The sequence below is a fragment of the Bos taurus genome, chromosome 1 (assembly GCF_002263795.3).
Source record: "Bos taurus isolate L1 Dominette 01449 registration number 42190680 breed Hereford chromosome 1, ARS-UCD2.0, whole genome shotgun sequence".
Lineage (NCBI taxonomy): Eukaryota > Metazoa > Chordata > Mammalia > Artiodactyla > Bovidae > Bos > Bos taurus.
In genome coordinates, this window is record NC_037328.1 from 146,441,975 (window position 1) to 146,514,063 (window position 72,089).

The window sequence follows — 72,089 nt, forward strand, 5'->3', positions numbered from 1 at the left end:
TTGGAGACCTGTTACAGTCTTTACTTTCCTCAGTAGTAGGTACAGGGTTTGGGCCTGTAGCAGAACTCCGCATCCGACGGGGAATGGCCAGTGGACTAAAGTAGGCATGTCACTGAAGGAGAGATAAGAGCGCCTTCTTAAGAGAAAAATGCAAAGAAATAGAGGAAAACAATAGTAGAATGGGAAAGACTAGAGATATCTTGAAGAGAATTAGAGATACTAAGGGAATATTTCATGCAAAGATGGTTACAATAAAGGACAGAAATTATATGGACTTTATAGAAATAGAAGCTAGTAAGAAGAGGTGGCAAGAATACACAGAAGGATCACACAAAAAAGGTCTTAATGACCCACATACCATGATGGTGTGATCACTCACCTAGAGCCAGACATCCTGGAATGTGAAATCAAGTGGGTCTTAGGAAGCATCACTACAAACAAAGCTAGTGGAGGTGATGGAATTCCAGTTGAGCTATTTCAAATCCTAAAAGAGGATGCTGTTAAAGTGCTGCACTCAATATGCCAGCAAATTTGGAAAACTCAGCAGTGGCCACAGGACTGGAAAAGGTCAGTTTTCATTCCAATCCCAAAGAAAGGGTTATCAGTTGATCTCTGGTTCGTCTGCCTTTTCTAAATCCAGCTTGAACATCTGCACAGTTGCACTCATTTCACATGCTAGCAAAGTAATGTCAAAAGCCTCCAAGTCCGGCTTCAACAGAACGTGAACTGAGAACTTCCAGATATACAAGCTGGATTTAGAAAAGGCAGAGGAACCAGAGATCAAATTGCCAACATCTGTTGGTTCATAGAAAAGCAAGACAGTTCCGGAAAAACATCTACTTCTACTTCATTAACTATCCCAAAGCCACTGACTATGTGGATCACAACAAACTGGAAAATTCTTAAAGAGATGGGAATGCCAGACCACGTTACCTGCCTCCTGAGAAACCTGTATGCAGGTCAAGATGCAACAGTTAGAACTGGGCATGGAACAACAGACTGCTTCCAAACTGGGAAAGGAGTACGTCAAGGCTGTGTATTGTCACCCTGCTTATGTAAATTATATAGAGTACGTCATGCTAAATGCCAGGTTTAATGAAGCACAAGCTGGAATCAAGATTGGAGGGAGAAATATCAATAACCTCAGTTATGCAGATGACATCGCCCTTATGACATAAAGTGAAGAGGAACTAAAGAGCCTCTTGATGAAGGTGAAAGAGGAGAGCGAAAAAGCTGGCCTAAAACTCAACATTCAAAAAACTAAGATGATGGCATCCAATCCCATCACTTCATGGCAAATAATGAGGAAACAATGGAAACTGTGACACGCTTTATTTTCTTGGGCCCCAAAATCACTGTGGTTGGTGACTGCAGTCATGAAATTCAAAGACGCTTGCTCCTTCGAAGAAAAGCTATGACAAACCTAGACAATGTATTAAAAAGAGGCATCACTTTGCCAACAAAGGTCTATATAGTCAAAGCTACGGTTTTTCCAGTAGTCATGGATGGATGTGAGAGTTGGACCATAAAGAAGGCTGAGCACCAAAGACCTGATGCTTTCAAACTGTGGTGTTGGAGAAGACTCTTAACAATCCCTTCAACAGAAAGATAAAACTGGTCAATCCTAAAGGAATCAACCCTGAATATTCTTTGAAAGGCCTGAAGCTGAAGCTGAAGCTCTAACACTTAGGCCACATGATGTGAAGTGCTGACTCACTGGAAAAGATCCTGATGCTGAGAAAGATGGAAGGCAGGAGGAGAAGGGGACAACAGAGGATGAGATGGTTGGATGGCATCAGCGACTCAATGGACATGAGTTTGAGCAAACTCGGGGAGATGATGAAGGACAAGGAAGCCTGGCCTGCTGCAGTCTATGGGGTTGCAAAGAGTCGGACACAACTGAGTGACTAAACAACAGCATTGCCTGTAATGGGTATAGTTTTTTTCATAAGATAAAAAAAGAGTTCCATCCATCAAGAGGTGGATGCTTGTGATAGTAGCATAGCATTATGAATATATTCAATACCACTGAACTGTACACTATAAAGTGAGCAAGGTGGGAAATTTTGTACAAGGTATGTTTTACCAAAAGGAAAAAAAAAATACTTAAAGAAGAATGAAAAAGAGAACACCAAAACTTTGCAAAACAGCAAAGCAGTGCTCAGACATAAATTTATAAGGGTAAATGTGAGTATTTTTTTTTTAAGAACTCTCTCAATCCAATAAACAACTTTACTTCATAAAGGTGTAGAAAAAGAAGAGCAAACTTCACCCTAGGAAGCAGAAGGATTGAGCTCTTGAGACATGCAACAGCTTGGATGGATCCAGAGAATAATGCTATGTGATAAAAGCAAATCCCCTAAGATCATATGTGGCAAAATTATATGATTACATTTAGATAATGTTCTTGAAAAAACTAAATTGTAGTGAATAAGAGGTAGCATGAAGGAAAACTTTGTATGGGTGGAACAGTTTCGTATTTTGTTTTTTGGCTACACTGCAGCTTGTGGGATGTTAGTTTCTTGAGCAGGTAGAGAATACAGGTCCGTGGCATTGAAAGCCCGTCTTCACCATCAGACCCCCAGCTTTGCATCTTGATAGAGATTATGGTTACACGAATCTACACAGGCGACAAAATGATATGACTATACATACACATCAATATAAAAATTTTATATTACATTATAATTATGAAAGATGCAACATTGGGAAGGGTTAATGGGACTTCTCTGGACTATTTCTACAACTTCCTGTGAATGCATTTATTTAAAAATAAAAGGTTTACATTTTAAAATGTAAATTTTTCATGTGTTTGAAACTGCATAAATTATATCACTGTTTTATACTGCAAATTCAAATAAAAATTAGTTTGGTCAATGAATCAGATAAAGCAATACATTCACCTTATATGGAATTTTTAGAAACCTGAAATTCAGCTCTGAACAGTCACCACTCCAGCCTCAAGGATGACACATGTGACCAGTGTAACACTGAATATTGACATAATTTTTGTCAGCCTTAGAGAATTAAACTTATGATTATCTTCCTGGCATTGTTCTAGAACCCTGAGGGACAATTACCAACTCAGGAAGAATCTATTACCTCAGAAGGTAATCGCACACTTGAAAATGATGAATCTAATAACTAACAGGAGACACATGGCATCAGAGAGGGCAATTTAGGCTCCCCTGGGCGTGCCAAACTGAGTCCCTGTACATGAGGCCATTTCCACTTTGGATAACAAATAGGTTAGTGCCCAGTGGGAGATGAAATCACACAGCCCCTTCCCCATAACTCTGGCTGCCTGTCATTGCTTTTCAGCACAGAGCATGCGAGTTAAGCTGCCTGCACCGGGCCACTGAGACCGGCTTTGGTAAGGATGCTGGTGTGATTGGGGTCTCAGGGCTGCAAGGAGATACTCAGACTTCTCTAGAACCTCTCCTACTCATTCTATTCTCCTCTTTCCAAATATAAACTCATGCTCCCATCTCTTACATCCTCCATTTCAGTTTCTTCTTTGTATTGGTTTTATAAAATATTCTTATGGTATGATTACATTGTGGTTTTACTACATCAACTTTAAAAATTTCTTTAGTTTATCTTCGTTTTCTATTCTATTAGTAATTCCCCTTTTACTGAATTCTTCTTTTCTCTTAAAATTTCTTCCTGGGCTTCTTTGGTCATTTCCATTTCTCTTCTTTAATTTTTGTTCATCCCTCCCACCAAAAAAAAAAAAACCTCTTCTATGTAATTAAGATAATCATGTATACTTGATTATAGATCAAAATATCATGTATTGATTGGGTAACCTTTTTGCCCTTTTTCTTTTGCTATTTTTTTCTTGTCCTTTACACTTTAAGAATGTGTCTTAACCCCTATTCTATTTTTATTCCTTGTCTCTTTTCTTGGTGGCATTTTCTCTTCAACTTTCATGCATTCGTGTTTTAGAGTTTTTAAGTATATATCCAATGAGTTTTCCTACCAATTAATATTTCAAGTCATTTCCTTCATTCTTCCTTTTATCTACTTCTGCAATGTATATCACTCTTTTTTCTTTCTGCTACTAATTATAGTATTTCTGCTGTTTCCATGATCTTCTCCACCATCATCTATTTTCAGAAGAGTATTTGTTGTCCTTTTGTTTCTCTTTCCCTTGTCCTTTGGTTTATACTTAATTCTATTATCCTTTATCCAATAAGTTTTGCTCATCCTAATACATCTGCATACCAGGATTTGCAGTTATGTTGTGGCAGATATCTTCCTCCTCCATTGCTCTTGTTGTTCAGTTGCTAAGTCATGCCTGACTCTCTGCGACCCCATGGACTGCTGAACGCCAGGCTTTCCTCCTCCATAGGACTGGTTATTACATTCACTTTATATTAATTGTAACATGGTCAAATTTTAAAAATATTTTTATTTGTATTTCTTTTTTAAACATTTGAGAAAAATGTATCTGGCCTAAACTCTTGAAGATATTCTCTATATTAATTCCAAAATATTTAATACTTTGTTTGTATAAAATAGATGTTCAGTGCATTTTTTGATAAAATAATGGCATTGTATCAGAAATATCTAAGATCATTTGTAGAAAAGAACATTGTTTTTGTGAAAGACTCTTTTTCCACTTTACTTCCTCCATCATATATCAGGATGAGGAGAATGTGTAGATTGATTTCCAGGAATTCTAATATGTTTCATAGGGACCTCCTGGACCACAATCATTTTATTTAATGATTTAGCTTTATAATGATTTATTTTTATATCTCCTGCTGTTGCTGCTGCTGCTAAGTCGCTTCAGTCGTGTCCGACTCTGTGTGACGCCATAGACGGCAGCCCATCAGGCTCCACCATCCCTGGGATTTTCCAGGCAAGAACACTGGAGCAGGTTGCCATTTCCTTCTCCAATGCATGAAAGTGAAAAGTGAAAGTGAAGTCACTCAGTCGTGTCCAGCTCTTCGCGACCCCATGGACTGCAGCCTACCAGGCTCCTCTGTCCATGGGATTTTCCAGGCAAGAGTACTGGAGTGGGGTGCCATTGCCTTCTCCTTGATATCTCCTAGAACAACTATTTAAACATTCTTCTTCTTAAAAATTTCTTTGACTATTCTTGACATTGTGCATGTCATTCTATAGTTGGAATAATCATTTTTCAAAAATAGTTTGGATTCTGTAATATTCGTATATTATTTCTGAAAACTTGTCATCACTAACATATTATAGCTTTGAGTCTTTGAATATAAGGGATCTTAACATTTATTTAGAGCTTTAATATTTCAAACAGAGTCATATACTTTTTCTCTTAGTGCTCTCACGTCTTTTGTCTTTGTATTAATAGTTGCTTGATATTTCTATGCTATTTAGAGTTCAGTTCAGTTCAGTCACTTAGTTGTGTCCGACTCTTTGCGATCCTATGAATCGAAGCACACCAGGCCTCCCTGTCCATCACCAACTCCTGGAGTTCACTCAGACTCACGTCCATCGAGTCAGTGATGCCATCCAGCCATCTCATCCTCTGTCATCCCCTTCTCCTCCTGCCCCCAATCCCTCCCAGAATCAGAGTCTTTTCCAATGAGTCAACTCTTCACATGAGGTGGCCAAAGTACTGGAGTTTCAGCTTTAGCATCATTCCTTCCAAGAAATCCCAGGGCTGATCTCCTTTAGAATGGACTGGTTGGATCTCCTTGCACTCCAAGGGACTCTCAAGAGTCTTCTCCAACACCACAGTTCAAAAGCATCAATTCTTCGGCGCTCAGCCTTCTTCACAGTCCAACTCTCACATCCATACATGACCACAGGAAAAACCATAGCCTTGACTAGACGAACCTTTGTTGGCAAAGTAATGTCTCTGCTTTTCAATATTCTATCTAGGTTGGTCATAATTTTCCTTCCAAGGAGTAAGCGTTTTTTAATTTCATGGCTGCAGTCACCATCTTCAGTGATTTTGGAGCCCCCCAAAATAAAGTCTGACACTGTTTGCACTGTTTCCCCATCTATTTCCCATGAAGGGATGGGACCAGATGCCATGATCTTCGTTTTCTGAATGTTGAGCTTTAAGCCAACTTTTTCACTCTCCTCTTTCACTTTCATCAAGAGGCTTTTGAGTTCCTCTTCACTTTCTGCCATAAGGGTGGTGTCATCTGCATATCTGAGGTTATTGATATTTCTCCCGGCAATCTTGATTCCAGCTTGTGCTTCTTCCAGCCCAGCGTTTCTCATGATGTACTCTGCATAGAAGTTAAACAAGCAGGGTGACAATATACAGCCTTGAAGTACTCCTTTTCCTATTTGGAACCAGTCTGTTGTTCCATGTCCAGTTCTAACTGTTGCTTCCTGACCTGCACACAGGTTTCTCAAGAGGAACGTCAGGTGGTCTGGTATCCCCATCTCTTTCAGAATTTTCCACAGTTTATTGTGATCCACACAGTCAAAGGCTTTGGCATAGTCAATAAAGCAGAAATAGATGTTTTTCTGGAAATTTCTTGCTCTTTCAATGATCCAGCGGATGTTGGCAATTTGATCTCTGGTTCCTCTGCCTTTTCTAAAACCACTTTGAACATCAGGAAATTCACAGTTCATGTATTGCTGAAGCCTGGCTTGGAGAATTTTGAGCATTACCTTACTAGCGTGTGAGATGAGCACAATTGTGCGGTAGTTTGAGGATTCTTTGGCATTGCCTTTCTTTGGGATTGGAATGAAATCTGACCTTTTCCAGTCCTGTGGTCACTGCTGAGTTTTCCAAATTTGTTGGCATATTGAGTGCAGCAGTTTCACAGCATCATCTTTCAGGATTTGAAATAGCTCAACTGGAATTCCATCACCTCCACTAGCTTTGTTCATAGTGATGCTTTCTAAGGCCCACTTGACTTCACATTCCAGGCTGTCTGGCTCTAGGTGAGTGATCACACCATCGTGATTATCTTGTGCCGGGAGCTAGCACGGGAGTCCCCACCCATAACAAGGTTATGTGGGAGAGTTCTGGTGGGCAAAGTGAGCCAGAACTCGAGGGGTGCCCGTCTGGGCCTGCCTGAACATCTACCCCAAAACCAGAGTCTGTCTATTTTACTGCTTCATGACTTTCACCAACTCCTCTGACATTAATGGGGGGCTATCTCCGACCACCTTTTCTCTGAAGGAAATCAACTTAGAGCTCTGGCTAATTTGCCTCTTGGGCATAATACTGCTAGTACTACTGCTAAGTCACTTCAGTCGTGTCCGACTCTGTGCGACCCTATAGACGGCAGCCCACCAGGCTCCCCCGTCCCTGGGATTCTCCAGGCAAGAACACTGGAGTGGGTTTCCATTTCCTTCTCCAATGCATGAAAGTGAAAAGTGAAAGTGAAAGTGAAAGTGGGCATAATAGGAGTGTTTAAATCCAAACCCCTCAGATGGCTCTCTAACTTGCCTGACAGGTTTACCCGGACTCCTACAGCTATGCATACGATTGTTTACAGCCTCCCAACCAAGAGAGGCACCGGAAGCTTAAGATATTCAAATAGTATAGAGCCTCTCGAAGAGTTAGAAATTGTCAGAATAGAACTAGTAGAAGATTTCATTGTTGAGCCAGTGCTTGCTGCCAAGTTTCCACATCCCCTGTATTGTATCCTTGGAAGTGTATTAATTAATGTAGTTGGTGTGTAGAAAGAATAAGTAGTGGCCTTGGTGTTAACAACTTAGACCCTTAAGGTAATAAATTCTTTCCTTTGTTGTAAACCCATTGCACCTTTGCCCTATAGGAATGCAACTTTATCTAACACCTTCGGAGGATGGCGCCAAACTTTAAAATAATTACTCTTAGAGAAAATATGTCTTATGTTTGACAAACCTTCGTCAGAGTCATAAAATGTTAACATTCCTTCTGGCCAGAAGATGATGTAAATCACCTAAACCATTTGCATACAATAAGTTTGCAGAAAAGAAACCCTGGTTTTGATAAGGATCAAAGACTGCTGACTTTGCATGATTTCACACCCCCTATTAGCCTCTATGTGCAACTTAGGGTATAAAAGCCCCTGTTGAAACTAAAGCTACAGGCCTTGCTCACCGAAGCTTGGTCTCCCCATGTCGTTCTTTCTCTCACTTTCTGGTTGAATTCCCATCTGGAGCGTGGAGGCTCACCAAGCCTACTAATTTTGCCTGGGCTTCTAAGATCTGACCGGGGAGGCCTCAGTGTCTCCTCTCCTTCAGGAGAACGGAAGGATGCCTGCGGCCTATGTAGGTGGTGTGAATTCCTTGTCTTGGAATTTTATTGGTTTTCCACATAAACCAAGTTATTCAGCCTCTTTTCTCCACTGAATTTTCTCACTGAGCTATCCTATTTAACCACTCTTTATATCTCTAATTAATACTTAACTAAGCACTCATCTCACACGCTAGTAAAGTAATGCTCAAAATTCTCCAAGCCAGGCTTCAGCAATATGTGAACCATGAACTTCCAGATGTTCAAGCTGGTTTTATAAAAGGCAGAGGAACCAGAGATCAAATTGCCAACATCCACTGGATCATCAAAAAAGCAAGAGCGTTCCAGAAAAACATCGATTTCTGCTTTATTGACTATGCCAAAGCCTTTGACTGTGTGGATCACAATAAACTGTGGAAAATTCTGAAAGAGATGGGGATACCAGACCACCTGACGTTCCTCTTGAGAAACCTGTGTGCAGGTCAGGAAGCAACAGTTAGAACTGGACATAGAACAACAGACTGGTTCCAAATAGGAAAAGGACTACGTCAAGGCTGTATATTGTCACCCTGCTTATTTAACTTCTATGCAGAGTACATCATGAGAAACGCTGGGCTGGAAGAAGCACAAGCTGGAATCAAGATTGCCAGGAGAAATATCAATAACCTCAGATATGCAGATGACACCACCCTTATGGCAGAAAGTGAAGAGGAACTCAAAAGCCTCTTGATGAAAGTGAAAGAGGAGAGTGAAAAAGTTGGCTTAAAGCTCAACATTCAGAAAACGAAGATCATGGCATCCGGTCCCATCACTTCATGGGAAATAGATGGGGAAACAGTGCAAACAGTGTCAGACTTTATTTTGGGGGGCTCCAAAATCACTGAAGATGGTGACTGGAGCCATGAAATTAAAAGACGCTTGCTCCTTGGAAGGAAAGTTATGACCAACCTAGATAGCATATTGAAAAGCAGAGACATTACTTTGCCAACAAAGATTCATCTAGTCAAGGCTATGGTTTTTCCAGTGGTCACGTATGGACGTGAGAGTTGGACTGTGAAGAAGGCTGAGCACTGAAGAATTGATGCTTTTGAACTGTGGTGTTGGAGAAGACTCTTGAGAGTCCCTTGGACTGCAAGGAGATCCAACCAGTCCATTCTAAAGGAGATCAGCCCTGGGATTTCTCTGGAGGGAATGATGCTAAAGCTGAAACTCCAGTACTTTGGCCACCTCATGCGAAGAGTTGACTCATTGGAAAAGACTCTGATGCTGGGAGGGATTGGGGGCAGGAGGAGAAGGGAACGACAGAGGATGAGATGGCTGGATGGCATCATTGACTCAATGGACATGAATCTGAGTGAACTCCGGGAGTTGGTGATGGACAGGGAGGCCTGATGTGCTGCGATTCATGGGGTCGCAAAGAGTCAGACACGACTGAGCGACTGATCTGATCTGAAGCTATTGCTATTCTAATTGCCAACGCTGTCCTCCCGAGGGAATCCCTGGATCCAACCGGGGCTGGACCCCAGGAATCTTGGTCATGAAGGTCTTTTTTGTACAGTTCTTCTGTGTATTCCTGCCACCTCCTGTTAATATCTACTGCTTCTGTTAGGTCCATACCATTTCTGTCCTTTATCAAGCCCATCTTTGCATGAAATGTTCCCTTGGTATCTCTCATTTTCTTGAAGAGATCTCTAGTTTTTCCCATTCTGTTGTATTCCTCTATTTCTTTGCATTGGTCACTGAGGAAGACTTTCTTATCTCTTCTTGCTATTCTTTGGAACTCTGCATTCAGATGCTTATATCTTTCCTTTTCTCCTTTGCTTTTTGCTTCTCTTCTTTTCACAGCTATTTGTAAGGCCTCCTCAGACAGCCATTTTGCTTTTTTGCATTTATTTTCCATGGGGATCATCTTGATCCCTGTCTCCTGCACAATGTCATGAACCTCCATCCATAGTTCATCAGGCACTCTATCTGTCAGATCTAGGCCCTTAAATCTATTTCTCACTTCCACTGTATAATCATAAGGGATTTGATTTAGGTCATACCTGAATGGTCTAGTGGTTTTCCCTACTTTCTTCAATTTAAGTTTAAATTTGGCAATAAGGAGTTCATGGTCTGAGCCACAGTCAGCTCCTGGTCTTGTTTTTGTTGACTGTATAGAGCTTCTCCATCTTTGGCTGCAAAGAATATAATCAATCTGATTTCGATTTTGACCATCTGGTGATGTCCATGTGTAGAGTCTATGTCTACGTAGAGCTAATTCTTTCATTTCTTAACTTTCTTTTTAAACTGTTGCCATGGCAGCCCACTCCAGTACTCTTGCCTGGAAAATCCCATGGATGGAGGAGCCTGGTAGGCTGCAGTCCATGGGGTCATGAAGAGTTGGACACAACTGAGTGACTTCACTTTCACTTTTCACTTTCATGCATTGGAGAAGGAAATGGCAACCCACTCCAGTGTTCTTGCCTGGAGAATCCCAGGGACGGCGGAGCCTGGTGGGCTGCCGTCTATGGGGTCGTACAGAGCCGGACATGACTGAAGCGACTTAGCAGCAGGAGCAGCAGCAGCACACGCTAGTAAAGTGATGCTCAAAATTCTCCAAGCCAGGCTTCAGCAATACGTGAACCATAAACTTCCAGATGTTCAAACTGGTTTTATAAAAGGCAGAGGAACCAGAGATCAAATTGCCAACATTTGCTGGATCATCGAAAAACAGGAGAGTTCCAGAAAAACATCTGTTTCTGCTTTATTGACTATTCCAAAGCCTTTGACTATGTGGATCACAATAAACTATGAAAAATTCTGAAAGGGACGGGAATGCCAGACCACCTGATGTGCCTCTTGAGAAACCTATATGCAGGTCAGGAAGCAACAGTTAGAACTAGACATGGAACAACAGACTGGTTCCAAATAGGAAAAGGAGTACATCAAGGCTGTATATTGTCACCCTGCTTATTTTACTTCTTTGAGGAGTACATCATGAGAAATGCTGGGCTGGAAGAAGCACAAGCTGGAATCAAGATTGCCGGGAGAAATATCAATAACCTCAGATATGCAGATGACACCACCCTTATGGCAGAAAGTGAAGAGGAACTCAAAAGCCTCTTGATGAAAGTGAAAGAGGAGAGTGAAAAAGTTGGCTTAAAGCTCAACATTCAGAAAACGAAGATCATGGCATCTGGTCCCATCACTTCATGTGAGATAGATGGGGAAACAGTGGAAACAGTGTCAGACTTTATTTTGGGGGGCTCCAAAATCACTGCAGATGGTGACTGGAGCCATGAAATTAAAAGACGCTTACTCCTTGGAAGGAAAGTTATGACCAACCTAGATAGCATATTGAAAAGCTGAGGCATTACTTTGCCAACAAAGTTCCGTCTATTCAAGGCTATGTTTTTTCCAGTGGTCACGTATGGATGTGAGAGTTGGACTGTGAAGAAAGCTGATCGCCAAAGAATTGATGCTTTTGAACTGTGGTGTTGGAGAAGACTCTTGAGAGTCCCTTGGAGTGCAAGGAGATCCAACCAGTCTATCCTAAAGGAGATCAGTCCTGGGTGTTCATTGGAAGGACTGATGTTGAAGCTGAAACTCCAATACTTTGGCCACCTCATGTGAAGAGTTGACTCACTGGAAAAGACCCTGATACTGGGAAGGATTGGGGGCAGGATGAGAAGGGGACGACAGAGGATGAGATGGCTAGATGGCATCACCGACTCGATGCACATGAGTTTGAGTAGACTCTGGGAGTTGGTGATGGACAGGGAGGCCTGGTTGCTGCGATGCATGGGGTTGCAAAGAATCAGACACGACTTAGTGACTGAACTGAACTGAACTGAACTGTATGTTCATAGGGAATTCAGTTTAAGTCATACCTGGCTGGCCTCATGGTTTTCCCCACTTTCTTTAGTTTAAGCCTGAATTCTGCTATGAGATCCTGATGATTTGAGTCACAGTCAGCTCCAGGTCTTGTTTTTCCTGACTGTGTATAACTTCTCCAGCTTTGCCTACAAAGAATGTAATCAATTTGATTTTAGTATTGGCCATTTGGTGATATTCCACGTGCCTGGTCATAGAAGTAAAGTACCAAACTGTAAAGAACAATATTGCATAGGAACCTGGGATGTTAGGTCCATGAATCAAGGTAAACTGTCAACTACAAGTAGGCACTTCCCAAGAGCACTGCCAGTGAGTGAACAGCAAAGGCATTTGCCATCTGCCTCTATGGAGACTGAACCCTGTGCAGCTATAACTGTTGACCTCAACACCCCCTGAGGGAGTTTAGTGGGGAGTGAGGCACTCTGTGCTCCAGGGAATCTGGTGGGACAGTCTTTAGATAGTTGGATGTTTTTAGGAACAGATTTTATGATCTCCATCCTTGCATCTCCTCATAACTAGAGAAGCACTAAATCCCTTCATGGTGACATCAGATCCTCATGACTAACAAAAAACCTTTTGTAAAATGAATGCTTCATGGTATTGTACTCCCCCTTCACCAAAACATATATTGACCTTCCCCCACTGCTGCTTTGGAGCAGTTTCTCAGAGCTATAGGAGATGCTGCTTCCTGGGCTGCAGTCCTCATTTTGCCCCAAATAAAACTTAACTTGCAACTCTCAAGCTGTACATCTTTTTTAGTCGACAACTGGAAGTGGTCAAACAGGAGATGGCAAGAGTGAACATAGACATTTTAGGGATCAGTGAACTAAAATGGCCAGAATGGGTGAATTTAATTCAGAAGAAAATTATATCTACTACTTTGGGCAAGAATCCCTTAGAAGAACTGGAGTAGCCCTCATAATCAACAAGAGTCCAAAATGCCATACTACCTGCCTCCTGAGAAACCAGTATGCAGGTCAAGAAGCAACAGTTATAACTGGACATGAAAAAATGGACTGGTTCCAAACTGGGAAAGGAGTACGTCAAAGAGTACGTCAAAGTTGTATATCGTCACCCTGCTTATTTAACTTATATGCAGAGTACATCATGTGAAATGCAAGACTGGATGAAGCACAAAGTGGAATCAAGATTGTTGGGAGAAATATCTATAACCTCAGATATGCAGATGACACCACCCTTATGGCAGAAAGTGAAGAGGAACTAAAGAGCCTCTTGATGGAGGTGAAAGTTCAGTTCAGTTCAGTCATTCAGTGGTGTCCAACTCTTTACGACGCCAGGCCTCGCTGTCGATCACCAACTCCTGGAGTTTACTCAAACTCATGTCCATTGAGTCAGTGATGCCATCCAACCATCTCATCCTCTGTCATCCCCTTCTCCTGCCCTCAATCTTTCCCAGCATCAAGATCTTTTCCAATGAGTCAGCTCTTCGCATCAAGTGGCCAAAGTACTGGAGTTTCAGCTTCAACATCAGTCCTTCCAATGAACACCCAGGACTGATCTCCTTTAGGATGGACTGGTTGGATCTCCTTGCACTCCAAGGGACTCTCAAGAGTCTTCTCCAACACCACAGTTCAAAAGCGTCAATTCTTCGGCACTCAGCCTTCTTCACAGTCCAACTCTCACATCCATACATGACCACTGGAAAAACCATAGCCTTGACCAGATGCACCTTTGTTGGCAAAGTAATGTCTCTGCTTTTTAATATGCTGTCTAGGTTGGTCATAACTTTCTTTCCAAGGAGTAAGTGTCTTAATTGATGTTCAAGCTGGTTTCAGGCAGAGGAACCAGAGATCAAATTGTCAACATCTGCTGGATCATCGAAAAAGCAAGAGAGTTCCAGAAAAACATCTATTTATGCTTTATTGACTATGCCAAAGCCTTAGACTGTGTGGATCCCAATAAACTGTGGAAAATTCTGAAAGAGATGGGAACACAAAACTTAACTTACAAACTGAGTCTGAATCTGGAAGTTTGTCCATTCCTTGTCTCAACTGCCAAGCCCTGGGGGCAGCTGGCTCTGCTTCAGGGAATCTTGAAGAAAAGAATCTCAGGACAACAAATGGCCCCAGCAGCTTCTAGGGTCTTGTCCCTATATTCCCTGATTGGGGCCAGTGAGCCACGAGCAGCAAGGCTTTTGGCAGGCTAAGCCAAATTTTTACCGAGTCTAAGTTCGCTCTGATCACCGCACGGCAGGCCAATGGATTCCTTGAGAGATGAGGTGTTGAGCCACGGAAGAGACTTTAATTGGGCAGCCAGCTGACTGAGAAGTCAGGCTAGTGCCCTAAAATAACCATCTTGTCAGGGCCTGGTTGCCAGGTCCTTTATGGATCAGAGATGGCGGGGACATGAGGTAATAAAGAAAAAAGACTAGTCAGTCCTTGAAAATGTCCCCTAGAATGGCAAGCCTCAGGAGGGGAATGTGTTAGTTTCATTTCCTAAGGTCTTTCACAGGTAGGCGGCTCAGGTCGCAGGCCATTATGTGTGTTTATTGTTACAAAAAGGGTTAAACTCACAGCAGCAGATCCAGTGTAAATTTAAAATTAACCCTTCCGGGTTATACTTCCAACAGCAAAGACACACAGCCAGAAAAATCTCCAACGAGAGGTTAAAGCTGGAACAAGATGTGGTACATGTATACAGAAGGCTATTTCTTACTCATTAAAAACGGCTACTGAAATTAGGGAATTAAGACAGGAATTAGCTGCAGGGACAGACCTTGAAGGATCGTAGGCAAAGGGAAGTCAGTCAGGCAGAGGAGGACTATGGTGTAGGATGTAACTTCCCAGCAGAATAAAATAGACATACAAGGCAAAAAATTTACAATCCAAAAAGAGACTCAGAGAATTCAAAGACAGACAAAGGGTTCCAGAAAAAAAAATATGTGAATGGCCTTGAATGAATTAGGAAGTCCTTACCCCCATGTGAATCTGTAATAGATAATCCACAAGGAATATTCTTTTCTCTCCTTCTATCCTTCCTTCCTTGCACAGATACACAGAAATCTGTAACTCTAAGAGATAATCCACAATAATTATCTCCTAAGCTTTTTCTATGTATACACAGAAAAGTATAACTGAGATAGATAATTCAGAAGGACCTGATGTTCAGCACTCTTCTCATCCTTCTATGGCAAAAAAATAAAAATAAAAAAAAATAATAGAGATACCCCACCCCATAAATACTATGACTGAATCAGGAGGCTGTAACTCTGACAACAACCTTGTGATTGCAAATTGAGTGTACTGCACTGCAGCATCAACAAGATGGTGATAAAAGGAGAGAAGAGCAGTGTCTACTCTTTTATCTCTGACCTCCCTGACTTGGGACGCTATCGTGTCCCTGGAGCCTGGACAGGCTTGGGTCTCACTGCTGCACTCGGGGTGGTTGACAGAGCCTGGCAGGGAGCCCTTGGTTGACCCTTTTAAAGGTCTACTTTCTCCTATGTTCTGGCTGGGACTAGAGTCCCACGTGGCATCAAGGCCTCGAGGGATTTGAAGGCAGGGTTCAGCTAGCCTCGACCTCTCCTGGGGCTGGGGGTCCCAGCTCAAGCCTCGTTCCTGAGAGTGCAGCCTCCACCTCTCCTGGGGCTGGGAGGTCCCAGCTCAAGCCTCGTTCCTGAGGGTGCAGCCTCCTGGCACTAACACCTAAGCACCCTCGGCAGTGTCCTGTGGCCCTGGAAAGATTCTCCAGGGCGGGCCGTTTGTGTGAGCTTTAGGGGGAAAAATTACTGAGACTCAAGCCCTTTCGGGTTAGTTCAGGCACACTCCTCCCTATTCACTGCCCAAGAAGCAAACTTTCCCTAAGGTTATGGTTACCCCAGGAACCAAAGGTAGGCTGAATAATACTGCTGCCTTTTGGGCATTTTCTGTAACTACAACATTTTCTCCGCTGTTCACTGGCAACTCAGATCACCAGGGCTGGATTTCTGTTAATGACAGAAATTAACATTACCTGCCTCAGGAAATGTCTTGGGGCGGGTAATGGAGAAATAAATTTCAAACAGTAACGCAGTTGTCAGAGGCAAATTCTCCTGACCACTTTTTAGGGAGAAAAAAAAAGTCAAAACAAAATCAAACCTCCACAACAGGACAAGATACTAAGGATCCCTAATTTCTGGAGGAGTGCCATTCAAAACTACAACGGCAAATCAAATGCCACCAGTCACAGTGGTCGCCATCACCAATCTACAAACAATAAATGCAGGAGAGAGCCTGGAGGAAAAAGAATCCCCTTAAACCGTCTCTGGGAATATACATTGGCAACAGTCAGTATAATGGACAGTTTCTGAATGCCTCAAGAAAAAACTCTCAGAGAGATTAAAGCTGGGATCTGACATTCCCACACCTGAGCCTATATCATGAGGAAACCATTGTTCAAAAGGCACTGACACTCCAACAAAGCTTCAGCCCTGCTTCCAATAGCTGAGACACACTACCCCAAAATCTCCAATGAGGGGTTAAAGCTGAAATAAGGTGTGATACATATATACAGTAGACCATTCATCACTCATAAAACACCATCCCTGAAGTTAGGTAATTATGACAGTAGTAGCCACAGGGATGGTCCTTGACGGATCATACACTAAAATAAGTCTGTCAGGGAAAGGAAGGCCATGGTATATGAGGTACCTTCCAGGCAAAATAAAAGTAGACATACAAGGCAACAAGCTTACAACCCAAAGAGAGACTCTGAGAATTCAAAGTCAAACGAAGGGTTCCAGAGAAATGTAAGTGACGGCCCAGGTATGAATTAGGATGTCCCTGCCTACATACACAAGAAATCTGTAATGTAATAGATAATCTACAGTGATTATCCCCTTCCTTCCTTTCTACCTTCTGTATATAGACAGCAATCTGTATCTCTAAAGATAGAAATCTGTATCTCTAAGAGATAATCCATAAAAATTATCTCTTAACTTCCTTATTTATGTACCCAGAAAAGTGTATCTGAGATCTATAATTCACAAAGACCTGATGCTTGGCACTCTTCTTGACCTTCTATGGTAAAAAAAATTCAAAAACGCAAAAGAGATACACCATGGATATGTTATACCTGAATCGGGCAGCTGTACACTGAGGACAAGCACAATACTGCAAATCCACTCTTCTCCAACATAGCACGGTAATATGTCAAAGAAAAAGAAAAGCAATGCCTGCTTTATTCCCTCCGATCTCCCTGACTTGGGATGTGATCCATCCTGGAGTCTGTGCAGGCTTGGGTCTCAAGGCTAGAGTGCTATGTTTCTGAGACAGCCTGGCAGGGTGTTCGTTGAGCCCTTTTTAAGCCTATACAGTCCGCTGTGCTCTGGTTGGGACCAGAGACTCGAGTGGGATCAAGTCCTCGAAGACTCTGGGGGCAATAGTCACCTAACCTCTACGTCTCCTGGTGCTGGAGTTCCCAACTCAAGCCTCCTTCCTGAGAGTGCAAACTCCTAGGCACTGAAGCACAGCCAGCAAGGTGCTGTGGCTCCTGTTGGGATTAGTCTGGAAGCCATTGTGTGTGTGTGTGATGCTTTAGGGGGAATAAGTAGACATAAGTCTTGAAATGTTCGCTCTGGTACATTCCACTCTGTTTCACAACCCAGGAAGCCAACTTTCCCTATGCTGTTTGCTCCAAGAACCAGAGCGGTCATCAAAGAGTGCTGCCACCTTGTGGACATTTCCTGTAACTACAACTTGACCAAAGGCCCCTCCCATTCACAAGGGGGCAGGTGTGCTGTCAATGTGCCTCAAGGAAGGTTCTGGGGTGAATACTAGAGAAATAAATTGCAAACACACCCAGCTTGCAAGATGCCAATTGAAACACAAAATTTCCACACATTTATGAAAGAAAAAATACTCTAACCAACATAAGACAAGATGCTCAGCATTCATAATTGTTGCAGGAGGAATGCTAATCAAAACGACGACAAGAAATCAAATCCCACCAGTCAGAATGGCCATTCTTTTTTTTTCACTTTCCAAAAATATTTTATTGAAACTTAATTGATTTATAATCTATTAGTTTCAGGCATTGGAGAAGGCAATGGCACCCCACTCCAGTACTCTTGCCTGGAAAATCCCATGGACAGAGGAGCCTGGTGGGCTGCAGTCCATGGGGTCGCTAAAAGTCGGACATGACTGAGCGACTTCACTTTCACTTTTCACTTTCATGCATTGGAGAAGGAAATGGCAACCCAGTCCAGTTTCTTGCCTGGAGAATCCCAGGGATGGGGGATCCTGGTGGGCTGCTGTCTATGGGGTCGCACAGAGTCAGACACGACTGAAGCAGCAGCAGCAGTTTCAGGCATATAGGAAAGTGATTCAGTTATATATGTAACACAATAAAATAAATACAGAGAAGAAAGAACAAACTCACTTTGTTTATTCTAAATACTAAGTTTGGCAGTAAATCAGGAGAATATTTTACCAAGACCAAATTAATTTTACTTTGGGGATATATGGATGATTTGACTAGAAAATTAGTGATAAAGCATATTACATTGGTAAGTTAAAGAAAGAAAATGGAATATTTAAAATTTCTTTTTTTTAAAATTTATTTTAATTGGAGGCTAATTACTTTACAATATTGTGGTGGTTTTTGCCATACATTCACATGAATCAGCCATGGGTGTACCTGTGTTCCCCATCCTGACCCCCCCTCTCTCCTCCCTCCCCATCCCATCCCTCTGGGTCATCCCAGTGCACGAGCCCTGAGCACCCTGTCTCATGCATTGAACCTGGACTGGCGATCTGTTTCACATATGATAATATACATGTTTCAATGCTATTCTCAAATCACCCCACCCTCGGCTTCTCCCACAGAGTCCAAAAGTCTATTCTTTACATCTGTGTCTCTTTTGCTGTCATGCATATAGTGTCATCATTACCATCTTTCCATATTCCATATATCTGCGTTAATATACTGTATTGGTGTTTTTCTTTCTAACTTACTTTGCTCTGTATAATAGGCTCCAGTTTCATCCACCTCATTAGAACTGATTCAAATGTATTCTTTTTAATAGCTGAGTAATATTCCATTGTGTATATGCACCACAGCTTTCTTATCCATTTGTCTGCTGATAGACATCTAGGTTGCTTCCATGTCCTGGCTATTGTAAACAGTGCTGTGATGAACATTGGGGTACACGTGTCTCTTTCAATTCTGGTTTCCTCAGTGTGATTGCCCAGCAGTGGGATTGCTGGGTCGTATGGCAGTTTTATTTCCAGTTTTTAAAGAAATCTCCACTCTGTTCTCCATAGTGGCTGTACTAGTTTGCATTCCCACCAACGGTGTAAGAGGGTTCCTTTTTCTCCACACCCTCTTCAGCATTTATTGCTTGTAGACTTTTTGATAGCAGCCACAGAATGGCCATTCTCACAAGTCAATATATGTTTGAGAACCCTCCCACATGGTCAGCGGAAGGAAAACTGGCAACAGCCACTAGAACTGACAGCCTCTGCACCGCAGGAAAAAAAATCAATAGAGCTAAACCTGGGATCTGACATTCCCACATCTCAGCCTATATCCTGAGAAACCCATTATTCAAAAAGTCACATGCACCCCAACATTCACTTCAACACTACTTCCAAAAGCCAGGACACAGACCACGTGAAATGTCCACTGACAGATTAAAGCTTAAAAAGACCTCGTACTTATAGACCATGGACTATTATTCATCAATGGAAAACTGGAACTGAAATTATGAAGTTATTCCACTTGTAGCCATAGAAATGAATGCTGGAGGATCACATACTAATGAAATCAGCCGGACAGAGGAAGAAAAGAGTGTTTGTTGTCTCTTCTAGACAAAATTTAAAAAGAGATACAAGGGGACTAAATTATAAGACAAAAAAACTGATTTTGAGAATTCAAACACAAGAATTTTTAAAAATAAATAAAAAAGGAAAGGCCAAGGATTAATTAGGAGGTTGGGAATAACACATCCACAGAAATTTGTGTCTATACTAGATACTCCACAAGGACCTGATGATCAGCTCAGGGAACTATGCTGACCTTCTGCAAAAACCTCTATGGCAAAAGAATACAAATAGAGCAGATATGCTGTATGTATATGTCATAAATGAATCAGGCAGCTGTACTCTGATGACAAACAGAAAACTGCAAAATTGATATACTCCAACATAGCACAGTAATCCAAGTCTATGCCCCAACCAGTAACACTGAAGAAGCTGAAGTTGAACGGTTCTATGAAGACCTACAAGACCTTTTAGAACTAACACCCAAAAAAGATGTCCTTTTCATTATAGGGGACTGGAATGCAAAAGTAGGAAGTCAAGAAACACCTGGAGTAACAGGCAAATTTGGCCTTGAAATACGGAATGAAGCAGGGCAAAGACTAATAGAGTTTTGCCAAGAAAATGCACTGGTCATAACGAGCACCCTCTTCCAACAACACAAGAGAAGACTCCATACATGGACATCACCAGATAGTCAACACCAAAATCAGATTGATTATATTCTTTGCAGCCAAAGATGGAGAAGCTCTATACAGTCAGCAAAAACAAGACCAGGAGCTGACTGTAGCTCAGATCTAGAACTCCTTATTGCCAAATTCAGACTTAAATTGAAGAAAGTAGGGAAAACCACTAGACCATTCAGGTATGACCTAAATCAAATCCCTTATGATTATACACTGGAAGTGAGAAATAGATTTAAGGGCCTAGATCTGATAGATAGAGTGCCTGATGAACTATGGAATGAGGTTTGTGACATTGTACAGGAGACAGGGATCAAGATGATCCCCATGGAAAATAAATGCAAAAAAGCAAAATGGCTGTCTGGGGAGGTCTTACAAATAGCTGTGAAAAGAAGAGAAGCGAAAAGCAAAGGAGAAAAGGAAAGATATAAGCATCTGAATGCAGAGTTCCAAAGAATAGCAAGAAGAGATAAGAAAGCCTTCCTCAGCAATCAGTGCAAAGAAATAGAGGAAAACAACAGACTGGGAAAGACTAGAGATCTCTTCAAGAAAATGAGAGATACCAAGGGAACATTTCATCCAAAGATGGGCTTGATAAAGGACAGAAATGGTATGGACCTAACAGAAGCAGAAGATATTAAGAAAAGATGGCAAGAATACACAGAAGAACTGTACAAAAAAGATCTTCACGACCCAGATAATCATGATGCTGTGATCACTCACCTAGAGCCAGACAGCCTGGAATGTGAAGTCAAGTGGGCCTTAGAAAGCATCACTACGAACAAAGCTAGTGGAGGTGATGGAATTCCAGTTGAGCTATTCCAAATCCTGAAAGATGATGCTGTGAAAGTGCTGCACTCGATATGCCAGCAAATTTGGAAAACTCAGCAGTGGCCACAGGACTGGAAAACGTCAGTTTTCATTCCAATCCCAAAGAAAGACAATGCCAAAGAATGCTCAAACTACCGCACAATTGCACATATCTCACACGCTAGTAAAGTGATGCTCAAAATTCTCCAAGCCAGGCTTCAGCAATATGTGAACCGTGAATTTCCTGATGTTCAAGCTAGTTTTAGAAAAGGCAGAGGAACCAGAGATCAAATTGCCAACATCTGCTGGATCATGGAAAAAGCAAGAGAGTTCCAGAAAAACATCTATTTCTGCTTTATTGACTATGCCAAAGCCTTTGACTGTGTGGATCACAATAAACCGATACACATGTATACCTGTGGTGGATTCATTTCAATATTTGGCAAAACCAATACAATAGTGTAAAGTTTAAAAATAAAATAAAATTAAAATTAAAAAAAAAAAAAGAAAATTCTGAAAGAGACGGGAATACCGGACCACCTGACCTGCCTCTTGAGAAATTTGTATGCAGGTCAGGAAGCAACAGTAAGAACTGGACATGGAACAACAGACTGGTTCCAAATAGGAAAAGAAGTACGTCAAGGCTGTATATTGTCACCCTGCTTATTTAACTTCTATGCAGAGTACATCATGAGAAACGCTGGACTGGAAGAAACGCAAACTGGAATCAAGATTTCCGGGAGAAATATCAATAACCTCAGATATGCAGATGACACCACCCTTATGGCAGAAAGTGAAGAGGAACTCAAAAGCCTCTTGATGAAAGTAAAAGTGGAGAGTGAAAAAGTTGGCTTAAAGCTCAACATTCAGAAAACGAAGATCATGGCATCTGGTCCCATCCCTTCATGGGAAATAGATGGGGAAACAGTGGAAACAGTGTCAGCCTTTATTTGCTTGGGCTCCAAAATCACTGCAGATGGTGACTGCAGCCATGAAATTAAAAGACGCTTACTCCTTGGAAGGAAAGTTATGACCAACCTAGATAGCATATTCAAAAGCAGAGACATTACTTTGCCAACAAAGGTTCGTCTAGTCAAGGCTATGGTTTTTCCTGTGGTCATGTATGGATGTGAGAGTTGGACTGTGAAGAAGGCTGAGCGCCGAAGAATTGATGCTTTTGAACTGTGGTGTTGGAGAAGACTCTTGAGAGTCCCTTGGAGTGCAAGGAGATCCAACCAGTCCATTCTGAAGGAGATCAGCCCTGGGATTTCTCTGGAGGGAATGATGCTAAAGCTGAAACTCCAGTACTTTGGCCACCTCATGCGAAGAGTTGACTCATTGGAAAAGACTCTGATGCCGGGAGGGATTGGGGGCAGGAGGAGAAGGGGATGACAGAGGATGATATGGCTGGATGGCATCACTGACTCGATGGACATGAGTTTGAGTGAACTCCAGGAGTTGGTGATGGACAGGGAGGCCTGGTGTGCTGCGATTCATGGGGTCACAAAGAGTTGGACACGACTGAGCGACTGAACTGAACTGTACTGAACATAGCACAGGCATGAAATGAAAGAAAATAAGAGCGTTGCCTTGTTTACTCCCTCCAACCTTCCTGACTTGCACTGAAATTCTGTCCCTGGAGCCTGAGCAGGCTTGGGTCCCACTACTGGATTAGGGTGGAGTTGACAGCTGAGCAACGAGCCCTTAATTGAGACCCCCCCTCTTAAACCTCTTCTTTCTGATCTCCCTGACTGAGACCAGAGTCCCTTGTGCTCCCAAAGATGTGGACCCAACCCCTCTATCTTCCAGGACCTTGGAAATGTTACCGAGACCCCAGAACCTCTGGTGCTGGGGTACCCAGCTCAAGCTTCCTTCTTGAGAGTACAGCCTCCTAGGCCCCTCAGCAGGGTGCTGTGGCCTGGATTGGAATGAGTGTGGAGGGGAGGGGTGAAGCTTTAGGGGTAAGAAGTGAGACCCAATCCCTTAAATTGTGGTTCAGGCACATTCCGCTCCAATTCACAGCCCAGGAAGCCAAGTTGCCCTAAGGCTCTGGTTGTCCAAGGAGCCAGAGGTGGTCAGGGGAAAGTGCTGCCATCTTGTGGACACTTTCTGTAACTACAGTTTCACCTCTGGCGCTTTCTGGCACGTCTCTTTCTCAAGCGTTGCTGCTGCTGCTGAATCGCTTCAGTGTGTCCGACTCTGCGCGACCCCATAGATGGCAGCCTACCAGGCTCCCCCGTCCCTGGGATTCTCCAGGCAAGAACACTGGAGTGGGTTGCTATTTCCTTCTCCAATGCATGAAAATGAACAGTGAAAGTGAAGTTGCTCAGTCGTGTCCAACTCAGCGACCCCATGGACTGCAGCCCACCAGGCTCCTCCATCCATGGGATTTTCTAGGCAAGAGTACTGGAGTGGGTCGCCATTGTCTTCTCCAATTCTCAAGCGTTGGGGGTCTGTTAATGACAGCTGTTCTCAGGACATGTCCTGGGGCAGGAACTGCAGAAATAAATTCCAAACACAACCGGCTTTCTGGAAGCCAACTGCCACAGGTAAATTTTCCTCACAGCGTTCACGGAAAAAACAAAGACCCAAACCTCCACCACAGGACAAGATGCTCAGCATCCCTAATTACTGCAGGAATGCCCATCAAAATGAAAACAAGAAATCAAGTCCCATCAGTGCCATCAGAGCATCCTCAGGAGAGCCCGAGGAAAGGGAGCGCCCCCACAGTAGATGGGACGGCGCAATGACCACACCCAGTGTAATCGACAGGCTCGGAATGCCTGGAAATACACTGCCGAGAGAGGCTAAGTCTAGGATCTGACACTCCCACATCCGGGCCTAGATCCCGAGAAATCATCGCTCAAAAAGGCACACGCGCCCCAACTAGCACTGCAACACTACTCACAACAGCCGACACAGACAGACAGCAAAATCTTCACCGACAAGTTAAGCTTAAACAGAATGTGCTACATATACGTGATGGACTATTAGCCATAAAAACCAAAACTGAAGTAAGAAAATTATGCCACTGGTAGCCACAGGGGAAGAAGGATCAGTCCCTAAAGGAACTCAGCCAGACAAAGGCAGGCAATAACAAAAGATGTCCCTTCTAGACAAAATTTTTAAAAAGTGAAACGAAAGAATTTACAACCTGAAGACAGACTCTGAGATTTAAAATTCAAGCCAAGAGTTCAAGAAAAAAGCGAAGGGCCTAGGTTGAATTAGGAGGTTGGGACTAATTTAGACACAGAAATCTGTATCTGTAATAATAATCCACAAGCATTATCAGCTTCCTTCCTTCCTCCCTTTCACATACACACAGAAATCTCTCTCACCTATACACAGAAACATGCATCTCTAAGAGATACTCCACATAGGCTATTTTCTTCCTTCCTTCCTCATATACACAGAACCCTGTATGTGAGGTAGATAACCCACAAGGACCAGATGCTCAGCACATTGCTCGGCCTTCTGCAATGAACTCTATGGCAAAAGAACCCCCCAAAGACTAGCTACACTCCATGGATACGTGATCCCTGAATCAGCCGATGGGCACAGGGTGGCAGATAGACTGTATTTTTACACAGCATTGGCATGAAGTCAAAGGAAAGGAGAGAAAATCATTGCCAACTTTATTCCTTCCAACCTTCCTCATTTGGGCTTCTGTGGCATCCCAGGAGCCTGAGTAGGCTCGAGTCCCAAGGCTGGACTGGAGTGGGATCCAGACAGCCTGGCAGGGTGCCCTTCATTGGGCCCCTTTTTAGTTGTTATTATTTCTGAGCCCATTTGAAAATCACCACTGTCTGCTTGTCTCGGCTGGGACCAGAGTCCCAAGTGCGATCAAAGCCTGGAGGCTCGTGGAGGCAATAGTCACCTAGCCCGCGCATCTCCTGGTGCTGGGGTTCCCAGCTCAAGACTCCTTCCTGAGAGTGCAGCCTTCAGCACCTAAGTACCCTCAGCTGGATGCTGTGGCCCCGGCTGGGATCAGTCTGGGGGTCAGGTGTGTGAAACTTTAGGGGGAAGAAGCAGTGAGACACAAGGCTGCAGGTATTTTGCTCTGGCACATTCCACTCCAATTCACAGCCCAGGAACCCCACTTTCCCTAAGGCTCTGGTTGTCTGAGAAACCAGAGGCAGGCAGGGAAAAGTGCTGCCGCCACCTTGTGGAGACTTCCTGTAATGACAACCGCACCACCTGTGCTTACTGGCACTTCTACTTCGAATGTCCTTGTTCAGTTGCTCAGTCGTGTCCAACTCTTTGCGACCCCAAGAACTGCAGTATGCCAGGCTTCCCTGTCCTTCACTATCTCCCGGAGCTTGCTCAAACTCATGTCCATTGAGTCAGTGATGCCATCCAACCATCTCATCCTCTCTCGTCCTTCTCCTCCTGCCTTTAATCTTCTGCAGCATCAGGGACTTTTCCAATGAGTCAGTTCTTTGCACCAGGTGGCCAAAGTATTGGAGCTTCAGCTTCAGCATCAGTCCTTCCAATGAATATTCAGGACTGATTTCCTTTAGGATAGACTGGTTTGGTCTTGTAGTTCAAGGGACTCGCAAGAGTCTTTTCCAACACCACAGTACAAAAACATCAATTCTTTGGCGCTTAGCCTTTTTTATGGTCCAACTCTCACATCCATACATGACTACTGGAAAAACCATAGCTTTGACTGGATGGGCCTTTGTCAGTAAAGTAACATCTCTACTTTTTAATACGCTGTTTAGGTTTGTCACAGCTTTTCTTCCAAGGAGTAAGTGTCTTTTAATTTCATGGCTGCACTCACCATCTGCAGTGATTTTAGAGCCCAAGAAAATAAAATCTGTCACTGTTTCCATTATTTCCCCATCTATTTACCAGGAAGTGGTGGGACTGGGTGCCGTGATCTTCGTTTTTTTAATGTTGAGTTTTAAGCCAACATTAAAATATACTGAGGATTGTTAATGCCAGCTACTCTCAGGCCATTTACTGGGGTGGGCTTTGCAGAAAGAAATTCCAAACACAATGGACTTTCAGGAAGCAAAGGGAAATTTTCTGCACACCCTTTAAGGAATAAATAAAACAGTACAAAACCCAAATCTCCACCTAGGCCAAGATGCTCTGCATCCTTAATTACTGCAGGAATGCCAATCAAAAATGACAACCAGAAATCAAACCCCACCCTTCAAGTTGGGCATCCTCACGAGTCTACAAACAATAAAAGCAGGAGAGAGCCTTGAGTTAAAAGAACCCCTTACATAGTCGGTGGGAAGGTAGATGGACAACATGAAGGATAATTGACTGTCTCCGAATGCCTGAAAATAAACTATCGAGAGAGGCTAAGCCTAGGTTCTAACATTCCCCCATCTGGTCCTAGATCCTGGGAAATTCATCATTCAAAAGACACATGCACCCCAACGGACACTGCGGCACCTACAAGGGGCAGCACTGATGAACCTATAGATTAAAGCTTCAACACGATGTGCTCCGTATGTATGATGGACTGTCACTCGGTCCTATCAAAACAACACTAAATGAGGAAATTTCCCCCGGGAGCTGATTAGGCCTACATGGGGGCTCATGGTAGAAATGGCTCATTATTTTGACCTTGCAAACAAAGAATAAAATCACAGTGACCCTTGAGACTGACCAAATTGCCCAAACAACATTCTATTTTCCCACAGGTGCCTACCTTCTCAAGGCTATGAAACCACGGATATCCAGACCTCCAGCTACATGACCACAGGACTCAGCTACAGGCTAAAAATTAACCATCCCTTCAAAGAATTTTTTATTGGTGGCGTATAAGAAAGACTCCATCTGAAAGGGAGGACACTGGTTCTTCTTAAGGGCCAGTCACCCTCTCATTTCCCTCTGATAAATTTCCTTTTCTTCCTGACTGCCCGGCTCGCTCACTCTCTTTTCTCTGCACTCACCTTACATTCTGGTGCTGAAACTTGGGAGGGAAGATCCACCCCAACTGGGTTGGCCCTTCTCATGAGACCACCTCCTGTGGCCCCCTCCCTGGGACCCTGCCAAACTGAGATGAGCTCCGGACAGGACTCTCCACTTGCCTTGCTGGACTGACATCCACACACCGGCCCACATTTCATTCACCGATTCCAAGAGTGAGTGAAATCCCACCCTCTCGGGTCCTCTCTCTTGCCTCCAAGTCCTAGCGCTAGGTGGGAGGATTCCCATGGCCCCCAGGCCCTCCTCAGCCTTGTGCCCCATCTGACTTTGAAATAGGGGACGTCCATTTCAAAGCAGACTATTATTACTATTATTGATATGATTATTACTATCATTGAAACCTTTTACCTCAGATAGGGACTTGAACCCACATGGCTGGGACTCGAACCCAGCCAAAACCCACAGCACCTGGTTTCCGGACCTAATGAAGCTCAGGTTCTTGATGATTCATCACAGAAAGAATTCAGTAAGAGACACAGTGATAGGTAAGAAGTGGATTTATTCAGATACAGAGAGAAGCACACTCCACAGACAGAGTGTGGGCCACCGCTGAGGGTGAATGCAGACGGCCGTGAAATATGGCATGGTTAGTTTTTATAGGCTGGGTAATTCCACATGCTAATGAGTGGGAGGACTATTCCAACTATTTTGGGGAAGGGGCGGAGATTTCGTGGATTGGGCCACCGCCCACTCCTCGGTCTTTTAGCAGTCCTTCCCAGGCCTTCGCGCTGGCTCTCCATCCTCCTTTGCTTCCGGAGGCGGCATCCAGAGCCGTTTTGACCAGGAGGAAACCAAGGCTCAGAGCTCGACCATCGTCCAGGGCCCACCGCACCCAGTGGGTACGTGGGTCCCGCTGCTCCCACTCCAATCGCGTTTCTCGACCTGGTTCTACTCACAGGACCCCATGGCGGCTGCAGTGCTAATGAACTGGGCTCAGGTGAGTGGAGGGTCCCTTAAGCCCTTGCTGACTCAGGTGTGGGGGATGTTGTGTTCTCAGGCTTTCCGAACTTGGCCTTCGTCTCTCCCTTCTCTTGAACTTCCCTGGTGGCTCAGATAGTAAAGCGTCTGCCTGCAATGCGGGAGACCCGGGTTTGATCCCTGGGTTGGGAAGATTTCCTGGAGAAGGAAATGGCAACCCACTCCAGTATTCTTACCTGGAGAATCCCAGGGACGGAGGAGCTTGGTAGGCTACAGTCCATGGGGTCGCAAAGAGTCGGACACAACTGAGCGACTTCACTTCACTTCACTTTGGAACTGTCATGGCACCTCTGGGTGTGTATTTTCACTTGCTGATCAGGATCAAGGTCTAGTCTTGTCTGCCTCTTGGTCCCATTTGATTCTAATTGGTTTATGTTGTGGCCTTGGGCTGTGTCATTCTTTCAAAAGTTGTGCCCCTTTCCCTGCTGTTACAACTTCTGCCACTGCAACGGTAAGTGGTCAGAGATCCCTCCTGTGCAGGCTTTCTTCGCTGTTCGCTCTTGACCCTCTCCTTGTGAATCCTGCTCTACTTCTCAGATACTCTTAGCCAACTCTGAGCAACATCCTCCTGATACGATGTCTCCCGATCCCTGTTCAGACATTTCTTCTTCTTCCTTAGACCACAGCCCACCCCCTGTCGCTCCCAATCCCCTCGCAGCTGCTCCAGACCCAGTTTCAAAACCTCCACATTATGCCCCTTCTTCCCTCCCTCCTTCTCAACCACAGGCCACCGCCTCAGCGCCCAGCCCCCCTCCCCTGCCTGTTCCAGAGGCAAGCTCTGAGACCTCAGCCTTACCCTCGACCCTGAGGGTCCCAAGGTTTTACACAGACCTCCCTAGATCCCCTCCCCACATCCAATCCTGAACAACTTTAAAACAGGAAACCTGACAGCAGGAGCCCGCTCCTCTCCCTGCTCCACTCCTCCCTTTAGGGGAAGCAGCTGGAGCAGAAGGCAGTGTTCGGGTTCATGTCCCAGTATCCCTCACCGATTTATCTCACATTGAAAAGCAGCTTGACTCTTTCTCTTCAGATCCTGAGAATTATCTAAAAGAATTCAAGTATCGTACCCAGTCTTACGACTTAACCTGGCATGATATTTACATCACACTTTGCTCCACTCTTCTCCCAGAAGAGAAGGAACGAGTATGGCAAGCCTCTCAGGCGCATGCTGATGAGGTACACAGGACAGAGGACACCAAGCCCATAGGGGACATGGCCATCCCCCAAGATGATGCCAACTGGGATTATCAGGCAGGGAGACCTGGACGAACAGCCCATAATCACATGGTTGCTTGCTTCATCACGGGCCTTCAAAAGGCAGGACTTAAGCCAACAACTCTCATAAGCTTCGGCTAATAACTCAAGGACTAAATGAAAACCACACACAGTTTCTAGCCAGGTTAATGGAAGCCCTACGAAAATATACAAGATTAGACCCCACTTCAACAGAGGGCACCACTGTCCTTAACACACATTTTATCTTCCAATTGTCCCCAGATATCTGAAAGAAACTAAAGAAGGCGAAGAAGGCCCTCAAACCCCTCAATGAGACCTTCAATGAGCCCTTTAAGGTTTTCAATAACTGGGAAGAGCAGGAAAATCTAGAGAAGGCCCAGGGAAATCAGGTTAAATACCACCTTTGAGCTACTGCCCTACATGGCTCCACATTTCCATCAACCAACAAAGAAGGAAGCCCCCTGGGCCCTACTTCAAATGCGGCAAAGAAGGTCACTGGGCCCACTCATGCCTGAAGCCAAGGCCCCCGCCAGGTCCGTGTCCCAGCTGTGGCATAGTGGGACATTGGAAGGTCCACTGCTCAAATCCTCCTCTAGGGATCCGGACAGCCCTTCCTGGTCTGGAGCAGGAGTCCTCTGACTCAGCTCTGCCCAGCCTCCTCACCGCTGAGGACTGAAGGTGCCCAGGGCCCCACACCCTGACTCTCATCACCTCTATGGAGCCCAGAGTAACTCTTACAGTGGCAGGTAAGCCGATCTCCTTTCTCACTGACACAGAGGTCACTTACTCTGCTATGCCTGTCTACTCTGGAAAAACCAAGGTCTCTCAGTCTCTGTTATGGGGGTTCATGGTTTATCTACACCATGAATAACCAAGCCTCTACCTTGCACACTTCAAGATACCCCATTTTCCCATTCTTTTCTCATACTCCCCAAATGCCCCACTCCTATTCTTGGGAGAGACCCTCTCTCACAATTCAAAACCTCTATTACTATCCAAAGTCCACTCTCTGATCTAGCCTGGCTACTGTTCCTCAACCTCACCTTCTCTTCCTCTGGTCCATTGCCCACCTCATCCATAAACCCCATAGTTTGGGATACAAATAACCCATCTGTTGCCTCTCACCATGCTCCAATTCATATCTGTCTCAAAGACCCCTCTAAATTTCCCAGTCAACCACAATACCCCATCTCCCCAAAACATCAACAAGGGTTAAAGCCTATCGTCACTAAACTCCTACGTCAGGGCCTCTTGCGCCCAACTTACTCTCCCTATAACACCCCATCCTACCTGTCAAAAAGCCAAATGGCTCCTATCACCTGGTCCAGGACCTGAGACTTATCAATGCAGCTGTTGCCCCATACACCGAATAGTTCCAAATCCCTATTCTCTTCTCTCTCTCATCCCCTCTTCCACTACCTACTTCGCTATTCTGGACGTCAAAGATGCCTTCTTTACTATCCCTTTATACCCAGACTCTCAAGACCTCTTTACCTTTCCTGGACTGATCCAGACAATCATTGTTCCCAACAGCTGACGTAAACAGTCCTCCAACAAGGCTTTCGTGATAGCCCTCATTTCTTTGGCCAGGCTCTAGCATCAGACCTAACCTCTCTTGATCTTACTCCAAGTACTGTCCTCCAATATGTGGATGATCTCCTCCTTGGTAATCCTTCACATACATGCTCGCAACAACATACTATACAACTCCTCAATTTTCTAGCCAATCGAAGCTATCAAGTATCTCCCACCAAGGTTCAGCTCTCTCTTCCTAGAGTCACCTATCTTGGAGTCCTTTTAACACCAACAAAACGATATCTTAGTACCGATAGAAAGTCCCTTATATCTACCCTACCACTCCCTACATCAAAAGCAGAGATCCTGTCCTTCTTGGGGTTAGCTGGATATCTATGCCTCTGGCTTCCTAATTTCACCCTCTTGGCACAACCCCTATATCAAGCCACCCGAGGAGATCTTTCAGAACCCCTAGAGCTAAAATCAAATATCCATTCAGCCTTTAAGACCCTTAAGCAAGCCATTCGCTCAGCCCCAGCTCTCGCACTTTCTGACCTTTCTTGCCCCTTATACTCTACTGAGAGACACAAGATTGCCCGAGGAGTTTTGGCCCCTGCTTCACCCCTGTAATTTATCTATCAAAGCAGTGAGATCCCACAGTTCAAGGACGGATGGCCTGCCTGCGTGCTTTGGCAGCAGCTGTGCTCCTCACTCAGGAAAGTGAAAAACTGATTTTTGGAGCACCCACTGTCATTCGTTCACCACATGGCTCTAAGGACTTACTTTCTCACAAATCCAGGACCCTTCTGTCTCCTTCATGCATCCAACTAATTCATGTCACCTTTCTCGAAGCTCTCGAGTTCTCCTTTGAACGCTGTCCTATTCTCAACCCCGCCACCGTTATCCCTAGTTCTTCTGAGCTCCCCATCCATACTTGCAAAGAGGCATTAGAAGACCTGATGCTCCATTTCTCCCACATTTCCTCAACCCCTTTAAATAACCCTGACTTTCCTTGGTATATTGATGGCAGCTCCTCTACAGCACACGTGTAAACACACGTTTATTACAACAGGGAGCTCAACCACAAGGAGACTGTTTACAAAAACAGGGCTGCTATGTCCTTCCCCAAACTCAGGCCACACAGATTCTTACGGACATTCATCAGGCCCTACATGTAGGCACTAAACCTCTTTATCATCTCTGAAGACCTCTTATCTTAAGCCTTCTTTTGGCACCACTGACTTGATGGACATGAATTTGAGCAAGCTCCGGGAGTTGGTGATGGATAGAGAAGCCTGGCGTGCTGCAGTCCATGGGGTCACAAAGAGTTGGACATGACTGAGCGACTGAACTGAAGACCTCTTATCACCTATCTTAACCTTCTTTCATCCTACAACAAATCATGCATTCTTGTATTATCTGCTCCTCAGTCTCACTGCAGGGAGCCCTAAAGCCTATTCCCTCATTCCCAACACATCAAGCTCGAGGACATATCCCAGGAGAGGACCAGCCAATTGACTTCACTCACATGCCTCCAACACTGCTGCGTCAAGCACAGTGGGTGATAAAGACCTGAAAAGGAGGCGAGTGTGTAGTGAAAAGACAGACACATATAATTTGGCAAGGGGGAGTCAGGGGGCCCTCCTGCTCTCCATGGCAGGAAGACAAAATGGCTCCTTTCAGCCTGAACTTTTATTGGCAAAAGTCACATGAGATCATTAGGGAATAGAGATACTGGGGAGTTTGATTAGTGCAGGCTCTGCTGTTGATTAGGAATGTCTTACTTTGTTTCCATGGAGACAGACACAGGGGTAGACAGTGAAGCAGAGCAAAGAGCACATCCCTCCCCAAGAATGTCCGTTTGGCATGCTTCCTAGGACAATCACAAGGGCACAATTTGCTGCACCCTCAAATCATGGGGGCAGATCCTGGTCTCTGCTCTGCCAGGTTGCAACACAACACGAAAATTAAAACTCACGCTCACTTTCAGAGACACCTTTTCAGGGTGGATTGAAGCTTTTCCTATGAGATCAGAAACTGCCTCAGAGGTAATACAGTTTCTCATATGATAAATCATCCCTTACTTTAGCCTCCCACTTTCTCTCCAATCTGATAATGGGCCAGGTTTTATCTCTCAAGTCACTCAACAAGTAGCCCAATCCCTTGGTGTAACCTGGAAACTACATATTCTTTACAGACCCTCTGCTGGAGTCCAGCTCCAGCAGCCAGGGAATCAGCCTGAAGGGATGAGCTGTGTCAGCGGAGAATGATGCAGCCTCTGACTCAAGGTGTGGGACTGCATGTTTATTTCAAGCTTCAGGTTTTCTTTTATACTTTGACAAAAGCATTAGGTCAGAGGTTTGACATTTTCAGTCCCCGCCCAGATTTATTGTCTCCAGAAATCATTGTTGCCCTTCAAACACAGTTCCTGCTTCAGTGATTCTTTCAGAATTAGCTTTACTATCTATTATCTAACTTCCTCTTATGTGTCCTATACTTAACTTGTGATTACATTGTAATCACACATTCCTGTTTATTTCTTATCTTTCTAAATCCTGTTTGCTCCTAGTATCTTAAGATCACCATCTCCTAAAAAGGCTTCTAGTTATTAATATCTCTAAAATTCCTAATCTCTATAAGCTGTAGTAAAAAATGCTAATTGGAGAAGGAAATGGCAACCCACTCCAGTGTTCTTGCCTGGAGAATCCCAGGGACAGGGGAGCCTGGTGGGCTGTAGTCTCTGGGGTTGCACAGAGTTGGACACGATTGAAGTGACTTAGCAGCGGCAGCAGGAAAAAATGCTAACTCTACAACATTCCTTAAATTTTTAGCTTCTAACTATTCTTAATTATTCCTAAATCCTAGATTCAGCAAACTTCTTTTGCCATAAATATTTCCCTCACAAACAGATCTCAGATAACAATCATTCCCATGGCCTCAAGCTGTGGCCTACATGCTCATCCTGGAACGTTCTTTGTAAAAATCCTTGAACAAATGTCAATGGTTAACTTTATGGATTATTCTCTGGGCACAACTGCAGAAGGCTTTGTGCCTTCTCATGATCCTCTCAAGAACAATAAGCTCCTTAACATTCTTTCCAGCCAACTCAACCGAAGAAAGGAAAAAACAAGTCAGAGTCACAAGACCTAACTCCTTCATCCCGGAACCGTGCCTGCAGGACGAGGAGAGGGGGTTGGGGCCGTGCCTCCATTTTGTCAGTAATGCCTAATGTGGCTCCCGACAACCCTCCCTATCCCATTAATTCATAACTGACCCAAATGAGCAATTCAGTTCACTCCTCTATTAATAAGTATAGGAATAACATCTGGGGTTGGAACAGGGATAGCAGGACTCACAACCTCTTTAAATTACTGCCAAAGCCTTTCTGAAGACCTCACTGAGAGCCTAGAAGAAATAGCTACTTGTCTTATCACTACCCAAAACCAGCTAGACCCTGGCAGTCATGGTCCTCCAAAAACAGAAGAGGATTAGAACTTCTCACAGCAGAAAAAGGGGGCCCATGTCTATTTTTGGAGGAAGCTTGCTGCTTCTACACCAACAAATTAGGCATTGTAAAAGAAGAAAGTGAAAGTCGCTCAGTCACACCCGACTTTTTGTGACCCCATAGACTATATGGTCCTTGGAATTCTCTAGGCCAGAATATTGGAGTGGGTAACCTTTCCCTTCTCCAGGGGATCCTTCCAACCAAGGGATCAAACACAGTTCCTCCACACTGCTGGCGGATTCTTTACCAGCTGAGCCAGCAGGTTGTAAAGGAAGCAGCAAGAAATCTGACAAATAGGGCCTCGAGAATACGTCAACACCTCAGTAATTCATGGGAGAACTGGTTAAGCAATTGGAATTGGATGCCCTGGGTCCTACCTTTTCTAGGTCCTCTTCTACTTATCTTTATTGTAACTTTTGGCCCATGTTTAGTTAGTTTTTTTCAAAATTTCTTCAGGACCGCTTATGAGCCTTTACCAACCGAACTATCCACGAGCTACTTCTAATTCACTCAAATTGTCAAAAACTTTGACCCTACACAAATCCCCTTGACCCACATTCCAGGCTTTTCTCATCTCACCCCCGTGATGCCCCTGTCCCACAGGAAGCAGTTACAGAAGATTGATCTTTGGCCCTTATCCCAAATCAAAAAGGCTGAATAACAGAGTCTACATGGGGGCTCATTGTAGAAATGGCTCATTATGTTGACCTCACAAAGAATAAAAATCACAGTGACCCTTGAGACTGACCAAATTGCCCAAATGACATTCTGTTTTCCTGCTGATGCCTACCTTCTCAAGGCTACAAGACCACCAGATTCCAGACCTCCAGCTACGTGAGCACAGGACTCAACTACAGGGTAAAAATTAATCATCCCTTCAGAGAATTTTTCATTGGTGGGGTACACAAAAGACCCCGTCAGAAAGGGAGGACACTGGTCCTCCTTAAGGGCCAGTCACCCTCTTGTTTCCCTCTAATAAATTCCCCTTTTCTTTTCCTGACTGCCCGCTCACACTCTTCTCTGCACTCACCTTACAGTAGCCACAGGGATAGAGCTAGAATACTCATACACTAAGGAAACTCAGCCAGACAGAGCAAGGCAATAACTCAAGATGTGCCATCTAGGCAAAATGAAAAGAAAGTGAAAAAAAGAACTAATTTACAACCCAAAGAGATTTTACTGAGTCCCAGCTCACTCCAGTCACCACAAAGTTATGTCTCTGCTTTTTAATTATGCTGTCTAGGTTTGTCAGAGCTTTTCTTGCAAGGAGCAAGCATATTTTAATTTCATGGTTGTAGTCACCATCTGCAGTGATTTGGGAGCCCAAGAAAATAAAATCTGTCACTGCTTCCACTTTTCCCCCTTCTTTTCGCCATGCCATGATCTTGGTTTTTTTGAATGTTGAGTTTTAAGCCAGCTTTTTCACTCTCTTTAACCTTCATCAACAGGCTCTTTAGTTCTTCTTCAGTTTCTGCAAGTATGAATGGCTTATCTGTAGGAATGCAACCAGTGCAATTTATCACATGACAGATCAGAGGAGGAAACGACTGCAATTTCTATTAAGAATTACACTTGAACCAGTGTAATTGGGTGACAAAGAAGAGATGAAAGTCATAGGAAGTGGAAAGTAAGAAATACAAAACCATCATGTATTGTATACAATACGATTGTGCCAAAAATCCAAACAATTTTTTAAATAAATTTGAATTTAAGATGATCACTGGACATAGGTCAGTGATCCACTGTATTTCTTTATAAAAATAAAAAGAAGTTGAAAACCAAAGAATTTTAAATATAATTTACCAAAAATGCACAAAAGACCAAATAACTAGGAATAAATCTAGTACAAGTTAGACTGCAAAATACAAGATATTATTGAAAAAAATTAAAGGGGAAACATTTAAAGACTGAAATAGAGGATATATCAGATTTGTGGATGAAAAATTTCAATATTGTAAAGCTATCAGTTCTCCCAGATTGATCCGTAGATTTAATCTTAATTAAAATCCCAGTAGAATACTCCAATAATTTTTTTTTAATCCCTGTAGAAGTTGTTGTGGAAATTATCAAGATGGCTGTAAAATCATATGACACGTTAAAGGGTTTAGCATGTCCAAGCAAGAAGAACAAACCTGGAGAATTTACATCATCATCTATGGAGAATTTTTATTATAAAGCAATTAACACAGTAGGAAATTGATCCATGGAGAGAAAACCCAACTAAGGGAACAGAATTGAAAATCTAGAAGGAAACACACACACAGAGAGAGTTACCTGATTTATAATAATAGGGACAGTGTAAAGGAAAGAATGACTTTTTAATGATGGTTCTGGGTTGATTGGCTCACTAATGGGGAACAAAATGCCTTGAAACCCAGTGTAAAAAAAAAATCAATGTCCAATGTATTGCAGGTGTAAAAGCGAAACATGGAATCATGTGACTAACTGCCTGGGAACATTAAATATGCCATAAACATTGTTGTATTACATTGCTTCTCTGTTTCTGTTTATGATGTGTGCATGGGTGCTCAGTCCTGTCTGACTCTTTGAGGTACTTACTAACTACTTGTCAACTTAATGAAACAGTGGTTTAACTCAAAATATGAATTGGAGTATCACATTCTTTCTTTGTAGAAAATATCTATAACTCCAACTATAACATTATTAGTCTTTTTGCTATAGACATCTTTCAGTTCAGTTCATTTCAGTCACTCAGTTGTGTCCAACTCTTTGTGACCCCATGGACTGCAGCACGCCAGGCCTCCCTGTCCATCACCAACTCCCAGAGTTTACTCAAACTCATGTCCATTGGATTGGTGATGCCATCCAACCATCTCATCCTCTGTTGTCCCCTTCTCCTCCTGCCTTCAACCTTTCCCAACACCAGGGTCTTTTCCAATGAGTCAGTTCTTCGCATCAGGTGGCCAAAGTATTGGAATTTCAGCTTCAACATTAGTCCTTCCAATGAACACCAAGGACTGATGGTGACTGCAGCCAGAAAATTAAAAGACGCTTGCTCATTGGAAGAAGAGCTATGACCAACCTAGACAGCATATTTAAAAGCAGAGACATTACTTTGCCAACAAAGATCTATCTAGTCAAAGCTATAGTTTTTCCAGTATTCATGTATGGATGTGAGAGTTGGACCATAAAGAAGGCTGAGCACAAAAGAATTGATGCTTTTGAACTGTGGTGTTGGAGAAGACTCTTGAGAGTCCCTTGGACTACAAGGAGATCAAACCAGTCAATCTTAAAGGAAATCAGTCTAGAATATTCATTGGAAGGACTGATGCTGAAGCTGAAGCTCCAATACTTTGGCCACCTGATGTGAAGAACTGACTCATTGGAGAAGCCCCTGATGCTGGGAAAGATTGAGGGCAGGAGAAGGAGATGACAGAGGATGAGATGGTTGGATGGCATCACTGACTCAATGACATGAGCTTCAGCAATCTCCTCTAGATGATGAAGGACAGGGAAGCGTGCTGCGCTGCAGTCCATGGGGTCACAAAGGGTCAGACACAACCAAATGACTGAACAACAACAACCCTATGGAAAACTGTAGAAGTCCATATTCATTGTGAGCTGCTCTTATGTCTAAATTAAAATGTTCCTACTGGGATGCATTTTCACTTGTTATTTTTTGGATGAAGAATAATGCCTGTCCACCACCTCCCAAAGATTGAGCCAAAGATGGAGAAACTCTATACAGTCAGCAAAAACAAGACCGGGAGGTGACTGTGGCTCACATCATGAAATCCCTATCACAAAATTCAGACTTAAATTGAAGAAAGTAGGGAAACCCACAGGATCATTCAGGTATGACCTAAATCAAATCTCTTATGGTTATACAGTGGAATTGACAAATAGATTTCAGGGATTATATCTGTGAGACAGGACACCCGAAGAACTATGGACAGAGGTTTGTGATATAGTACAGGATGCAGTGATCAAGACTATCCCCAAGGAAAAGAAATGTAAAAAGGCAAAATGATTGTCTGAGCAGGCCTTACAAATAGCTGAGCAAAGAAGAGAGGCAAAAGGCAAAGGAAAAAAGGAAAGATCTACCTATCTGAATGCAGAGTCCAGGGAATAGTAAGGAGAGATAAGAAAGCCTTCCTTAGTGATCAATGCAAAGAAGTAGAGGAAAACAATAGAATGCGAAACTCTAGAGATTTCTTCAAGAAAGTTAGAGACACCAAGGGAACATTTCATGCAAAGATGAGCACACTAAAAGACAAAAATGGTATGGACCTAACAGAAGCAGAAGCTATTAAGAAGAGGTGGCAAGAATACACAGAAGAACTGTACAAAAAAGATCTTCATGACCCAGTTATCCACGGTGGTGTGATCACTCATCTAGAGCCAGACATCCTGGAATGTGAAGTCAAATGGGCCTTTGGAAGCATCACTACCAACAAAACTAGTGGAGGTGATGGAATTTCAGTTGAGTTAATTCAAATCCTCAAAGATGATGCTGTGAAAGTGCTGCACTCAATATGTCAGCAAATTTGGAAAAATCAGCAGTGGCCACAGGACAGGAAAAGGTCAGTTTTCATTCCAATCCCAAAGAAAGGCAATGTCAAAGAATATTCAAACTACCGCACAATTGCACTCATCTCACATGCTAGCAAAATAATGCTTCAAATTCTCCAAGCCAGGCTTCAACAGTACATAAACCGTGAACTTCCAGATGTTTAAGCTGGATTTAGAAAAGGCAGAGAAACCAGAGATCAAATTGCCAACATCCATTGGATCATAGAAAAAGCAAGAGAGTTCCAGAAAAAGATCTACTTCTGCTTTATTGACTATGCCAAAACCTTGACTGTGTGGATCACAACAAACTGTGGAAAACTCTTAAAGAGATGGAAATACCAGACCACCTTACCTGTCTCCCGAGAAATCTGTATGCAGGTCAAGAAGCGATAGTTAGAACCAGACACGGAACAATAGACTGGCCTCAGATTGGGAAAGGAGTTCTGTCAAGGCTGTATATTGTCACCATGCTTATTTAAATTATATGCAGAGTACATCATGCAAAATACTGGGCCAGATGAAGCACAAGCTGGTTTCAAGATTGCAGGGAGGAATATCAATAATCTCAGATATGCAGATGACACCAATCTTATGGCAGAAAGTAAAGAGGAACTAATGAGCCTCTTAATGAAAGTGAAAGAGGAGAGTGAAAATGTTGGCTTAAAACTTAACATTCAAAAAACGAAGATCATGGCATCCGATCCCATCACTTCATGGCAAATAGATGGGGAAACAGTGGAAACAGTGACAAACTTTATTTTCTTGGGCTCCAAACTCACTGCAGATGGAGCCATGAAATTAAAAGACACTTACTCCTTGGAAGAAAAGTTATGACTAAACTAAACAGCATATTAAAAAGCAGAGACATTACTTTGCTGACAAAGGTCCATGCAGTCAAAGCTATGGCTTTTCCAGTAGTCATGTTTGGATGTGACAGTTGGACTATAAAGAAAGCTGAGTGCCAAGGAATTGATGCTTTTGAACTGTGGTGTTGGAGAAGACTCTTGAGAGTCCCTTGGACTGCAAGGAGATCCAACCAGTCAATCCTGAAGGAAATGAGTCCTGAATATTCATTGGAAGGACTGATGTTGAAGCTGAAGCTCCAATACTTTGGCCACCTGATGTGAAGAGCCGACTCATTGGAAAAGACCCAGATGCTGGGAAAAACAGAAGACAGGAGGAGAAGGGGAGGACAGAGGATGAGATGGTTGGATGGCATCACTGACTCGATGGACATGAGTTTGAACAAGCTCTGGGAGATGGTGAAGGACAGGGAGACCTGGCGTGCTGCAGTCTCTGGGGTACAAAGAGTTGGATACGACTGAGCAGCCATGGCCTGCAGAAGGACTGGGCTTTATGTGACATGGTCTGGAAACTGGACAATTGGGGTCTCGTGGCCTCTCTGTCCTTCCTCAGCTTTGCTCCTTGGTATTTTTACTAGTGAGCACTTTCCCCACCCTTTCACCTTCTGTTCTAGCTGAGATGAATTTTGCAGACCCTGGGAAGGTGCCTGCCACAACCTCCACCACTCTACCACCTCAATTTTTTCCTTACTCTGTGTTGGCCCCTGACTCTGTGAAACAGAGGGCATATGAGTCACTGGCCCCCTCCAAGGGCACAGAGACCCTCTAGGACATCTTGGTCCATATGTGTGGGACATTTTCTCCATGAGGCCAACCAGCCAGAGCTGAGAGTGAACAAGAGGAATCTGTCTCCAGAGGGTACCTGTCTGCTTTGTTGCTTCTCTGAAAACTCCTCTAAAGTCAGTCAGTGAGTGATTTTCTCCATACCTAGTGGGTCAATTTTGTCTAAAATTTCATTTATAAAATAATCACTGACTCATTAAACATCAGGAGAGTGTTTTAAAAGACACACTCCTCTGAAAACATGGGTAGGTGCAGTGAAACACTCCACAGGGTTGCAGGTTCTGGAAGTCTAGGAAAGTCCCCAGACATGGTGTGGGGTGAGGTAGGGGGTCTGCCTGCCCAGCAGCTTCTTCCCCTCACTGCGTCACTGATGGCTCCCAACTGAAGTCTGCTGAATAGTTAATAAGTGGGTGTTTGTGGGATGAGATATAGCTCTGGATCTTGCTTCCTCGTGGATTATTTGGGTCCTCAAAGAAGATAGAGATCAAGGGAAGCCTCATGGTTATTACTGCAGAAATAATCAACATTTTACATTTGGGTAGCACTTTCTTCAACAAAATGTCTTGACACCTATTACTTAATTTAAACACCTTCCTCGGCCTTCAAGGACCTCTCAGAGATCTGTCACCAGCTGCCCTGCCCTCCCATCTGTTGTGTTTTACAAAGAGCCTCTGGGAACGGAAAGCTCTGGGTGCAGCCCTTGTATGATGCAGTCAAGCAGCCCTGTGTCTCGGACCTGCTACCCCTCACCACCCATGGCACCTACACTTCCACCCAGCCTCCTCCCTAGGTATCTGAAAAGATGGTCCCGATGCTCGGTGGGGATGTGGACCACCAAAGTCGCCTTCCCAAAGGAGGAGATGGCCCTTCCTGATCCAGAGTGTGCTCCTGAGGCCTCCCCTGCCCCCCACAACACCCCACTGACTGTTGAGAAATGGTTTCCTGCTGTATCAGTAAATGAGGATGTCGCAGCCACTGGCGGTTCCAGCCCTCCAATGTGAGCACCTGAACCCTAAGGGCGCCCAGGAAGGAGAATAATACCTGCCCAATCTGATAGCCATCAGACTGCAGCCAACCCCCACGGTGAGCCCTGAGGAGCTCAGGCCGTGAAAATGAAGAGGAAAAGTTAAAATTTTACATAACCTCCTGCTCCTTCTGCCTCTGTTACTCAGCTTGCTCCTTGCAAAGTGTGGATCATGTAGGTCACGTAATCTCAGAAAGTAAGGGACTTAACAATACTAGGAACTGGAGCTTATCTCACTCGCCCTTGTCCTGCTCTTTGCAATTGCCCGGCCCCTGCAAACCTGCTTAATCATGCCTGTTTATGTAAAAGTCAGGCATCCCCCTCCCCATCTTGACTGCTGTTCCCATGTACATGCGCACGCACAAACAAAACCCCTTACTTTAAACCAGCCAATAGAAAGCTAGTGTTGCCAACTATAGTCTGTCTATAAAAACTCTGTAATCCCTTTGTTCGAGGCTCAGAGCTTGGAGTGTTAACTCCTCTGGGCTCGCCGGCGTAATGAACCTGAGTTCTCCAACTCTCCGATTATGGTGGTTGTTTTCTCAATTACTGGTTTCTGCAACAAAAACACACCAGATACTAGCCCAGATAACTGAGATGCACAGGAAAAAAATGTCAGTCAGTCCAGAGTCTTGCATCTTCCAATATATAGAAAAGCACTAAATTCCTTAGCATGGTATATCTGGTTTTCTTTAAAGTATTCACAAAAATACTTTTGATATTCAGACTACCTGCCCTTAGTTGCAAATTGTATATAACCTGGCTCCTCTCCTCACTTCCTTGGAGCAGTTCTCTCAGGGCAGCTTGAGATGCTGTCTCCCTGTCTTGAAGTCCTAAAAAATCCCACTGAATATAACATAACTCTCAACTTTAAGGTTGTGGCAATTTTGAAGTTGACACCATCCAGGCAGGTCTCTTGAACAGGTTCAATCACTCACAATCAGCTACATCAATGACACCCCAGGACATTAACACTGCCTTGCAGAGAATCAGCCTGGTGGGATTTTCAAAACCTTGCAGCCGCTTACAAGCTCCTTAGCCAACCATGTGTCTCCCCAGCTCCCTGTAAGGAGAAAAGGAGGATGTTGGATTCAGAAGTGTCATATGGGGCAGGGGCACTTCTGTCGAGGCCTACAATTTGCTGCTGGGGCACTAAGGCCCAGGAAGCACAGCCCCAACTCCATCCACCCCCACATGCTGTGCAACAGAAGAACATAGCCCAGCTCTAGGGCTTCAGACCCCTACAGCCCCGCAGGTGGGGATTCACATTGCAGAGGCTGAGTCAGGCGGCTGCAAAGTCCGGAAGCAGAGAAGGACTCTGACTCTCCTCTCTGCCTTCAGAACACACTAGATGTGTGCTTATTTCACTGAAATTCTGAACTCTGTAGGCCACATTCCAGGAACTCATGAATGGCTGCAATTGTGAACTGTCAACCGCAACCAAAAGACTGTTGAAAACCTGATTGTAAGATCCTCTAGTGGCAGATATCTTTATATCTTGTTAATAGTTTTATTTGTGTAGTTTGCTAATGACTGCTGATAAAAGAGTATAAATAGTGAGTGTTAAGTGGTGTGTCCTGGTATGTGCTATAAACACAGATTTTGTTTGTATAATTGTATATATAGATATGTGTATGAGATACACATATACTTTTTTTAATGAAGTGTTTTTGTTTTTTTTTTTTTTTAACTTGAGATTTAGGAGAATTATGTAAATGTGTATCGGGAGGCAAAACTGTCACTCTTATCTGTGTTTTAAAAACCTGTAAGTAACTTCCCAGAGCTCTGAAAAAACTTAACTGCATTTAGTCTTTAAAAGTGAAAGCTCCTTCCTTGAATCTGTATTTCTTTGGGAGCTTATGGTTCCTTATCGATATTGAATTTTGTCTTGTGGCTTTATAGTTAATGTTTAAATCACATACTAGATATCATCTTATGCCTAAGTACTCTTACTAAGGATTTTGTAATCAAAGTTTGATTGACATCATATGAGTGACATTGTTATTTAGTATAAAAACTGATATTGATGCATCAGAGTGCCTCACTTGTATGCTTTAGTCATAAAAACTGGCTCTAAGTCAAGGAAATTATCATAGAGTTCCAGAAAGCCCAATGATCAAAAAGTGCCTGAAATTCTTAAAACCAGGAATTGTATCAGCAGGCATATGGCCTTTTTTATTCACGGTGACACAGTTGTTTAAAATTTTCTGTGAACTAAATTGTATGGACTGAACATTGGTTAACTTTTCTAGAAAATATAAGGGCTCTTATGTGTGTGGATAAGATACATTGCCAAGTAACTAATTTATTAACAGTCTTTTTCTTGGAAGGGATGGAGGGTATTTTGAATTATAGTGAGAAGTTTTTCTTTTGTTTTTTAGTACTGGTAGTGGGGTATATGTTTTCTCCTTTATGAGAATAAATGTAAGACCAGTCTGTTCTTTGGGAATTTTTATAGCACTAATTTGGAAATAATAAAACATGATACTAGATATATGACCTGGTACTTGGTAATTCAGTCGGTAAAGGATCTGCCTGCAGTGCAGGAGACCCGGGTTTGATCCCTGGGTTGGGAAGATCCCCTGGAGAAGGAAATGGCAACCCACTCCAGTATCCTTGCCTGGAAAATCTCATAGACAGAGGAGCCTGGTGGGCTGCAGTCCATGAGGTCGCCAAGAGTCGGGCACGACTGAGTGACTAACACGCTAACACACAATGAAATGGACTGGTGTCATTTCTGGAGGGCTCTGAAGAGCTCTGGTACACAGTCCTTAATATCTCAGAGCAGAGAAGAATTCAGCTAGAGCAAAGTGGTAGTTAAGAGGTGATTCATTAGAATAGAACGGGCCCTGAGAATTTACTGGCTACAGTTTCACAATCAGAGGAAAAGTGGGGAGATGGAGGAGACCTTCTTTGTCTTTCTTGAGTAGACATCATGCTCCCATCATCAGCTCTTCCTCCAAGTTGAGCAGGGGAGTTTTCTTGTCCCTACATGGTCAAGCAAGGTCCACAAATTATTGTTTTTCATGTGTGCAGAGAGCATGTCCTAGGGATCGCTAACTTATTGAGCTCACCAGGCAGGATGTTGGTCTCACGTCACCACTGTTTTATTGTTTGGGGCGCGTCTCATGCTTCTGTCACATGGTCTTGTTGTTCAGCAAGACTGCTTGGCTTTGTGGTTAAGCAATGCTGCTTTCTCCAGTGATCATTAACTTACAGGGGTCTCCCACATTTTTCTACTTATGATCCCTTAGTGGGGTGAAATACTGCTTCTTTTTTAATTCTAAGAATTTTATTATAGAAACAAAACAAGGAGTATAGTTAAGTATGAAACAAATAATTTCATTCTATTTTTTGGTTTGTTTTTCTTTCTTAAGAAAATTTATTTATTTTAATTGGAGGCTAATTACAATATTGTAGTGGTTTTTGCCATACATGCACATGAATCAGCCATGGATTCTTGATGAAAGTACTGTTAGGTAGGCAGAATAGGGAAAAGGAGTCCAAAAGAGTGGTGGCTAAAAGACAAGGAAGGGAAAAACCCGTGAAAATAGAACAAAGAAGGTCCGAGGAGCGGAGTGAGGAAAAGCAAACAACACTCCTGGCTGGCCCAATTTACATAGGACAGGCCTGGGTTGGGGTGGGGGGGGGGGCGAGTTACATGTAAAAAGAGGAACCAAAGGGCTCTCTCTCTCTTGCCTGCGTGCTAGGGTGCTCTTCTCTTCCCGTCTTTGGATCGACGTGCCCTCACGCCTCAGAGATGGATTTTCCTGCTATCTTCTAAATAAAATAGAGCTGTAACACTGAGCTGTAACACTGACTTGTCTAAGAGCTATAACATGGTCCTTTTGAGACCTGAGAGCTATAACACGGTCTATCAAAGACCTGAGAGCTGTGACATGCTGAGGGGGCTTTAATGTCCATCATTCCAAATCTTTGTTGTGATGAGACAAAGAGATGAGGAACATACACTCGCGTGACAGTATGTTTAATGTTAAAGTTTAATGTTAAAGTAAACTAGTTTATAACCCAACTTTTTAAAAGGATTTACTTTTCCTGAAATTAACATTTATTCTTTTGTGAAGATGTATCCTTAGTTACACGAAGAACACAATCTAAATATACATTGTTGTAGATACCATTCAAAAGTCAACATACATACAATCATCTAATCAGTTGTATTACATGGTTAATAAACACACACATAAAAAAATGCTAAACACTGCTAAATTATTAGAGAAATGCAAATCAAAACTACAATGAGGTATCACCTCACACTGGTAAGAATGGCCATCATCAAAAAAATCTACAAACAATAAATGCTGGAGAGGATGTGGAGAAAAGGGAACTCTCTTGCACTGCTGGCAGGAATGTAAATTGATACAACCACTATGGAGAATAGTATGGAGATTTCTTTAAAAACTAGGAGTAAAACTACCATACGACCCAGAAATCCCACTACTGAGCATGTACCCTGAGAAAACCACATTTCTAAAAGACAGGTACCCCCAGTGTTCAGTGTAGCACTATTTACATTAGCCAGGACATGGAAGCAACCTAGATGTCATCAACAGACAAATGGATAAAGAAGTTGTGATACATATATACAATGAACTCATTGTATATATACTCATTGTGTATATACTCAGCCACAAAAGGAACAAACTTGAGTTAGTTCTAGTGAGATCGATGAACCTAGAGCCTGTTATACAGAGTGAAGTAAGCCGGAAAGAGAAAAACAAATATAGTATATTAGTGTATATATAGGGGTCTAGAAAGATGGTACTGATGAACTGATGTAGTGTGGCAGTTGAGGTGCAGACATAGAGAACAGATCTGTGCACACAGCGTGGGAAGGAGAGGGTGGGACAGACTGAGAGTAGCATTCAAACATATACATTACCACACATTAAATAGATAGCCAGTACGAATGTGCTGTGTATGATGTGAAGAGCTCAACTCAATGTTCTGTGACAACCTAGAGGGGTGGTATGGGATGGGAGGTGGGAGGGCGGTTTAAGAAGGAGGTGGTGGTTTAGTCGCTCAGTCTGTCCGACTCTTTGCGACCCCGTGGACTGTAGTCGCCCAGGCTCCTCTGTCCATAGGGCTTTCCAGGCATGCTGGAGTGGGATGCCATTTTCTCCTCCAGGGATGAACTATTTAATTGCCTATCTTGTCCCTGTATTCTCTCTCTATCACTAATGAGCCATCAGTGGAGACTATGGAAACATCCTGTTTTCCAACCACTTCCTCTCCAGGTTGAACATCTACTGGGGCTTCTTGGAAAACTCAGCAGTGGCCACAGGACTGGAAAAGGTCAGTTTTCATTCCAATCCCAAAGAAAGGCAATGCCGAAGAATGCTCAAACTACTGCACAATTGCACTCATCTCACACGCTAGTAAAGTAATGCTCAAAATTCTCCAAGCCAGGCTTCAGCAATATGTGAACCGTGAACTTCCTGATGTTCAAGCTGGTTTTAGAAAAGGCAGAGGAACCAGAGATCAAATTGCCAACATCTGCTGGATCATCGAAAAAGCAAGAGAGTTCCAGAAAAACATCTATTTCTGCTTTATTGACTATGCCAAAGCCTTTGACTGTGTGGATCACAATAAACTGTGGAAAATTCTGAAAAAGATGGGAATACCAGACCACCTGATCTGCCTCTTGAGAAATCTGTATGCAGGTCAGGAAGCAACAGTTAGAACTGGACATGGAACAACAGACTGGTTCCAAATAGGAAAAGGAGTGTGTCAAGGCTATATATTGTCACCCTGCTTGTTTAACTTATATGCAGAGTACATCATGAGAAATGCTGGGCTGGAAGAAGCATAAGCTGGAATCAAGATTGCCGGGAGAAATATCAGTAACCTCAGATATGCAGATGACACCACCCTTATGGCAGAAAGTGAAGAGGAACTAAAAAGCCTCTTGATTAAAGTGAAAGTGGAGAGTGAAAAAGGTGGCTTAAAGCTCAACATCCAGAAAACGAAGATCATGGCATCTGGTCCCATCGTTTCATGGGAAATAGATGGGGAAACAGTGGAAACAGTGTCAGATTTTATTTTTTTGGGCTCCAAAATCACTGCAGATGGTGACTGCAGCCATGAAATTAAAAGACCTTTACTCCTTGGAAGGAAAATTATGACCAACCTAGATAGCATATTGAAAAGCAGAGACATTACTTTGCCAACAAAGGTCTGTCTAGTCAAGGGTATGGTTTTTCCAGTGGTCATGTATGGATGTGAGAGTTGGACTGTGAAGAAGGCTGAGGGCCCAAGAACTGATGTTTTTGAACTGTGGTGTTGGAGAAGACTCTTGAGAGTCCCTTGGACTGCAAGGAGATCCAACCAGTCCATTCTAAAGGAGATCAGTCCTGGGTGTTCTTTGGAAGGAATGATGCTAAAGCTGAAACTCCAGTACTTTGGCTACCCCATGTGAAGAGTTGACTCATTGGAAAAGACTCTGATTCTGGGAGGGATTGGGGGCAGGAGGAGAAGGGGACGACAGAGGATGAGATGGCTGGATGGCATCATTGACTCGATCGATGGACGTGAGTCTGAGTGAACTCCGGGAGTTGGTGATGGACAGGGAGGCCTGGCGTGTTGCGATTCATGGGGTCGCAAAGAGTCAGACACGACTGAGCGACTGAAATGAACTGAACTGAACTGGGCTTCTTGCTCAACCCAGTCCACACCATGATGGCTACAAACTTTCAACTCCTCCACTCCTTTCAGAGTGTTACTTCTTATATCTTCATGGCGTTGGGGGGTTGGGGGGTGGGGGGATGGGGAAAACAACTCATTATAACAAAACAATGTGGTTAACTGCCAGTGAAACACCGGACAAGTAGGAAAATATTTGGTCAATACTTCAAAGATACAGGCATACCCATTTAGGAAGCAAACAAATTTAAAAGGCAAACTCAGGGAATACCCCGGCAGTCCAGTGGTTAGGATTACATGTTTTCATTGCTGAGGGCGTGGGTTTGATACCTGGCAGGGCAACTAAGATCCCACAAGCCATGCAGTGCAACAAAAAAATAAATTATATAAATTAACTAAATTAAATAAGGCAAATAGTCAGGATGTTCTTCCTTGTGATGAGAGCTTTTAAGATGTACTCTCTCACCATCTTTCAAGTATATAACATAGTATTAATTATAGTCACTTTGCTGTACATTTCAGTATTTTATAGCTGCAAGTTTCTACTTCTAACCCTCTTCACCCACTTTGTTCCCCCCTCCAACCACCACCTGTGTCCATTTTGTTTCTTAGATTCCACAAATAAGTAAGATCCTTTTTAACTGGGTTGAGCTTCTAAAATTTTAATGAAGTCCAATTTATCAATTTTTTTCTGACATGCATCTTGCCTTTGGCACTTAATCTAAAAAGTCACCTCCAAACCCAGTCATGCAGATTTCCTCTTATTTTCTAGGAGTTTTACAGTTTTATATTTTACATTTAACTCTACAATGCACTTTCAGTTTTTGTGAAGGGTGTACGATCTGCATCTAGATTCATTATTTTGCTTATGGCTAAATATCCAGTTGTTCCAACACCATTTGTTCAAAAGACTACTGTTTCCTCATTGAATTCCCTGTGTGCTTTTGCCAGGGAACTGTTGGGTATATTCGCATGACTCTCTCTGTGCTCTCTGCTCTGTTCCACTGAATACCTGTCTAGTCTTTCCTTAATACCACAGTGTTTTGATCACTGTAGCTTTACGATGAGTTGAAGTATTAAAGTTAGGGGAAATGGCAACCTACTCCAGTGTTCTTGCCTGGAGAATCCCAGGGATGGGGGAGCCTGGTGGGCTGCCGTCTATGGGGTCGCACAGAGTCGGACATGACTGAAGTGACTTAGCAGCAGCAGCAGCAATATAAATAATTTGTTTCAAAGTCCAGTTTTTCCTTGCTAACAAATGAGAAAGTGGATAGCGGAGAAACCTATATTCTGCTAGGAGCTGCCTGCACTGCCCACAAAGTGATGTGCTGTCATCTGAAAGAAGACTCTGGTTAGTTGTAAGTGTATACTGCAAACTCAAGGACGGTGATTAAAACATCTTTTAAGAGTATCATTGCTCCAAATTCATCACACCCACCCACCCTTGCCCCCCCCCCCCCCCCCCCCCCCCCCCCCCCCCCCCCCCCCGTATATGTGTTTTTAAGTGACCTTACTTGGGGTGGGGATCAAAGTTGCCAGATTGAATGGATCTCTCCTTCCCCAGCCCCCTTTTTATTTGAAAGCTTGTTGCGGGGAAAGGACAGACTCTGGAGCCCTCCTTCCACAAGCTGTACTTAGACACTTAAGCCACGGGCTGAAAGTCAAGTACAAATATAGTATCTGTGCTGTATTCAGAAGCACCTCTGCCTTTTATAACTAAAGCTGTTTGCTTGCTCTTGTTTTGTTTTTTTACTACACCCAAAGTCAACCAGCTCTGCCCAGGAAGTGTCCTTAGTTTTTCATGCAAATGGACTTCTAGCAAAACCAGAAGCCTTCTGTTGACCACTCATATTTGAATCTCAGAAGATTCAACTGAGGTCAGAGAGGAAGTGGTCATCCATTCCCCCTCCCCCTACCCAATGAATCTATACCCACAGACTCCTGGACTCAAGGGACAAATGGATCACCCACAACACATAAACTTCCCAGACAGACTGCCAGTCTTCCCAGACAGACTACAAGTCTCACTGGAGGGCCTTCAGAGGAATATCAGGTCTCTACTCAGAACTCTCTTCCTCCATTCTCTTGCCGGGCATTTGGTTTGCATGAAAACCAAAGAAAAGTCTACAAAGCTTGAGGCTGAGTAAGCCAGTAAAGTTACCCACATGGTTTAAAAAAAAAAAAAAAAGAGTACTGTTGATTAAATTGATACAATGAGAACAAAGCAAGGCCTTATATACATTATATTCAGGTCAGTTCAGTTCAGTCGCTCAGTTGTGTCCGACTCTTTGCGACCCCATGAACTGCAGCATGCCAGGCCTCCCTGTCCATCACCAATTCCCGGAGTCCACCCAAACCCATGTCCATTGTGTCGGTGATGTCATCCAACCATCTCTTCCTCTATGGTCCCCTTCTCCTCCTGCCTTCAATCTTTCCCAGCATCAGGGTCTTTTCAAATGAGTCAGCTTTCCGCATCAGGTGGCCAAAGTATTGGAGTTTCAGCTTCAACATCAGTCCCTCCTATGAACACCCAGGACTGATCTCCTTTCAATGCTCAATTAAAACCAGGCAGTGGCATCCCACTCCAGTACTCTTGCCTGGAGAGTCCCATGGACAGAGGAGCCTGGTGAGCTGCAGTCCATGAGGTCGCTAGGAGTCGGACACGACTGAGCGACTTCACTATGACTTTTCACTTTCATGCATTGGAGAAGGAAATGGCAACTCACTCCGGTATTCTTGCCTGGAGAATCCCAGGGACCGGGCAGCTTGGTGGGCTGCCGTCTATGGGGTTGCAGAGAGTCGGACACGACTGAAGTGACTTAGCAGCAAAACCAGGTAAGGGAGAAACAATCCACTAGATGGCGGTAGCTCCCCTCTCTCCCAATTGCCAAGGCCCCACTGGCTTGGAGGAGCCTCATCTGCCCACGTGCGGTCAGCTCGCTGCAGGTCCTTCCTGGTCCGAAGGGGTGGACAATTCATGCTCCCAGGACAGACTGGCCTGTGTGTCTTGTTTGGGGGGCCATGCCGTGTGGGCGGAGCCCCGTGTAGTGAGGGCCACAGGTCCCCCTGCAGCTGGGAGTGTGTGAGGCAGTAGGCACCGGGGTGGTAGGTAGGGTCCCAGCACCCCACCACTCCCAGGAGTTCAGTGCCTGAAGCCCATCCAGGGGGCGGCGGAGTTTCCTCCCCAGCAGAGGGCAGGATGTGGTGCACGAATAAGGCAGAGTAGCAGGGCCCGCTGTGACCAGCGCCTGCCCAGCGGACTGGGTACACTCTCAGCTCCCTCCCACGTCTCTGTGCGGGAACTGAGTGTGTAGTGTGGAAGGCCCGAGTGACAGGCAGGATCACTCCCGAAACCCAGGCTCTCTTCACGCAAGTCCGTGTTCCTTCCACAACCCTGAAACCCTGCTCTTCTGCCCCACGGAGCCCGGAGACTGGATCCCGAAGATGGGGTGGGGGTTCCTCCATCTGACGTGTCCCCTCAGGCCATGGACTTCCCCAGAGCATGTGTCCGGAGGAGGGGTGGCCTTGCACTTCCTCCTGCAGGCTGGGCCTGGGACCACAGGGCTGAGGGCAGGGCCTGCTGGGCAGAGAGGAGGAGGCGCGAGTGGCTGTGGGAGTGTCCGGGTAGGTGTCCGACCCTGATGCCCGCCCTCCAATGGTGTGATCCAAACAGGGGAGACAGGTTCTCAGAAAGGACTAAAGGGTTCGGATTAACTCAGTTGCTGGAGAATGTGGGCATCTGTGTTTCCTTTGTTTGTAGAGCCTGGTGCCCACCTCTGTGAGCCACAGCTCCAGTGGCAAGCTCCCCTGGTTACTAGGGACTGAATGAATTCACTTTTCATGTCATTCACGGCCTGCATGACGGGGCCAGAGGATGGCTCTGAAAAGACCCTGTCGGCTGAGATAGGGACGTTGGACCAGTGGGGGCGGTCAGTCTACTCCTGGTTCACACCGTGGATTACATTCTCAAATAACGTATCATAACAGATCAAGCTGGAAAAGACATTCTTTCCAGGCCACTGAGCGCTTTATAGGATTATTCAGTCCAGAGGGGCTCTTGTCTGTCCAGCTCCTCAGGGCAGGAGACAGCATTCCTGCAACGGCCTGGGTCCGGGTCAGAGCTGAGATGCAGCTGGAGCCTGGCCCTGAGTGGCCTGAGGTCATACCAGGAGCTGGCCCATGGCTGCCTCTTCCCAGCAAGACTGCTAGGTCTCGGAATAGCAGGCACTGAGCCAGTGAGTACTTGTCTTCTTTGTAATTAAACTAGAGGGGCAGCTGGAGGGCCTACCGGAGGTTGGCTTTTCTATAGGAGGAGAGCTTGACTCCTGGGAACCCAGACAGTTCAGTTCAGTTCAGTCGCTCAGTCCTGTCCGACTCTGCGACCCCATGAATTGTAGCATGCCAGGCCTCCCTGTCCATCACCAACTCCCGGATTTCACACAAACTCATGTCCATCGAGTTGGTGATGCCATCCAGCCATCTCATCCTCTGTCGTCCCCTTCTCCTCCTGCCCTCAATCCCTCCCAGAATCAGAGTCTTTTCCAATGAGTCAACTCTTCGCATGAGGTGGCCAAAGTATTGAAGTTTCAGCTTCAGCATCATTCCCTCCAAAGAAATCCCAGGGCTGATCTCCTTCAGAATGGACTGGTTGGATCTTGCAGTCCAAGGGACTCTCAAGAGTCTTCTCCAACACCACAGTTCAAAAACATCAATTCTTTGGCATTCAGCTTTCTTCACAGTCCAACTCTCACATCCATACATGACCACTGGAAAAACCATAGCCTTGACTAGATGAACCTTTGTTGGCAAAGTAATGTCTCTGCTTTTCAATATGCTATCTAGGTTGGTCATAACTTTTCTTCCAAGGAGTAAGCGTCTTTTAATTTTATGGCTGCAGTCACCATCTGCAGTGATTTTGGAGCCCAAGAAAATAAAAGTCTGACACTGTTTCCACTGTTTCCGCATTTATTTCCCATGAAGTGATGGGACCAGATGCCATGATCTTCGTTTTCTGAATGTTGAGCTTTAAGCCAACTTTTTCACTCTCCACTTTCACTTTCATCAAGAGGCTTTTTAGTTCCTCTTCACTTTCCACCATAAGGGTGGTGTCATCTGCATATCTGAGGTTATTAATATTTCTCCTGGCAATATTGATTTCAGCTTGTGCTTCTTCCAGCCCAGCGTTTCTCATGATGTACTCTGCATATAAGTTAAATAAACAGGGTGACAATATACAGCCTTGACATACTCCTTTTCTTATTTGGAACCAGTGTGTTGCTACATGTCCAGTTCTAACTGTTGCTTCCTGACCTGCATACAGATTTCTCAAGAGGCAGGTCAGGTGCTCTGGTATTCCCATCTCTTTCAGAATTTGAACCCAGACAAACCCTTCCCAAATGAGGCTTCTTCTGGGTCCAACCTGCCCAGGACATCGTGATGCCTGGGGGTGGCAGTGCCTAGGACTGAAATGACCCCCAGGAATCTGGGCATCTGCTCCTCGGAGCCATGGGGTCCTGTCTCTGCTCCCCCTCCCCACCCTGCTGCCCCATCCAGGAGCATGGCCCAGAGCTCAGGGACGGCTGTCTGGCCCCAGGTGCACTGCTGTGGCCACACCTGCAAGGAGTCCTGGCAAGGGAACCAACCGGCCTCCCCTCAGGGAGGATCAGAACCCATTTCCTCCCTTCCGAGAAATGGAACAACGTGTTAGGAGGGGGATTAACACAACTTGCTCTGGGGGGGATGGAGATCAGAATTGAGGCCAAGGGGCAGAAATGCCTTCACTGAGTGAGCCCTTACTCTAGGCCTAGCACTGGCGCAGAGGTGGGGGGCGGGGATGTACGCCCCCGTCGGGGCCTCGCTGAAGCACAGGTAAGAAAGCATGGAGTGCTAGTCTGTGATCACGTCGGGGGATGAAGACGTGTCAGTGTACAGATCTGAATCACGGCCACATAGGGACATGACCATGGGCGGGAGGGATGGTGCAGGCAGAGGGCACGGCAAGGGTGATGGTCTCTAGCGGGAGGGAATGGACCCCGCCCCCTGCAGCTCAGACAGAAGCCCCCAGGCTAGAGCCACGTGATCATGATGGAGGGGCCCAAGTTTGGAGAGAAAAGGCTGGGCTGGACTTGCCTTGGCTCTGCAAGTCTGGAGTCTTCTGAGCATGGATGTGACCACCTGATTCCCCAGACGACCATCTGTCTTCACAGGGATTTAAACATTCAATGTGTTTTTAAAAACTTTTGTTTAGTTATTCTTGGTTGTGCTGGGTCATCGTTGCTACATGAGCTTTTCTCTAGTTGCAGTGAGCAGGGTCTGCTCTGCATTGTGGTGCACCAGCTTCTTATTGCGGTGGCTTCTCTTGTTGCGGAGCACAGGCTCTAGGCAGACAGGCTTTAGAAGTTGCAGCTCCCAGAATCTGGACCACGGGCTCAGGAGTTGTGGCACACAGGCTTAGCTGCTGGACCAGGGATCAAACCCATGTCTTCTGCATTGGCAGGCAGATTCTTTATCACTGAGCCGCAGGGAAGCTCAGTGTTTCAATGTGATAATTCTCACGTCTTTAGTCAGGGGGGGCCTCTTCAGCGAACGTTTTTGACATGGACCTGGTGACCCATGGTGGCTTTCTTGCCTCCTGGTGGACACAATGTTTTAGACTGTTCATTTCCTGACTCAGACATGAAATCTTCCATTTCTTCCAAAAGCCGCAGATGGTTTTAATGAGAAATCTGCTCACTTGGGGGTGACTACTGATCGGGTTTGGGCACTGTTTTCAGTCCTTTTGTGTACAAAGCTCGTCATTTTGTATTTATACCATTTGAATTTAGGAATACAGTGTTTTTACTTAACCTCACCCACCGTATAAACATTTCCTTTCACTCAGACAATTGATTCTCAATGATATCAGAGTATTGACTCACTCAATCTGACCACAACGTAAAAACATTAGTCTCAGAACGGTGCCGGTGCCCATACTCTCGGGACTGGTGGTTTCCTCCTGTTAGTGTTGTGATAGTCGTGCCATTATGGGAATGTTTCAATATGCAGGAAGGCCTGCATTTTCCTGGCACACAGATATTGTAGGCAGGGATTTGATAATGCTTGTGTAGATTTCCCTTGTGATTGTCCACTGCTGCTTATTGTAAAAAGTAAGACAAATGAAAGCTTCTCCTGAATCTAGGAAGCAGCAGTGGGTGGGCATAGCGCTTTAACTTCATAGCCCTAGTGCCTCCTCTTCTGCTGTTTTCACAAAGCGATGAACAGTCTGGCCTGGGACGTTAAGAAATCAACCCCCTCTGCTCATCTCCTCGTGCCCCTACTGTGTGATCTGCTCGATTTGGTCGGACTCAGGCATTTCTTCTGAGAGGAGGAGTCTGGGTGCTGGGGGAGCTCTGTTAGTTTTGAGTTTATAGGGTTCAGATTGTTTCAGAACTGTGCAATCATTGGGTATTGGGTAGATATTAAGATGGGCACAATAAAGGACAGAAACGGTATGGACCTAACAGAAACAGAAGGTATTAAGAAGAGGTGGCAAGAATACACAGAACTATACAGAAAACATCTTAATGACCCAGATAACCATGATGGTGTGATCACTCACCTAGAGCCAGACATCCTGGAGTGTGAAGTCAAATGGGCCTTTGGAAGCATCACTACCAACAAAGCTAGTGGAGGTGACAGAATTCCAGCTGAGCTATTTCAAATCCTCAAAGATGATGCTGTTAAAGTGCTGAACTCAATAAGTCAGCAAATTTGGAAAACTCAGCAGTGGCCACAGGACTAGAAAAGTTGTTTTCATTCCAACTCCAAAGAAAGGCAATGCCAAAGAATGCTCAAATTCTACCCCACAATTGCATTTATCTCACACTCTAATAAAGTAATGCTCAAAATTCTCCAAGACAGGCTTCAACAGTCTGCCGGGGTCCAGTCCCGGCTGATCCAGGGAGTTCGAAGCGGGGACGGCGTCGGTGAGGATCAGGATACAATAGCTTCAATTAGATATTAATTAGAGATATAAAGAGTAATAGAATGAGGATAGCTCAGTAGGAAAATTCAGTGGAGAAAAGAGGCTGAGTAGCTTGGTTTACGTGGGAGACCAATAAAACTTCAAGATAAGAAGTTTGCACCACTTATGTAGGCCGCAGGCGTCCTTCTGTTCTCCCGAAGGAGAGGAGACACTGAGGCCTCCCCAGTCAGATCTTAGAAGCCCAGGCATAATTAGTAAGCATGGCGGGTTCCGTGCTCCAGATGGAGGCTCAGCCAGAGTTTGAGAGAGAGAGAGACATGGGGAGACCAGTCTTTCGAGGCACTGATCCCAATTCTTTATTTTCCATGGTCTACTTTAATACACTGAGATATTATGCAAAAGTCACACGGGGTCAGCAGTCCTGACTTTTATCAAAGTCAGGTGCTTCATACAAATGTATACAGAGGTCTTAGGGGTGTTACATCATCTTCTGGTCAGGGGGCCTGCTGACAATTTATGACCCTCTCCTTGTGACAGCAGTCAGTCAACCAGGACACTTATTTCTCCAGGGGTGATTATTCTTAAAACAGATGCCACCCAAATAAAGTTACATTCCTATAGGATGAGGGTGTAGTGGGTTTTAGTTAAGGAAAGAATTTACTTAGCCTAAGGTCTAATGTGATTTATATCAAAGGTTAATACTTATTTCTTCTATATATTCATTAATGTGTGTAAGGGCAGGGGATGTGGAGACTTAGCAGTAAACATTGGCTCAACAAATGAAAAACCCTTCACCAATACAATTTCTAATCAGCCCACTATACTTATACTAATAGTTTTCTAACTTCTCTAAAGAACCTGTTTTTAGAAGGTTTAAAGCATCTCGTGCCTCTCACGGTTGGGAGGCTGTGAGCAATCACATGTGGCCGGACAAGCCTGTCAGGCAGGCTAGAGAAACTTCAGAGGAGTTTGTAGGTTAAAACACTCTTGTCATGCCCAGGAGTTTTTACTAACTGGAGCTCTAAGTTAACTCCTTCTCCGAAAGAGGTGGTGGGGGACAGCCCCCTGTAAAGTCAGAGGTGTAGGTGAGAGCACAAAGTAATAAAGTAGGCAGGCTCTGATTATGGGGGTAGATGCTCAAGGATTTCCAGGGGGACTCCTCTTTGCGTATGTTGAGCCTCCTTCCTCATGACCTTTTCCACGGGCAGTGTGCCTCGTGCTGGCCCCCAACAACAGTCCATGAACTGAGAACTTCCAGACGTTCAAGCTGGATTTAGAAAAGCAGAGAAACCAGAGATCAAATTGACAACACCCACTGAATCATAGAAAAAGCAAGAGAATTCCAGAAAAACATCTGCTTCTGCTTCATTGACTATGCCAAAGCCTTTGACTGTGTGGATCACCACAAACTGTGGAAAATAATTAAAGAGATGGAAATGAATACCAGACCACCTGACCTACCTCCTGAGAAATCTGTATGCAGGTCAAGAAGCAACAGTTAGAACTGGACATGGAACATCAGACTGGTTCCAAATGGGAAAGTAGTATGTCAAAGCTGTATATTGTTACCTTGCTTATTTAACTTATATACAGAGTACATCATGTGAAATGCCAGACTGGATGAAGCACATGCTGGAATCAAGATTGCCCAGAGAAATATCAATAACCTCAAATATGCAGATGACACCACCTTATGGTAGAAAGCAAAGAGGAACTAAAGAGCCTCTTGATGAAAGTGAAAGAGGAGAGTGAAAAAGCTGGCTTAAAACTCAGCATGAAAAAAACGAAGATCATGGCATCCGGTCCCATCACTTCACGGCAAATAAATGGGGAAACAATGAAAACAGTGATAAACTTTATTTTCTTGGGCTCCAAAATCACTGCAGATGGTGATTGTAGACGTGAAATTAAGAAGAACTAGCTCCTTAGAAAAGCTATGACCAACCTAGACAGCATATTAAGAAGCAGAGACATACTTTACTGACAAAGGTCCATATAGTCAAAGCGAAATTAAAAGATGCTTACTCCATGGAAGGAAAGTTATGACCAACCTAGATAGTATATTGAAAAGCAGAGACATTACTTTGCCAACAAAGGTCCGTCTAGTCAAGGCTATGGTTTTTCCAGTGGTCATGTATGGATGTGAGAGTTGGACTGTAAAGAAAGCTGAGTGCCGAAGAATTGATGCTTTTGAACTGTGGTGTTGGAGAAGACTCTTGAGAGTCCCTTGGACTGCAAGGAGATTCAACCAGTCCATCCTAAAGGAGATCAGTCCTGGGTGTTCATTGGAAGGACTGATACTGAAGCTGAAACTCCAGTACTTTGGCTATCTCATGCAAAAAGTTGACTCATTGGAAAAGACCCTGATAGTAGGAGGGATTGGGGGCAGGAAGACAAGGGGATGACAGAGGATGAGATGGCTGAATGGCATCATCGACTTGATGGACATGAGTTTGAGTGAACTCCGGGAGTTGGTGATGGACCGGGAGGCCTGGCGTGCTGTGATTCATGGGGTTGCAGAGTCAGACATGACTGAGCGACTAAACTGAACTGAACTGAACTGATGGTTTTTCCAGTGGTCATGTTTGGATATGAGAGTTGGACTATAAAGAAAGCTGAGCACCGAAGAATTGATCCTTTTGAACTGTAGTGTTGGAGAAGACTCTTTGAGAGTCCCCTGGACCGCAAGGAGATCCAGCCAGTCCATCCTAAAGGAAATCAGTCCTGAATATTCATTGGAAGGACTGATGCTGAAAATCCAATACTTTGGCCACCTGATGAGAAGAACTGATCTATTGGAAAACACCCTGATGCTGGGAAAGATTGAAGGCAGGAAAAGAAGGGGACGACAGAGGATGAGATGGTTGGACAGCATCACCAACTCTATGGACATGAGTTTTAGCAAGTTCTGGGAGTTGGCGAAGGACAGGGAAGCCTGTTGTGCTGTGGTCTATGGGGTCACAAAGAGTCAGATACGACTGAGGGACTGAACTGAACGACTAGGTTGCTAGTTTTGCTTTTCAAATCTAGTGTATGTCTATCTGGGAGCATTTGGAGAAAATACAAAAACAGTAAATTGGCACCATCTTCCCAGACTCCTTCTTAAATGGGCTTTCAACTCTCCAATGGAACTCAGAACAGGGTTGATAGAAAAGAATACATCATTATTCTTGTGGACAATATAATCATTCACTGAAATTCAAATTTGGTGTGCTTCCTCTGGAAGGTTGTCTCCAAAGGTTTTGGTCTGTACGCTTCTCTCAAGGTTATGAAATAATTTTCTCGGCCACCAAGAAAACGTGGTCGATATTCCTCTACCTTCTCATGGGTGAAGCTCCTTCCCTCCCCCTGCCTTCGAGGCTCCGCCCCTCCTCTGCCCTCCAGGCCTAAGAACAGCTTCTTTTCTGGACTCTGCTTCCACTCTCACGTCCTCTTCCTCTGGTTCTGGCCTTCCTGCCTCCTCAACCACCATCAGGTTGCAGGTGAAATTCAGACCCAAGAAAGGGCCTGGGCAGAGAAGCAAGGTGTGGGACTCCTGGCCACAGCGGAGGCTCAGTGCCAGATGAGGGTGGCAAAAGGAGCACTTGCCAGATGCCCCCAGCCTACATTTTCTTTCTGGAAGTTTGTGGTTTTAGGTCTTATGTTCAAGTCCTCAATCCATTTTGAGTTAATTTTCATGCTCTGGGCAGCATTTTTAAATATCCACAAGATGAGGAGCAGGAGGGTAAAATTATCACTGTCCTCCTTCTGATTTTCCAAACAGTGTGCAGGAGCTTTTCTGAAGCCCCCCCAGGCTCTGAGACACAGTCCATCCACCAGCAGTGTCCATTGATGAGTGTGGATGTGGGTGAGGCTCAGGCTGGCAGTCGGGCAGCTGGGTTGTGGGTCCCTGACCAGAGGATGTAGGGGTAGTAGGCCACATATAGTAGCCATGCTTTAGTGGGAATGGATCATAGAGAAAACAAAGGAATGCCAGAAAAGCATCTACCTATGTTTCATCAGCTTTTGAAAGCCTTGACTAAAGCCTTTGACTGTGTGCGTCATAATAAACTGTGGAAAGCTCTTAAAGAGATGGGAATACCAAACCATCTTACCTGTCTCCTGAGAAACCTGTATGTAGGTCAAGAAGCAACAGTTGAAACCCTGTATGGAACAACTGATTGGTTCAGGATTGAAAGAGTACCACAGGGCTGTCTGCTGTCACCCTGTTTATTTAATCTATACGCTGAGCACATCATGAGAAATGCTGGGCTAGATGAGTTACAAGCTGGAATCAAGATAGGTGGGAGAAACATCAACAACTAATTGCAGAAAGCGAAGAGGAACTTAACTTCTTGATGAGGATGAAGGAGGAGAGTAAAAAGCCAGCTTAAAACTAAATATTAAAAAAAGACTAAGATCGTGACATCTTTCCCCTTTATTTCATGGAAAATAGAAGGGGAAAATGTGGAAGAAGTGACAGATTTCCTCTTCTTGGGCTCTAAAATCACTGTGGATGGTGACTGCAGTCATGCAATCAGAAGACAATTGCTTCCTGGCAGGAAAGTTATGACAAACCTAGACAGCGTGTTGAAAATCAGAGGCATCACTGTGCCAACACAAGTCCCTGTAGTCAAGGCTATGGTCTTCCCAGTGGTCACGTATGGTTGTGAGAACTGGACCGTAAAGAAGGCAGAACACCAAAGAATTGATGTCTTCAAACTATGGTGCTGGAGAGGACTCCTAGAGTCTCTTGGACAGTGAGAAGATCAAACCAGTGAATCTTAAGGGAAATCAACCCTGAATGCTCACTGAAAGGACTGATGCTGAAGCTCCAATACTTTGGCCACATGATGTGAACAACTAACTCATTTAAAAAGTCCCTGATGCTGGGGAAAAATGAGAGCAAGAGGAAAAGGGGGCAACAGAGGATGAGATGGTTGGATGGCATCACCGATGCAATGGACATGAACTTGGGCAAACTCCCAGAGATGGTGATGGACAGGGAGGCCTGGCATTCTGCAGTCTATGGAGTCACAAAGAGTCGGACATGACTGGGTGACTTAACACCAAAAATAAAAACGGAGATAACAATGCAGTGGAATGGTCAGAAGACAAGGCTTAGAAGTGTAGAGCAGGGAGACAAAGAGATGGTTAACAGCAGAGAGAGGACAATGGAAAGACTGTGTAAGGGGATGTTAAACAAAAGCAAGAAACTTCCCAGACCTCAAGGGCACCCGCTGTGGGGTGGTAATGGGACTCAGACCATCACAGCAGCCACCGACCCAGTCTGAAAGTGTGGACTGTGCAGATTGGCACCATGAGGTGAGAACCTAGGGTTTAGGGTCTGCTGGGGTGGGCGGAGCTGGGGAGAAATGGCTGGGACATTATGGGAGGGTGACAAGGGGCTGGGGCTGCTGCTTGAGGAGCCGGGTGTGGAGCAGGGGCGCCCTCCCACAGCAGCCTTCCTTAAAGACCGGATGGTGTTTCCCATTCCTCTCCTCTCATCAGCCACCTGGGGACTCTTCTTATCAGTCAGCTCACAGATCTTTGCAAAGCAAATCCTCCTCCTTCAGTGTGCCAGGTCCAAAGTAGTTGTGGCAGGTAGATTTATCTTTATTTCCCCAGCAAGACTGTGTTAGCCATGAGCACTCTCCTCTGAAGGGATTACCTGTTTCACAGGCTCCTGTTCCTGCCTGTGTCAGGGTGATGTCTTTCAACTGAGGTTGAAATTAAGTGAAATCAAAGTGAAGACGTGGTTCATGTTGCTCTGGGTCTGGGGACTCTATCTGGTGTCTGGAGAGAGGACAGGGCGGGGGTGCAGGTGAAGGGGCAGAGTGGGCATGGAAGCGAGCGAAGGTGGCACCCTGCTCTTTCTGGGAAGACAGGGGGCTGTCTGCAGGACTCAGAGGTGGGAGGCGTCTGCAGTGGGCAGTGCAGGGAGAGCAGTATTAGGACGGGCTCTGGGGACTTCGGTTCCTGAGGACAGTCTATGGTGGGGACGGGGTGGGCTCAGGCTCTGTAGTGTCTGAACTTAGGCAGGTCAGAGAGCCTCTTCACGAAGAATTCAAATTGATGGAGAAGGTGTGGGCACCTTGGAAATCAGTCCTGTGGGACAACATTCCTGCAGAAGCCTGACAAGGGGAAGCTGGCACTGCTGTGACTGAATGACCATTGGATCTGGAGTGTTTATTGGGTTTGTTTCAATATAAAACTTCCTTCCTCCACAATGTGGTCAGCGTGCTTATAAACCAAGCAGAGGAGCACTGGTAACCATTTACTGGGAGAAGCTCAGCCAAGGGAAGAGTGATGCCCTGAAGCCACTCTGGCCTCCCCCTGGGGATGTGGACACCCAGGGACAGGAGGATTAAAGAGGATGGACACCAAGGTCTGGATGGTTCAAGCACCAGCAGGGGAAGGGGGCCTCAGCACCACAGTGCCCCCCCGTCCCAGACCGTTGCCTGATGCTGGGGGCCAGTGGTAGGCGGACTCTCCTCTGGGCTCGCCCACTGTTTCCTGGCCTCTTTGCTTTCCTGAGACAAGTGCAGGTAGGTTCTCATCTGAAGGGTTCTGATCCCTCCTGGTCATGGGTCTTCCAGGTCCAGGGGAGCTGATGCCCTCGAAAGGGAGTGGCCGACCCTAGGTCTTGGCAGTGCAGGACCAGGGTTCCAATTTCTTCTGGAAATGATGCCAACCCTCAGCTCTTCAGAGATCCTGGGGCTCTGCCATCACTGCCTGGAACATCATTGCCAAGACCACGCTGCCCTTACCTCACTGCCTAGGCGGTGCAAAGGCCCAGCCCTCAAAACATACCTGACTGCAGGCGATCAGCCAAGGCCTTGGCACAGAGGCTGGGGAGCAGCTGGCTGGGGTATGAGTGACCAGAGCCTGAGATGATCACTGGTTCTCACATGCTGCTGAAATGCACACGGCGGTCAGACAGGCAACAGTCACAAGAAATTGGTCTTACTTCTTGGAATGAGAGATGGAGGCATGAATCAAGACCAGCTAGACTGAGCCATGGTGACAAACCAGGGGGAAGTCACAGTGACGGGCAAGAGGAATGACTTTCCTTGCCTCCCCATGGGCTCGTCTTATTTGGGCTTCAGGGCTCCAGATCCTGGGGTTATCATGGTCTGCAGAGCTGGACACACCCAGGCAGGAGTTCGGATCCACCAGCTGTCCATGGAACAGCGGGGTTTCGGGTCTCCAAGGGAGCCTGTCCCAGAGGACAAGGTGCATTTTGGTTTTTGAAGAGCCACCTGAGTGTGAGAGTCTCTGTCATTTTATTTGCCAATTTGCTGAGCTTTCAAGATGACATGTTCCCCATCGACTTTTCACATCTTCTAATGAATTCAGTAAAGCACTTATTGGTGACTTTGTCTGGCCTAATGGTGGTAATAACTTTACATGATTAAACTTAATCAAATGCCGTGTCATTAATGAAGCCATGTGTTTTCTGCTGACAAAATTCATAAATGAGATGTCACAGCCCATATGTTCACTTCAAGTGACTCTGCAGGGCCTTCTGCATGTCCACAAAGTTACAGAGTCAGGAAAATTCCTCGCTCAGCAGCTTCCAGTCAGTTACCGCACTGGAGTCTGGAAGGCTGAGGTGCCGTGAAACTATCAGCCCTGGAGCTCTGCTGCTGAAGGTGAGAAGGGCAGACAGCTGACTCTCCCCATACCATGCCCTCTGGATCCTGCAGCTCTTTCTGAGTCCCCCGCCCAATGCTCATGGTCATGCTCTAGAGCACCATTTAAGGTAGTGGAGTCAAAGACACATGTTTGATCAATACAACCAAGCAAGAAGCTACACTGGTGATAAGTGGGGAGCGAGGAGGTTTCATCACATGCCGAGGCTGCTGGAAAAGAAGGGAATTCCCAGGGTGCAACAGAATGGTGAGTCTGGAGGATGCACACTCAGGGACACAAGCGGTCCCAGGACAGACACAAGATGGCACTCACACGTTCCAAGGACCAGGGCCTGGCATTTGTTTTTCAGGGGCATGGGAGACCAGGGGAGGCAGGGGAGCCCCACATATAGAGCATATGACATATGTTGTGTGGGAGCCGCCGCAGGCTGGGAGACAGCCCTCCAACTGCCTGGTGATCCGGCCCCTCCTCTGGTCCTGGTGTCTGAGCCTCTTCCTGCCTTTGATACTTTTCCTTTTAGACCCCAGGGGGCTTTCTCTATCCTTGAAGTTTGAGTTACTTAATCAAGGTGTTTTATATCCATCCTTTTGTATCATCTTATTCCCAGAACACACGACCAACAGATAAAAAGTTTTCATTTTTTAAGAGATATGTTTATGCACTCACATCTTGAATTCCCCCCTTTATTTCTTCTGTTTTTATCTTTAAGAGCACCAATTATACACAGGTCATTTCCCATGGCTTCCACCTCGGCCTCCGAGTCTCTAGACGGCTTTGCAGATGCACACGTGGCATCCTGAGTGACCCCAGGTTTACTCCCTGTGCCCAGGACAGAGCTCTCCTTGAGGCCTTACACCTCTTCCTTCTTCTCTTTTCCTAAGAGAGCTTGTCTGGGCTCTCATTTTGTTCACTGATATTGTTATTTCTTATTTCTTTGCTTTTTTGCAATTTTGAAAAAATTTAAAGATATAGGAAAAGTACAGAGAAATTTTTCAAAACATATTGTGTTCCCATAACCCAAATTTAGCTATACATTTTGTCATATTTGTTTCTAATCTCTTAAAAAAAGACATAATAGATACAGCTTAGGAATCCTTTACAAACAACACACAGGCCTGTTCTCAGTGATCCACTGGTAAACAGTTTGGTGGTTTGTATTATTATATTACTTAAAAAACATTTACATATGTACATAGTCATAATAGTACACAGCTATCATAGTCAACAAAAGAGTCTGAAATGCAGTACTTGGATGCAATCTCAAAAATGACAGAATGATCTCTTTTCGTTTCCAAGGCAAACCATTCAATATCACGATAAACCAAGTCTATGCCCCAACCAGTAACACTGAAGAAGCTAAAGCTGAACAGTTCTATGAAGACCTAAAAGACCTTTTAGAACTAACACCCAAAAAAGATGTCCTTTTCATTATAGGGGACTGGAATGCAAAAGTAGGAAGTCAAGAAACACCTGGAGTAACAGGCAAATTTGGCCTTGGAATACGGAATGAAGCAGGGCAAAGGCTAATAGAGTTTTGCCAAGAGAACGCACTGGTCATAGCAAAACCCCTCTTCCAAGAACACAAGAGAAGACTCTACACATGGACATCACCAGATAGCCAACAGTGGAATTATATTGATTATATTCTTTGCAGCCAAAGATGGAGAAGCTCTATACAGTCAGCAAAAGCAACACCAGGAGCTGACTGTGGCTCAGATCATGACCTCCTTATTGCCAAATTCAGACTTAAATTGAAGAAAGTGGAGAAAACCACTAGGCCACTCAGGTATGACCTAAATCAAATCCCTTGTGATTATACAGTGGAAGTGAGAAATAGATTTAAGGGACTAGATCTGATAGAGTGCCTGATGAACTATAGACAGAGGTTTGTGACATTGTATAGGAGACAGAGATCAAGACCATCCTCAAGAAAAAGAAATGCAAAAAAGCAAAATGGCTATCTGAGGAGGCCTTAAAAATAGCTGTGAAAAGAAGACAAGTAAAAAGAAAAGGAGAAAAGGAAAGATATACCTGTTTGAATGCAGAGTTCCAAAGAATAGCAAGGAGAGATAAGAAAGCCTTCCTCAGCAATCAATGAAAGGAAATAGAGGAAAATGACAGAATGGGAAAGACTAGAGATCTCTTTAAGAAAATTAGAGATACCAAGGGAACATTTCGTGCAAAGATGGGCTCAATAAAGGACAGCAATGGCATGGACCTAACAGAAGCAGAAGCTATCAAGAAGAGGTGGCAAGAATACACAGAAGAACTGTACAAAAAAGATCTTCACGACCCAGATAATCATGATGCTGTGATCACTCACCTAGAGCCAGACAGCCTGGAATGCGAAGTCAAGTGGGCCTTAGAAAGCATCACTACGAACAAAGCTAGTGGAGGTGATGGAATTCCAGTTAAGCTATTTCAAATTCTGAAAGATGATGCTGTGAAAGTGCTGCACTCAATATGCCAGCAAATTTGGAAACTCAGCAGTGGCCACAGGACTGGAAAAGGTCAGTTTTCATTCTGATCCCAAAGAAAGGCAATGCCAAAGAATGCTCCAACTACCACACAACTGCACTCATCTCACATGCTAGTAAAGTGATGCTCAAAATTCTCCAAGCCAGGCTTCAACAATACATAAATTGTGAACTTCCAGATGTTCAAGCTGGTTTTAGAAAAGGCAGAGGGACCAGAGATCAAAGTGCCAACATTAACTGGATCATTGAAAAAGCAAGAGAGTTCCAGAAAAACATTTAGTTCTGCTTTATTGACTATGCCAAAGCCTTTGACTGTGTGGATCACAATAAACCGTGGAAAATTCTGAAAGGGATGGAGATACCAGGCCACTTGACCTGCCTCTTGAGAAACCTATATGCAGGTCAGGAAGCAACAGTTAGAACTGCACATGGAACAACAGACTAGTTCCAAATTGGGAAAGGAGTATGTCAAGGCTGTATATTGTCATCCTGCTTATATAACTTCTATGCAGAGTACATCATGAGAAATGCTGGGCTGGAAGAGGCACAAACTGGAATCAAGATTGCTGGGAGAAATATCAATAACCTCAGATATGCAAATGACACCACACTTATGGCAGAAAGTGAAGAGGAACTAAAGAGCCTCTTGATGAAAGTGAAAGAGGAGAGTGAAAAAGTTGGCTTAAAACTCAGCATTCATAAAACTAAGATCATGGCATCTGGTCCCATCACTTCATGGCAAATAGATGGGGAAACAGTGGAAATAGTGTCAGACTTTATTTTTTTGGGCTCCAAAATCACTGCAAATGGTGATTGCAGCCATGAAATTAAAGGACACTTACTCCTTGGAAGAAAAGTTATGACCAACCTAGATAGCATATTAAAAAGCAGAGACATTACTTTGTCAACAAAGGCCCATCTAGTCAAGGCTGTGGTTTTTCCAGTAGTTGTGTATGGATGTGAGAGTTGGACTATAAAGAAAGCTGAGTGTCGAAGAATTGATGGTTTTGAACTGTGGTGTTGGAGAAGACTCTTGAGAGTCCCTTGGACTGCAAGGAGATCCAACCAGTCCATCCTAAAGGAGATTAGTCCTGAGTCTTCATTGAAAGGACTGATGTTGAAGCTGAAACTCCAATACTTTGGCCACCTGATGCGAAGAGCTAACTCATTTGAAACGACCCTGATGCTGAGAAAGATTGAGGGCAGGAGGAGAAGGCACTATACAGGCTGAGATGGTTGGATGGCGTCACTGACTGAATGAACATGAACTTGGGTAAACTCCGGGAGTTGGTGATGGACAGGGACGCCTGGCATTCTGCAGTCCATGGGGTTGCAAAGAGTCGGACACGACTGAGTGACTGCGCTGAACTGAATGTACATGTATATATTATACAAACTTGTTTTTGAAAGTGTTACTTTACACAAATGGCACCATGCTGCAGTAATTATTCTGTCCTTTCCTCTTCTCACACCATGTCATGATCACAAAATCCTTATTATCCATATTTCATCCTACTTGTGTTTGGGTTGTCACATTTAGGCTTTAATTCATCTTATTCTTAAAGCAGGAGTCTCCCTGAATGATTTTCCTGACCGAGAAGTCTAGTCTCCCCATATTCCATACTGAACGTCTGGGGATGCTGACATTGTCAGATCCCTAAATCCTCAAATACGTACAGGACTGTCTGAGCGTTTCTCTGTTGGCCTGCTTTTCTACTGCTGTGTTGTTGTCACACTCTTTATTATTGTACCTTTGATATATTCACTTTCTTAAAAGTAATCCCAACTTGGCTTTTTCTAAAAAAAAAAAAAGTTTCAGGTAGTTTTTCTTCTCAAACTTTTTAAACCTTATATTATAAATTTATAATATAAATTATAAAATTATAAATTTTAAACATGCAAAAGTAGTTGTTGTTGTTCAGAGGCTAAGTCTTATCCAGCTCTTTGCAACCCCATGGATTGCAGCACACCAGTCTTTCCTGTCCTTCACTATTTCCTGGAGTTTGCTCAAACTCATGTCCACTGCGTCAGTGATGCCATCCACCCATCTTATCCTTTGTTGCCCTTTTTCTCCTCCTGCCTTCAATCTTTCTTAGCATCAGGGTCTTTTCCAATGAGTTGTCTCTTCACATCTTGTGGCCAAAGTATTGGGAGCTTCAGCTTCAGCATCAGTCCTTCCAATGAATATTCAGAGTTGATTTCTTTTAGGATTGACTGGTTTGATCTCCTCGCTATCCAAGAGACTCTCAAGAGTCGGGCCCAGTAGTGTAACCCATTCCCAGCGTCAGTGATAATCAACTCCTGCCCAGTATGTTTCATCTATGCCTACCCCCTGATCCCCCAACCAGGTACTGTATCATTCCAAGCATTTCTTAAGCTATTTCTTTACACATATTCTTTAAAATCAGCTTGTTAAGTTCTCCACAGTTTTGATGGAGCTTTGATTGAATTATCATTGAATTTAAAGATTTTGGAGAGCTCGCTTGCACAATTGAATATTTCTATCTATGAAATTGGCCCTTCTCCCCATATATTGAATGCTTTCTTTATATCTTTCAATAACCCATTTGTTGTTTTCTCTGTCAAGAGCTTGCATACTTGTTAGCTTTTGCCACAACTATGAATGTCATTGATTTTACTGTGGCTATAAATATTTTATAATTCTCACTTGTTATTGCTATTGTAAAGAAATACTATGAACTTCGTGCATTGCTCTTATTCTCTGCAAATCTTACTGAAATTTTATTAATCAGGGTATTTTATTGGATTTTATATACAGTCATATCATCTGCAAGGAAATGATCATTTTGCTCTTAACTATTCCTGAACACTCATTGTTTCTATTTTTCGTTTTGCTGCAAAGGCTTGTTGCTCCAGCACATGGTTGAGAAGGGAGTGCTAACTCGCCTTCGAGTTTGGCCCTCACATCCGTGGGTCACGAAGTTTCCCCAAACAGCTTCCTGCCCAGCTGTTTGACTTGTTTCCAGGTCTCAACCCAGCCCCAGGGTGACTCTGACTGGTTATCATTCATCTTTGGGGCAGTGGATGGGCTGAGCCAGCCTAGTCCTGAAGGCCCATGGAGGGAGGGATGGGCTGAGCTGCAGAGAGACTGTGACTGCCACCTGGGCTTGCTGTCGTCCCTCCAGGTGCCCCTGAATCACACTGGGCGATGGCTGCCCCCCCCCCCACTCCACCCCCCACCCCCACCCCGCCACCTCCCCTTGGCCAACTTCCTCAGCTAAAAGGCTGACTTGTGGGCAGTAGAGTTCCGGTGCAGGCTGGCCTTCAGTTTTTGTTTTCATTTAATTTTATTTATTTAATTTTGGCTGTACTGGGTCTTTGTTGCTGTGCGGGCTTTTCTCTAGCTGTGCAAGCAGGGGCTGCTCTCTGGCTGCGGTGCTCAGGCTTCTCGCTGTGGTGGCTTCTCTCGTGGTGTGCAGGCTCTAGAGCACGCCAGCTTCAGTAGTTGCAGCCTGAGGGCTCTGGGGCATGGCTCAGTAGTTGTGGTGCACAGGCTCAGTTGCTCCACAGCAGGTGGGATCTTCCCAGACCAGGGACCGAACCTGTGTCTCCTACATCAGTAGGCAGATTCTTTACCACTGAGCTGCCAGGGAAAGCCCTGGCCTCCAGTTTTACCTCCTGCCTTGGAGATGGATCTCAGTTCCCTCTTCTCAGGCCCATAAATCTGGGAATTCTCCTGCACCCCCACCTCTGGGGTATAGCTAAGCTCCAGAAGCAGGTCGAATGGGGCAAGAACCCCCAGTGGCCGAGCACCTCCACCCTAATGTGTCCTTGAGACCCCACTGCTTTCTCTCCCTGGCTCTTTTCTTTGCCTTGGGTGTGAGTCAGGGACAGGACGTGAGGATGGGTGGGGGGACAGGCGACCCTGCGGTGCAGGAGGCCCTGGGCACTCAGGCTTTCTTTGCTCCCTCCCCTCCTGCACCTGATTCCCAAGACTGCAAAACGAGGCTCTACTTCCAGCCTCCTGTATGGTCATGTCAAGGAAGACCCAAGAGCCTGTTTTTCCATATTTCACCTCAGGACATTTGGACATCGAGTAGTTTAGCAACAGGAAATAAGCCACTGTATAAGCAGAATGTTTCTCAGTCAAAAAACAAGCAATCAGAGAAAACGTATTTAAAAAAAAGAAGATTTAGTGGGTGGGCCAAGTTTTCTATCTTTCACCTGGTGGATTAACGATTATATGGCTACATGGCAGCATCTAACATTTTCAAACAGGAAGACATATGATTAAATCTCTTTTGATGTTATCTGCAAATAGTTTCTCTGAGCTCTGCTTCCAAAGGGTCATTCTCCAATTAGAGTCAGAGATGATTATTGTGGCAGCAGCCCTGCCTGCTTTGATGGTGAATTCTTCAAAGCATAATTAGCCTACATGCAGTATCTTGTAGCATGTTGGACCCTCAACATTTTGTTCTTTTCTATTAGTAACTAGAACCATTTCATCTCATATGTGAGTGCGTGCATGTTCAGTCGTGTCTAACTCTGTGCGAACCCATGCATTTCAGCCCGCCCAACTTCTTTGTCCATGGAATTCTCCAGGCAAGAATACTGGAGTGGGTTGCCATGCCCTTCTCCAGGGGATCTTCCCAACATAGGGATTGAACCTGTGTCTTTTGTGTCTCCTGCATTGCAGGTGGAATTTTTACCACTGTATCTCCTGGGAAGCCCATTTCATCTGATGCTTTTCCAGTAGAATGGAGTTCTTTGCTACTCCTGCCCAAGGTCCCTGTGACCTGCCACAGGGAGTGGACAGCCCTGTGGCTCCTGCTCCCCTGGCCCTGGGCAGACCATTACGCCCTCAGGACTGATGATTTAATAAGTTCATTTCCACTCAGGACATTTGCTAAGGCCTCTCTCGAAATAACAGATTGTTGCTCTTGACAACTTATTACTACTATTGAAGTGGACCTTGCGTCAAGGTGAATGGTTCCTAAACCTCTAATGGTCACTGGTGAGCAAAGTGAGGTGGAGGAGCAAAGACTAATCAGGTACTATGTCCTCTAGTTTCCTTTTGCTCAATAGTGACCACTAGAGGTCAATTTAGATTCCTGGCATTAGGTCATTTTTTTGAAGAGTTAATTGATGTTATGGGCTTCCCTGGTGTCTCAGACGGTAAAGCGTCTGCCTGCAATGCGGGAGACCTGGGTTCATTCCCTGGGTTGGGAAGATTCCCTGGAGAAGGAAATGGCAACCCACTCCAGTATTCTTGCCTGGAGAATCCCATGGATGGAGGAGCCTGGTAAGCTACAGTCCACGGGGTTGCAAAGTAACATTATATAAATGACATTGACTTGCTTTAAAAGAAGGCTGAGCACCGAAGAATTGATGCTTTCAAGTTGTAGTGCTGGAGAAGACTCTTGAGAGTCCCTTGGACAACAAGATGAAACCAGTCGATCCTAAAGGAAATCAGCCCTGAATTGGAAGGACTCATGCTGAAGCTCCAATACTCTGGCCACCTGATGGAAAGAGCCGACTCATTGGAAAAGACCCTATTGCTCAGAAAGATTGAGGGCCGGAGGAGAAGGGGGCAACAGAGGATGAGATGGTTGGATGGCATCACAGACTCAATGGACATGAGTTTGAACAAACTCCGGGAGACAGTGGAGGACAGGGAAACTTGGCATGCTGCAGTCCATGGC

At 44.6% G+C, this 72,089-nt stretch overlaps 1 long non-coding RNA gene across 1 annotated transcript; it reads left to right on the forward strand.

Annotated features, from left to right (window-relative positions):
* Positions 1-3,127: 3,127 nt before the first annotated feature.
* On the forward strand, positions 3,128-27,172 carry LOC132346276 (uncharacterized). Its single transcript, XR_009496069.1, has 3 exons — positions 3,128-3,373; positions 26,656-26,767; positions 26,963-27,172. It is a non-coding gene; the product is annotated as an uncharacterized lncRNA (long non-coding RNA).
* The last annotated feature ends 44,917 nt before the right edge of the window (positions 27,173-72,089 follow it).